The sequence below is a fragment of the Mastigoproctus giganteus genome, chromosome 4 (assembly GCF_048544385.1).
Source record: "Mastigoproctus giganteus isolate SK-2022 chromosome 4, ASM4854438v1, whole genome shotgun sequence".
NCBI classification, from domain to species: Eukaryota; Metazoa; Arthropoda; class Arachnida; order Uropygi; family Thelyphonidae; genus Mastigoproctus; species Mastigoproctus giganteus.
The window spans coordinates 41,506,990-41,567,937 of record NC_143578.1 but is presented as its reverse complement, the minus strand read 5'-3'; the positions used below and the strand labels follow the sequence as shown (position 1 = coordinate 41,567,937).

Genomic DNA, 60,948 nt, shown 5'->3' with positions numbered 1-60,948 from the left:
CTGTGATTATTGTAATAAGCAAGTAGTAATTTGTGATTTTTGTTTTACATGTATCATACATTGTGCAATGTGGCTGTACTGTAGCTAGAGCTTTTGCCACCCCTCTCAATATACACCAAAAATACTACAAAAAGTCAAAACGATGTATAGAGAAATAAATTAAAACACTATAATGTTTTATTTTTGAAGTAAAACTTTAATTCCGACATTATAAAATGTTATTTTTCTTGCTTTTCTGTTAAGTGATAAAAATTACTAAGTTAACATAAATAAAAGAATTGTCGAAAAATAAAATTGTCTCTCACGTGAAAGTGCCGCCCCCTCTGACCTCCCCTAGCTATGCCACTGCCTTGTGGGAAACAGAGTTGGTAGAATTGCATCATTACTGCACTGGCTGGAAAACACCTGTGTTTGAGTCTGTTGATGGGAGGAATTTTTATGGATCTTTTGCATAAGGCTGAATCAGTCTCAGGCGAGGGTAGCATGGTTTTTACTCCCAGAAACACTGGTTTTTCATCTAGAAAACTGAAAATCAACCACAGAACACGTGAAATTTACAGACAGTATACATGGAGCAATATGGCCTTAGTCACTGCTGCCCCCAACACCCTACTACTACTGAAGTATGGGCTAAATTGGCTTATATGCTAAATTTTTTTTATTTATGCCCATCAGCCATATCCATCCATTTAAGCCCACCTATCAGTTCCTGTGAATATCCTGTGTTTTAGCTACAGTATATGGCAGGAATGACCAATCTTTTCCAACAGAGGGCCAAACATTGTGTTGTGAATGCCTCATGTGCCATCTAGAGAAGTTCCAGACGCTGCCCTTCTTGGTAGCACAGCTGATAGAATCACCATTCTCCCCTTGCATGATAAGTATCAAAGAAACTTATCACACGTGGGGGAATGCGTGATAAGTATCAAAGAAAAGAAATAATTTGCGAATTTATTATTATTATTATTGGCCATATGGTGAAAGCCTTAGACTTTTGCTGCACCAACTAAAAAAAATTCTGAGTTACCCTGAGAGAGAGAGCAAGAGTCAGAAGTAGAAGGAAATCACCAAGAAACACAAGAATGATGATATCCAGCTCAGGACCTTGGGTGTGCCAAACCCATGCGCACCAGGTTTCTGTTAGTCCGATTTTACTTGATACATTTCATTAAAATAATTCAAAACAAAGCTTGACAAATCGTTTTAAAATATCGAAACAAAATTTCACGAAAATCCATCCACTGAGTGTCCAGTTATTACGAGCAGATGGACGATAAAAGAAGTTACAATAATTAGCATATTCCTACCAATTTTGCTTTAATGAAATTTGGAAAACCTCAACAAATATAAAATTTCAAGATAATACATCCAATGGGAATTCAGCTACTACATGCATATGGGGAGACGAACACGACAAACACAATGGACGTTTTACGTATATTGTATATATTTCTGCAAAATAGATTCCAGATGAAATAGTGAGACTCCCACAGAGAAGTAAAATGCATGGGATGCAAATAAATTATCAGGCGACACAGAAGCCTATGGTAGACACAAGCTAGTAATCAAGTCACAAAGGAGGTTAGGAAAGCGAAGGCAGATTACAAAAAATCTTTCCAAAGGATGTAAGGAAAAATTAGCAGACTTTATTATTATTGGCCATATGGTGCAAGGAAGCCTGAGGCTTATGCTGCACTAGCCAAAAATAATTCCCGAGTAACCCTGAGAGAGAGAGAGAGAGAGAGAGAGAGAGTCAGAAATAGAAAGGAATCACCAAGAAAGAGAAGAATGATGATATCCAGCTCAGGACCCTGGGTGTACTAAGCCCATACTCACCAGATGTAAGCCCTATTCTTTACTTATGTAAGCTCTAGAAAGAAGAAAATGAATCGATTAATCCACTTGATATTAATGGTTCCACTGTTGATGATCTAACTCAGGTAGCTGACAAACTGAATGAGTATTTAAATGCATTCAGTAGGAAAGTGGAAGCCATAAGCTTATCAGACTAATAGGGAGCAAAATGATTTTGCAATAACAGAACAAAATAGAGGATAAATTATTGAAGTTAAACATAAAAAAGTCACCTGAGGTGGATGGGATCTATCCAGTTATATTAAAGGAGGCAACAAAAGAAATAAGCACACCCTTAGCCATAATTATGAGAGCATCCTTGGACTCAGGGGAGGTCTCCATCGACTGGAGATGTGCAAACGTATCCCCAATTCATAAAAGGTGACACTGGTAATTACAGACCTGTTAGTTTAACTTCTATTCGGGGAAAATAATGGAGTCGCTGGTTAAAGAAGCATTTCAGGATCATCTTGACAAGACTACAGTTATAGTTCAGACACAGCATGGGTTTGTTTAGGGTAAGTCTTGTCTGGCCAATTTCATTGGATACGATGATGTGGTCACAAAGGAACTGGATGAAAAAAAATTTATTTTGATATCGTGTACTTGGATTTCAGGAAAGCATTTGATGCTAACAATTGATTGAGTGGGAGAAGAGAGAGAGTGGTAATCAATGGACACTGCTCTTCTTGGACTAATGTTATTAATGGGGTCCCATAGGGTTCGGTGTTGGTTCCATTGTTATTTTCTATATTTATCGCTTATATAGATGAAGATATATCAGGCTTAATGTCCAAGTTTGCAGACGATATGAAGGTTGACAGGGTTTTTAATAATAGTAATGAGATTATGCTGCTGCAACAGGATCTAGAAAAGTTGATAAAATGGGCTGAGAGGTGGCAACTGAATTTTAACATTGACAAATGCAAAATACTGCATATGGGTAGCACTAACCCCAGAGCAACGTACAACTATGGAGTGCTACACTCAGGGTAATGGAGACCGAAAAATATCTGGGGGTAATTTTTCGGTCAGATATGAAGTTTTCTGAGCAGTGCAGACAGGCGGCCAGAGCAGATCATGAGGCCTTGTCAATGATATACAGGAACTTTGCTAGCAGGAATAAGGCAATTATCCCCTTGTATAAGGCAATGATCAGCCCACACATTGAGTACTGCATACAGGTCTGGAGGCCTCATTTTAGGAAGGATATAGAACTGCTGGAATGCATACAGGGAAGGGCAACGAAATTGTTGAAGGGAACAAAGGGTTGCTCTTACCAAGAAATTCTTAAGTCCTACAAATTGCGGCATCCGCGAAGTATACTCTGTGTTGCAATACAAACTCTGTAAAGGCCAGAGACAGTGTGAGTTTTGGATCGTAATGCGTTATCTGCATTATGGTAGTACGTCGGGGAAGGCTGGTACCTTTATTAGCTGGACAATGCCCCACGTTATACTGCTCGCGTGTGACGCACTGGTTTCAGGACATTAGCGCTGAAAAGTAGGACTGCCAGGTCAGGGTTCTCACCTCAATGCTATAGAGAACCTCTGAGATGAACTGAATCGTCAGGCACGTGTGAGGAGTGACCGCTCAAAATGCGGGGCTGAACTGGTCGCCTTGAAGGCCGAATGACTGAGGTAGACTTTAGTTTTCTCTGTGAACTCAGGGTGCTATAAACACTGAAGGTTTCTGCAGACGTTATTGGTTTCCCTGAAAATAATTTTAAAAAAAAAATATATATATATATATATATTTTTTTTTTTTCTCCAAAAAAAAAAAAGTTATAAATAATTTTTGGAGAAAAATATATTTTTTTCCAAAAAAAAAAAAAAAAAAAATATATATATATATATATATATATATATATATATATTTTTTTTTTTTATTTATTTATTTTTTTTTTTGGAGCAACAGCGCATATTGCTCCGTGTATATTGTCTCTAAATTGCGTGTGTTCTGAGGTCAATTTTTTGTTTGCTAGACGTTTTTCAAGATATGTAGCTCTCCTGATATTAATTTTAGGGCAATAGAATTGATCTTGTGGTAGAAAGTTTGAAGAGAAATTATATGGATTACGGAAGACATACAGTTACTGAGCAAAAAATTAGTAACTTTATATTTAAAGTATATAACAAATTGAACATGTGTATCTGCTACCCTTGTTTGCTTGCAGCATTGAAATTAGAGTACACGGTTAATTCCTTTTTTTCTTTGCAGGCATAACAGCTGTGACAGAAAAAGCATAGGTTTCTACGAGGAAAGATGGAGCATAGAAAAAATGTTAGTGAGTGATAGATATTGGTAGGTCTGAAGAAAATTTCTTAAACAAGTAGCTGAATTTTCTGGTGTTTCTGAAAGAACATTAATTATCGTATGAGTGTTTATGAAAAATGACCTTGTGTAGTAAACTAAAAATAATTTAGAAAAGAGAAGAACCTGAGCAAACAATTCACCTGAGAGAACACTCGGTAGAGAATTGCATAACATGGATGTCTGGAAGAGTGTCCCCAAAAAAGTCAGCTGTGCATAAAAAAAATCTCTAATGTGGGATAAAAGGAATAAAACCGGGGTGTTATTAAGTGGAAATGTGTGATTTCCAAAAATCATCAGCCCGGTCTGAAGAATCCAAATTTTCTCTGTACTCTAACGATGCCAGGCATCGAGTTCAGGGAAACAATGGATCATTTCATCCAGATTGTGCAAGGTGTGTACAAGCTAGTGGTGGGTCAGTGGTGCTTTGGAGATGTTTTTAGTATTATAAAATGTGTCTTCTACTTGAAATACCAAGCATGATGAATCAAGCTGTATAGACTGGCTATACAAATATTCTAGATGATCAGGTGATGCTTTGTGCTGAACATTTGAGAGACACTCGTAATTTCGATCTCCCATCTTCCAGGATGACAACTGTTTGGTTCACAGAATCTCTACTGTTTTAGACTGGCAAGCGGAATACGAGGGAATGCTAGAGCATTTAAACTAACCATCCAAAGTTTGAACTTGGCTCACCAATTCAATTATCTTTAACGGAAAGTGAAAGTATAACAATACCATCCACGAAACCTTAATGAATTGCAGGCTCAAATTGTTTTAGAATGGCCTAATATTGATATAAACTATTTAAGGTCTAGTTTAATTTAACCGATGACAATTCATGAAGTGATTCATGTTGAAGGAGGATTACATGCAATGGCGTCCAGAGCTAACGCGTCACCCAGTGCAAAGGGCATGATATGAAGTCTTTGTAAGTCTAACACCGGCCCTGTTGCAAAGTGCATGATGAGTCTCCCATATGTTTGCGTGTGTTTGTTTCCACATGAGATGTAAGGATTAAAAAGCAATAAGTCAATTGTAACATAATAAATCAATAAGATAAAAATTTATTATTTTAAAGTTTGCCGATTATTAAAAATAAATTTAATTCTTTAAAATTTAAATATGGTCTGGGCTGGGCCCCTTGAACAATTGCGGCCCAAGTAATCTGTGATTCTTCTAGCCACATCCTTCTCGTGGAACGAAGTCACACGTTATTAATTGAACACTTATACAGGCTGCAATTTTTTTTTTTTTTTTTTTTTTTGTCCTATATTTGGTCTCCTTTAACAAAGCAATTTCCCATACAGATGAATTTACGCTGTGTAATGTTTGCTTGCACAAAAGTGAAACTAGTCCTCTCGCCTGAGAATAAGTAACTTGTTTTTATTTGGAAGGAAAAAAAGTTGTGAATTTGGAGTAGACGTTTACAAACTGATGTTGAGAGGTGAAATCATTATACCCGGAAGAATATGTTTTATTTTTTGTTTCAATAAGCATTGTGTGCTTATCAGTAAGATGGCGTTTCCTTCGTTTGTAAACGCACGCTGTGTTGTGTGATGCTGTCATCGTTATGAAAATAATCCATATTATGTTGTTTTATACTCAAAGTTGTGTGTGCTTTTAAATCTTTAAGGAATCATTGCTTGATTATTTGGACAAATATTGCGTGTTGTTATATATTTTGCGTGTAACAATGAGTGGTGGAGTTTATGGCGGAGGTTAGTGAAGTTTTAAGCAATTTTTAGATTTCAGATTGAATGATTAAACATAATTCGTTCAATGATAGCATTAGGAAATAAATTTTTGTTTGTAATCATAAGTGTCACGTATTGTGGTAACTATAAATATATACATTTTAGATCCATTTGAAACAGTCAGGATCAATGCTTAATCGCTGATGTTGCTAGGCAGTGTATATTTATTTAAACCATTTTTCTAATTTGTGTTAGATAACATTGTGATTTGGTTTATGCACTTTAGGCATAATACTTTCTTTTCATTTTTTTTTTTGTGATTTACTGCTAATACAGTAAGTATATCCAGTGAAATATGCAATGGCAATATTGCACAGGCATTACTTATTACATTCTTAGATAAACAGTAAACACGTGCTGGTTAAATCGTTTCGCCGTAACCACTGCGATTCAGTTGATGTCGATAATAAGTATGATACCCTGTGAACTTTTAGCTCCCCATTAGCAACAGATAATTTTTTTAATAAATTTTAACCAGGAAGTCGTGAAAAATAATGATTTTGTCTCACAATTTGTCATATGCGCGCGCACACAATATTTATTTTTATTGATCTGTTATTACTTTAAAAAAAAAAAAAAAAAAATCATCGTTTTCATTTTTGGGAACCCTGGCTTGCCTGTTCGCCCAAGACTGAATTCTGCACATTAATTATAAAAAAGATTAGATCTCTTTTTGTTGATGTACAAATTATGACAGTTCACCTGCCCATGTAACTTTTTTGGAACAACCAGTTTTATTAAAAAAGCCAAACTAATGTTAAAACTATTAAAAGAAATAATTTAAATATATTTGACAGGAAAACACTATTGTTAAAGGAAATTATATATAAAATTTAGTTTATTGAGACACTTAAAATGAGCACATAAACTTATGTTACAGCTGTGCATATAGACCAAAAATCCATCCTCCATGCCAGTATAGTATATTCACCAGTAGTCATTTATTTGGAGAAGTCTGTATTCAATCCTGATCAAGGATGGGGAAATTCTTAAAGGCCTCTTCAATCAAGGTCTTTCTTGAGTAATTCTGGGGTTTTCAGTCCACAAGATGTTAAGCAGCCTGTAAACACACTTGTATATATGCGTATCTTCACAGATTGGACATATGTCTTTATAATACATGATAAAGACCTGAACTGATGGGCTATGAGCAAAGTAAGGTAATACTCCAGAGAACTGTACCCCTTACAAAATGGCGTCGAGAAGAAGAGGGGGAAAGTAGTGATGTATGGTTTGTTACTCTGCCCACTCACTGCGTTCCCCCTCTTCTTCTCGACGGATGTCACGTGACATAACAGTGTGTCGGAGCTGAAAAACAACAAATTTAACGGCAAACCGGCAATTTGTTTTGGAACAGCAACAGAAATGCAATTTATTCTGGGAATACAAAATGTCATGCAACATGTCAGAGTTAAAATTAAGAAAAATTAACACAAAAACAGTAATTTTATTTCAAAACAAGAAACAAAAAGTAATATCACATGCAGCAAACGACCGGTTTTTGCTGAATACCTCTCGAAGTCACATAAAAACCTAACCATTTTTCACTAAACACAAATGAAAGTCAATTAAAAACATGACTCCTGTTATAATTTTTTTTTTGCCCAACGACTGGTTTTTGCTTGAATTTCTCCCGAATTTGTGTAAAAACCTAACCTTTTTTCGCTAAACACAAATGAAAGTCAATTAGCACGTGCAGTGAATAATAAAATTCCTCTTTGCATAAGCACAAAATGGCAATAGAATTTTTCTTTTTTAAACAACGTAACTGACATAATACTTAACTAATACAATTAAACAACAAGTAACTAAACAATTTACTTGCAGGATGGAACAGGATAATGACACAGAAACTCAGGACTAAATGAGCAACCATGTGGTAAGCAGCAACTGAACATTAACTGTAGCAAGCAGCAACAAATGACCAACTCACATGAGAAACCAGCATGTAAATGAAACCATATGCAACGAATTTCACATTTAGCACTCCAGTGGCATCCGCTTGAAACAAAGAGGGGGATGCAGTGAGTGGCGGAGTCACAACTTGTCAATCACTGCTTTCCCTTGCTGCTCACAGCCATTTAGAAGGGTGTACCGTTAACTGGATTTCAGTGCAAAGTAGTAGTAGTTGTACCGAAACTTACAAAAGTAATCAACCAACCTAAAAATCGTTTGTTTACTTGTGAATTTACCTCTGCACTATCCCAAGGTCATTGTGTAGTGAAGCTTCATAAGTTTTGCTATTGGTCTATATTTTTGTGAAGAAAATTTACCAATAGGCTTCATGACACCCTCTGTGACTGGTGAGTCATGCTTCAAATTATAGCTGTTCCTGCTTAGAGAAGATCATTTTCATGCAAGATGAAGCTCATCTACATATCATAACTTCTGACTACATTTTTATGGATGATAGACTCATTAACATAAGTTTCCCATGCCGTGAATGGCCCACCATTCACCCCATCTCACCATATGACTTAGCCATAGCATGTCATGCACATATAGTAGGTTTTTTTTTTTTACGTTAGCATTAGCATTAGTAGAGGCATATGGATGCAAGAAAGCAGCTTATGCAGCATCAGCCAAAAAAAAAAAAAAAAAACCTTCCATTTCACCCTTCTGTTCATTCGAAATACCTGTCCAGCTGAGCCTTAAATTTATTTAGGCTATCAACTTCCACAATAAGGGATGGAAGTCTGTTCCACCACCAACTACCCGCTGGCTAAAGGCAAAGTTGCTAAACATTCTAAACGTTGCTAAATATTCTTTTTATTTTGTATATTAGAATAGATTAGCATAATTAATTGTATTATAATTTCTTAAATGCTACTCCCAGGAATAAAGCTTCATTTCAAATGCATTGATGTTAATCATTACCAGCCATTGTGTGCGTATTTAAGGCATCAGGAGTAATGAGAGTTATGGGTTTCAGGGAACTAAAAAAAGTTTTATCAGTTCAGAAATTGTTTTGAGGCTAGAATCATCTTGCATGTTGTTGTGTATAATAAAGGTGTTTTGGATATAATTATGATATTAAAACAACTTCACATGCTTGCAGTGATTAACTCACACAGTATAATTGGAAGATTGGTATTATGTTCTCATGGCTAGAAGTAACTGCTTACCCTAGTTTAAATTTCAAATTTTTGTAGAAAATTATGTATCGCTAATTTTTTTTCCCTAACAAAAGCATTCCCTATAAATAGTCTTTATATGTATATGTGTGTGAATAAGCTACATGAATACTTAGCTACACTGAATGTAGGACCTAACTTTTTTCTCCAATTTTTAACTGATTTTTTAATATCCGAAGAGTGAGAGATATTTGTCAATTTTATTCACCAGTGAAAAGTGAAGGCCACATTTTTGAAGTGCATAGAGTGTACTTTTATTTTTTCTTCTTTTTTTTAAATGAGGGATTGGACATGGAGTGTTGAGCTCCTTAGCAAGTGCATCCTTTATAATGGTGTAGTGTCTTCACTATTTATCACCCAATTGGAAAAGGTCTTGAGGTTCACTTCCCTAATTCTCTATAAATGATTTTCCATTTCTACTCAGGGTTGTAGTTGTCTTGTTGCTGGCAAAGGTGTTTCCTTCCATTTACATGCAAACCAGCTTATATACATTCAATTTACTGATCCAGTTATATTAAAGTTCATGGCCTTAGTTTAATTGATAACTAAGAGCATGAGACATCAGTGTCATGTCCCTTAGAAGGTGTTGTACAGGGAACACACACACACTTCTTTTTGGCAGTGGTCTGAAGTAAATGGATCTTGTTTTTTCAAAGTATGAATCATAGCAAAACATTTGCCCCAAACTATTTAAAAATATATCAAAGTTGTATCGCAAACACAGCTATTGCAAAGATGGGATGAGCCATTCTTTCTTGTACTCTGCTTTTTTTTCTCAGAGAAAAAATGAATCATTAATTTTTGAGTATAATATAATAGAATAAATCACAAATTTTTGTTTGTATTTATTTGGAAAGCGTAATATCTAACTGCGTTTTAGTGGCATTAACTGGGCTGACCATATGATCTGTTAACTTAAAATTCCGTGCCTATCTTGTATATATGCTACATAAATATATAAAACTTACATTTATAAGTGGAATTTCTTTTCATTTTAGATGAAGTTGGGGCATTGGTATTTGATATCGGTCATTATTCGATACGTGCTGGATATGCTGGAGAAGATTCTCCCAAGGTACAGTAATAATATATTCAGCATATGGCATTCATGTGTCTTCATTTTTAAATTCTAAAGATTTACTTTTTTAATAAAAAAAAGACTTCCCATTATATTTAGGCTTTGTCATAATTTTTTTTGTTTGTCCGATAATTTTATAAAAGTAAAAAAGGTTGTTTATTTCTTATTTTTATATCTCATAGGCTGACATACCTAGCATGATTGGAGTCATGGAAGAACAAATTGCAGAAGCAATGGAAGTGGATAATGTTAATAGCCAACCAACGGAAAACTCTGTACAAAAGAAGTATTTTATAGATACCACTAGTATTCATGTAGCAAGAAAAGGAATGGAAATGACAACATTTTTAAAGGATGGGATGAGTAAGTTATGATTATTAACCATTGTATATTGGCTATAAAAGTTTTAAAAAAATTAATTTTTGCTGTCATATATTTGAGTATTTTCTTGTCACAAAAATGGACACAAAAATGTTTATCTCTTAAAAATGATTTTTCTAATTGAAAAGATAGCTTTACATTGTTAGATTGTCAGGTTTTGTTATTAAAGCTTTGAATGTATATGATATTAATAAATAGCATTTATAATCTATAGACCAATTGTTACCAAGGTTTGTCATTCCTTGAGCTAATATATAATTTATCTTTCACTTAAAATAATATATTTACACTAAATTGTGTCTTCTTAAAATATTAAATTATTTTTTATCATTTTACCATTCTTTACCATTATATTTTAGTATTTTTCAGTGATTTACATGCATGTATATTGTTTTTGTGTAGAGTTATCCATTTATTACACAAATCATTTTCAACAATGTGTATAAAGTTAGTATAGCAAAATACACACGATTTCTCTAGATATCAAGTGGACTATTTTTAGACAGATAGCATATGACAGTTTCATTGTGATAGTGAAATATGTGATAGTGGTTATTTCACCACTATCATAATATAACTTGGATTTTTCCCCAAAAAGAACACCTGCTTAATTTGGAACATTATCTTATATTGAAGCCATTTTTGCAAAGCCAAGCAGCAAGGTTACACTAAAACTTGCACAGTTACGTAGGAAAAGTAGCAAATTATGAACTCAAGCTCAATTTTAATCAAGCCCACATACACTATATTAACAAAAGTATATCAACACAGTAAGATTATCACATGGTTTGGAGAATGAGATTTGATAGTTCAAATCTCCAAAAACTGGAGAAATTCTTGGAGGTCTTTTTAAGTGGGGCTTTTCCTGTGAACTATTCCAGGTTTTTAACCTGCACAACATACAAATCAACTGGTGAACACACGCTTGAACAGGATAATACGTGACAAATGGTGTTAACTGAAGTACCAAAAAGTGACACACTACAGCCTGAATAGTTAGATGCACCAAAAATTTCCAAGAATAAGCATTTTCTTGATGAATTGAAGGTACATTGGGCAAAATTGACTGTGGAGGCAGACTTTACAACCAGGAAATCTTTAATACAAGCTGTGCTAAGGATTTCCTGGTTGAAGAATGCAAAATGTTTACATTGAAACTTGCCAAAAACTAGTGACAAGTTTGCCTTATAGGCAGTCTACCACATTCAAAGCCAAAGGTGGCATGCATGATACTAAAATTGACAGGCTCTTCTGAAGCGAAGGCAGTGTGTGATTGTCACACAGGAGTGCGTATCAAACCACAAAAAACAGTTGGATGTATTTAATTCAATATTTATTAAATAATGAAATTTGAATGGTTGAACTTAGAAGTTAGTCTAGCTTTAAATTTAATGCTAGGAAATTATGAGATATAATGATCATTATACTGTATGCTCATATAAGCTTTATTTGGTGCAATATAGCCTCAAATGCTGATGTGCCATAAAACCCCTAAACAAAAAACAAAAATCATGTAAGCAAAAAAAAATTATAAATGTTTTCAGTGATTATGCAGATTGTATTTTTGTTTATCTTTCCAGTTGAAGATTGGGACCTATTTGAAAAAGTACTTGACTATATATATAGTAAACATATCAAGTCAGAGACTCAACTACATCCTGTACTTATGTCTGAGGCTTCTGTAAGTAAAGTAATGAATCTTTTTTAGAAATATTTACAAGGCATAATATGTTATGGGTAGAAACTAGAGATGTTTACTACTCTCTACTAGAAAAGCATAATATCGGTGTAAATACACCATAGGTTACCCATAAGTTTAACTACATAGGTAGTGTAACGGCATCGTTTAGATTTTATCTCATATTGTGGCTGCCTTTACAACGAGATACCAGGTATTGTACTACTTCAAATAAATAATGCTTCTATAGTAGAGGAGACTGCTGTTATTTATTCTCAGTAGGCACCACCACTCAGATGCATTTCGGAGCTTGTTGGCTCACTCATCAGTGGGCGGGCAGGTATCCTGATAATGCAGACATGCCATCACAGTTGCGAAGTTAATTCCACAATATGAGAGATGCCAAATGGTGAAGATAACGATAATATGTTGAAGACTAAATGCACAAGGCATAATATGTTATAGGTAGAAATTAACTCTATAATATCGATGTAAATACACCATAGTTTACCCATAAGTTTAACTACATACGTAGTGGAACGGAACCTCGCAACCGTGATGACATGTCTGCATTATCAGGGTATCTGCCCACCCACTGATGAGTGAGCCAACAAGCTCCGAAACTCGTCTGGGTGGTGGTGCCCACCGAGAATAAATAACACTAGTTTCCTCTACTAGAGAAGCATTACTTATTTGACGTAGTACAATACCTGGTATCTCGTGAAGGTAGCCACAATATGAGATAAAATCTGAATGATGCCATTACACTATGTATGTGGGTAAACTATGTTGTATTTACACCGATATTATATAGTTAATTTCTACCCATAACATATTATGCCTTGTGCATTTAGTATTCAACATATTATGATTATCTTCACCATTTGGCATCTCTCATGTTGTGGAATTAACTTCGCAACTGTGATGGCATGTCTGCATTATCAGAGTACCTGCCCGCCCACTGATGAGTGAGCCAACAAGCTCCGAAACGGGTCTGGGTGGTGGTGGTGCCCACTGAGAATAAATGACAGTAGTCTCCTCTACTAGAAAAGCGTTATTTATTTGAAGTAGTGCAATACCTGGTATCTCGTTGTGAAGGTAGCCACAATATGAGATAAAATCTAAACGATGCCGTTACACTACGTATGTAGTTAAATTTATGGGTAAACTATGGTGTATTTACACCAATATTATATAGAAATATTTACATATTATGCAAGTTTTTTTTATTTGTCCCTTTTAATTATTTGAATTTTTTGTGTTATCTTTTACTTCCACCTGCTCCCTCCATTTTGTGGACAATCAGTGCTCAGTTTGCTGTGCATAAACTGATTAAAATCAATTCGATTGTGCTAGAATATGAGAAACTGGCTGGCTACTCAGTTTACTTAAAAGTTCTAAATTAAGAACAAACTCACTTTAATCTCTATGTACAGTTTATGTGACAGTTCATTAAAAAATTGTTATTTTATATATACTATATTATTAGACTTTAGTCTTTGTGAAGAGAAGTTTTTTTGCACTGTTTATCAGTAAATGTAATAATACAGGAAATCAATTTGAGCATAGAATGTTTTCTTTTTAAAATGTCATCAGTTTTATTATACAATTGATATTGCTTTGAATTATTAAGCTTTTTGTTATTGTGATATCAAATATTATATAATTTAAGAAGGATTTGAAAATTTTCTAGAATGCCGCAGAAATAATAATTCATTATGGAAATGAATCAACTTTTATTCAACATTGTCACCTCTGAGGGCTGCATATTTGATGCAACCATTCTTTGTCTTTTCTAGACATCTTACCCACTGCAAAAATCACCCCTTTCCGCGTTTGTCCCAAATGTTTTTCAGTGCGGAAAACAGATAGTAATGTGAAGGAGCTATATCTGAACAATAGAGCGGGTGTGACAATGTTTATGATGAGTATCAGTGATTGTCTGCATGGTTATCAGAGCCTTGTAACTGGGAGTAATGTCATGCAAAAATAAGATCCCTCCGAGGAGTTTCCCAAATATATGTCCTTTAATTTTTCATGAAATTTCAGTAGCGAGAATAAATAATATTTGCACACAGTGGATTTACCATTTTGAAAATAAACAATGAATGTCACTTCTTTGTTCTGTAAAACTGATACCCGCTGAATGGTGCCTTTGTGAATTTCTTGTGATTCTGAATGGATTATTCATGATGTCAGTCCCTGGATTGTTTTTTGATCTCTGGATCACAGTAGTAGTAAATGAAGGTTTCATCCATGGTCATCACCAATTGGCTGATAAGTTTGTTTGAATCCCTTACGAATTTTGCAAGAATTGTATATGCACATTGACTCTATATTCAAATTCAAACAGCAGTGAATCTGTTAAGGCCAGCATCAGGATTCTGTGTTGACTGCCTTAGATATAATTCTGTTTTTCATATCTTATTTATAATTGATAGGTGATAGGACTTGATATGTGGAACAGGACAAGGATATGTCTGCCAGGGACAAAAGTTGATGATGTTGTAGTGCAGATATCATCTTTTAAGGGCACAAAAGGTGATATTGTTGTATATGTTGGCACTAATCACCTTAAGAGTAAGAGATTTGCAGATTTACTTAACAAGTAACGCGTCTCCATAGCCAGGTGGGAAGGAACAGCAGTACATAGCACACGCTTCTTGATTAGACCGGGGTTCGAGCCCGTCACCACCAAATACGGAGGATGCGGAAAGGTCAGGGAATGACCACCGCATATCCTGGAGCAATATGGCCTTAGTTGCTAATGCTCCTAAAAAAAAAAAAAACTTAACAAGTACAGGTCAATGCAGAAAAAAAAACGCGAGTTAGGGTTAAATTTTAAAGTGTCTACAATTATGCCCAGACATGATAGGAGGGAGTATATGATGAGAGCCTTGTCAGTCGGTTCGGCCCTGGAGAGATGTGCAAGACTCACGGTGTAGCATTTTTTTCAGTATGGTCTATGCTTGCTAACAGGAGAGACTTGCCCCTACAGGGATGGGATACACTTAAATAGAAAGGGTGCAAGAATATTTGCTGATGCTATTGAGGCAGTGTTAAATGGGTCAGAAAACTGCTAGATTGGGAGGATTCACAGACTAAAAGATTAACGGTAGCCACAGACAGAGGCGAAAGTGATTCTTGCACTGCTTTTATTGTAATTAGCAGCAGCCTAGAGTGCAAGTTGCTGGAGACTTCAAGAGCTGCTGGGAGTCATCATGGAACAAGTAGATACATTGGCTGTGTTAGGGTAACTAAGAGTAAGAACAAGTGCATGTACACTAATGCTAGAAGTATAGTAAATAAAATTGATGAATTTGAAGTGCTGATCAAGACATCAAAGGCAGATACACCAATGAGCCAAAACATTATGACCACCTACCTAATATGATGTTGGTCCTCCACGTGCAGCCAAAACAGCTCTTACCAAGATTTCAAAATGTGTCTTGTGGTATCTGGTACCAACACGTAACCAGCAGATCCTTTTCACTCCTGTAAGGTCCATGGTTGAAACACCACAGATTGGAGTTGCTGTTCCAACACAAACCACAGATGCTCAATGGCCAGGGCAATACCTGGAAGCCTTCCTCTGTTCCGCGAGCCAGTCTCGAACAATCCGGGCGGTCTAGCAGGGTGCATTATCCTGCTGAAAGACGGTGCTGCTAGAGGGGAAGACCATTGCTATGAGTGGGTGTACCTGGTCAGCAATGATGTTTAGGTAGGTGGTAGACATCAGAGTGCCTGGCAAATGGATCACTGGACCCAGGGTATCCCAGCAGAACATTGCCCAAAGCATGACACCGCCACCAGCTTGTTTTCGTCCCACAGTGCACCATCACTTCCCCAGGTAAACAATGCACACATACCCAGCCGTCCACATGGTGCAATAGGAAACGTGATTCATCAGATCAGATGACCTTCCAATCACTCGAGGTCAATTTCAATGCTTGCGTGCCCATTGTAGGCACTGTTGCAGATGAACCATGGTTAGCATGGGCACTCGGAGTGGCCTGTGGCTAGGCAGCCCCATTTTCAGCAGGGTTCGATGTACTGAATGTTGTGACACATTATTCCCATAATCATCATTCCAATTACCGACAAGTTGCGCCACAGTAGCCCTTCTGTTACCATGTACCATCCAGGAGAGCCTTTGCTCACCTTGAGCATCAATGAGCCATGGTCGTCCAACACCTCGCTGGCAGTTCGTGGGTTTCCCCACCTCGGACCATGTTCAGTAGGTATTAACCCTGGCTGACCGTGAGCACCCTACCAGCAGTACCATTCCGGATATGCTCTGATCCAGTTGTCTGGATTACAATTTGGCCTCTGTCAAACACGCTCAAGTCCACTGCCTTTCCCATCTGAAGAACAAGATTAATGGAGCAAGCTCCATTAATTAATGATTAATGGAGCAAGCTCCATTAATTAATGATTAATGGAGCTCAGTATCAGGTGTTTTTTATACCGTGTTCCGACCCGCGCATATGTCATAGTTCACCTGCAGTTGCTTCGATTTGCAAAACGACACACTGGTTATAATGTTTTGGTTCATTGGTGTATTGTTGGGATATCAGAGACATGGTGTCACACAGATATAAGTAGTGAAGAATTGAAATTTGGGGAGTACAATGTGTACAGAAAGGACAGACACACGGTAGGAAGGGAGGAGGGGTTATGCTGTTAGTTAAAAAACACACAAAATATAAGGAAGTGCATTCAGTTGACACGGTGTACAGTGCAATGTTGAGTCTGTTTGGTGTGACATAAACACTGGGAAAGGGAAAATGAGAGTAGGAGTATGATATAGGCCTAATGACTCTGATGAGTACAATGAACAGTTGTGCAGAGAAATAGAATGGGCCACTAAATCAGAATGTCTTGTAATGGAGGATTTTAACTTTCCAGATATTGAGTGGAACTTGTGAGTTGGTCACTTGCATACTAGCAAGACTTTTGTGGATTTATTGGAGGATTGTTTTCGACGGCAACATGTTCGAGAGGCAACCAGAGGGAGTAATAACCTTGATCTGATTATCAGCTGTGATTATTTATGCATTAAGAATTTGCAGATGAAAGATCCACTAGGTGACAGTGATCACAGTGTACTGATGTGGTATTTACTTAAAGATGTAACTACCAACAAGGGTAAAAGGAAGGGTTTTTGTTTTTGTAAAAGTGACTACAGTGGTCTCAGACAGTTTTTAAATTCTACACAGTGGGATCAACTAATGATGTTACCAACGTCAAATTCTTAGTGGGAAACCTTCAGGGACTTAATCTTGGAGGCTACTAGGCTACTTTTCATACCAACTAAGAAATACTGTTCAAGGTTCAGGCCTAAATGGTTGTCAGATGAATTAATGAGACTCATGGCAGAGAAGAAAAATGCATGGGATGCGCGGCGCCTCCGTAGCCAGGTGGGAAGGAACAGCAGCGCGTAGCACACTCTTCTTGATTAGACTGGGGTTCGAGCCCGTCACCACCAAATACGGAGGATGTGGAAAGGTCAGGGAATGACCACCGCATATCCCCGGAGCAATATGGCCTTAGTTGCCAATGCTCCTAAAAACCAAATAACTAACAAATAGCATGGGATGCATATAAATTATCAGGCAACACAGAAGCCTACGGCAGATATAAGCTAGTCTGTAATCAAGTCACAAAAGAGGTTAGGCAGGCTAAGGCAGATTACGAGAAATCTTTGGCAAAGGACGCAAAGAAACACAGCAAAGAGTTCTTTACTTATGTAAACTCTACAAGGAAGGGGATGAATCAGATTGGTCCACTTAACATAGATGGTTCAACTATTGAGATCCTGCTCAAGTAGCTGATAAACTGAATGAGTATTTTGCATCTACATTCATACATGAGGAGTTATTCAAGGAGGGGAATGCCAGACGTTTATCAAACTCTAACAGGGAGCTAAGTGATTTTGTAATAACTGAGAGAAAAGTGGAGGAGAAATTGTTGAAGTTAAACATAAAAAAGGCACCTGGGACAGATGGAATTTGTCCAGTTATAATGAAGGAGACAGCAAGGGAAGTAAGCAAACCCTTAGCCATAATTATGATAGCATCCTTAGAGTCAGGGGAGGTCCCCATGGACTGGAGATGTGTGAATGTATCCCCAATTCACAAAGGGACTTCCCCTTTACAAACCCATGCTGTGTCACAAGCATGGGTTTGTAAAGGGGAAGTCTCGTCAGACCAGTTTGATTGAATACTACAATGTGGTTACAAGGGAACTGGATGCAAAAAATAATTTTGATATCATATACTTTGATTTCAGTAAAGCTTTTGATACTACTGCACATGGAAGGCTGCTGTACAAATTGGAGCAGTATGGCATTAAGGGCAAGTTACTGCAATGGATAAAGAAAGGGATGGTTGAGTGGGAGACGGCAGAGAGTGGTAATAAATGGACACTGCTCTACGTGGACTAATGTTATTAGCAGATTCCCCCAGGGTTCAGTGCTGGACCCATTGTTGTTTTATGTATTTGTCAATGATATTGATGAAGGTATATCAGGCTTAATGTCCAAGTTTGCAGATGATACAAAAGTTGGCAGGGTTGTTAATGACAGTAAAGACAGCATGCTACTGCAACAGGATCTAGAAAAGTTAGGTAGATGGGCTGAGAAGTGGCAACTGAAGTTTATCATTGACAAATGTAAAGTACTCCATATGGGAAGCAGTAACCCAAGAATGAAAAAGACCTCGGGATAATTGTGCAGTCAGATATGAAGTTCTCTGTGCAGTGCAGGTGGGCTGCCAGAGATGGGCATGGAGTTTTGTCAATGATATATAGGAATTTTGCTAGCAGAGACAAGGAGGTGATTATCCATTTGTATAAAGCAATGGTCAGGCCACACCTTAAGTACTGTTGTATACAGGTCTAGAGGCTTCATTTTAGGAAGGATGTAGAGTTGCTAGAACAAGTACAGAGAAGGGCAACAAGATTGGTGAGAGGAACAAAGGGGTGCACTTACGAAGAAAGGCTTAAGTTCTGCAAGTTGCAGCATCTGGAGACTAGGCACCTGCGAGGTGACCTGATCGAGGTGTATAAGGCCTTGAATGGTTTGAGCAGGCTCAGTGCTGATGGGATATTTCCACTTGCTGAGATTAAGAACCTGAGGGGGCATAGATTCAAATTGAGGAAAGATAGTTGTAGAATATATGGAATATATGTGCAGAAGTTTGCCTTTAGCCAGTGGGTAGTTGATTGCTGGAACAGACTTCCATGTGTTGTTGTGTAAGGTGATAGCTTAAATAAATTTAAGGCTGAACTAGACAAACATTTGGAGTGACTGGATGGGTGAAACGGGAAGGATTTTTTTTTGGCTGATGCTGGATAAGCTTGCTTTCTTGCATCATATGCCTCTGCTAATGCTATTTCACTCTAGCCAGACGATTTTATTTAATCTTTCAAGGGACAGTAATGAAATTATTTGACCTTTCAAGATAATAAAATGCTGTTCTTTTATGCAATTATAATTGTATCTTGTGATATATAACTTTTCTCACTTTTATAGTTGTTATAGTTACTCTTTATTAGATATATGAAATTAAATATGTTCATTGATTGTTAATCATGTTGTTTATCATATATTGTTAATCGTGCTGTTAATCATTTATTGTCAGTGGAATTTGAGAGCTAAGCGGGAAAGACTAACAGAATTGATGTTTGAGAAGTATAATATACCTGCATTTTTTCTGGCTAAAAATGCAGTTCTTGCGGCATTTGCAAATGGTCGATCTACTGGTATTATAGTTGATAGTGGTGCAAGTCATACCTCAGCTGTTCCAGTTCATGATGGTTATGTACTCACACAAGGTATATATTTTGTTATTCATTACATAATGTTAAGTATACTGTTTATTAAAAGTAGGCTATTTAATTACTGTTTATTAAAAGTGTTTACAAATACAAAGAAGAATCTTTTTTAGCAGTTTGAAGCCACGAGTACTGAATGGTCAATAAACTAATGAAAAATGGAATAACTTATCGTCTACAGCAGTGGTCTCCAAAGTTTGGTGCACACACTCCTAGGGGTGCACGAGATAATCCGCAATAAATCAATATTTATTTTTTTTGAAACGTAATTGAAAATAAAAATTATAAATAAATGTTTTTTTAATACTGTACTTCAATATGCGGCTTTGTTTGATCATGCTGTCAGTGACGCCCATGTCTGAAACGAAGCAGCCACATGCTTTCTTCGGCCTCAGTGTATATTTTCCAACCTTGTTTAACTTACTGAACAAATGTAGATCAAGAAAACAATCAAACAAATGATTTTTAAATGTGAATTTAGATAGATATAATGCCTTCCCTGTAAATGATTTATAAATTTAAAAAAATATATTAAACTTATATATTTAATTTTTTATTCCAGGGCGCATGCTAGTCCTTTTAAGTAAAATAAGGATGCACAGCCAAAAAAAAGTTTGGAGACCACTGATCTACAGTATTTGTGTGTGGGCTTTACGGCTCCAGAGCAACATGGCCATAATGCACCTACTGCAGTATTTATCTTTGAAACCATGTTAATGAAGAAGGATGGTTATGAAAGAATTTTAAATAATAAAGGAAATAAATTAAGATGAAAGAAAATTCTCCAAAAAATATGCATACTGTTTTGGGACATCTTAAATAAAAAGTTGAAATGCATAGAAAACATTAAGACCAGAAAACCAAGCATTTTTGGGTATGTCTATGATCTGTCAACATATGAAATAAAAAGAGTAAGGAAGAAATGCTAGAATTTATATAATGGAGGGTCAATATTGTTATTCAACTTCTGAATGGTAGGCCATTCATCATTTCTGCCTGTCCCCATATTGTCTCCCATGTAACATGACATGTAAACATCTATATAAAGAAAATGTTAATGTGATGTTTGCATTTCAAAAAAACTTCCTAAAACTAACTTGCAAATTGACAGTGGAAGCATAGGACACCTAATAAACTTCATTCTGTAAACTTGGATGTGAAATGTTAATCTGAACTATATTAACTCTGCTCTCAACTACTTTAATGGTATCAGAAATTAAACTAGTCAGATATTTACATTTAATGGACTTGTTTTTTTTTTATTATTCTTTATTTAAATCATATTTGTACAAACAGAGTTAATACAGTTAGTATTTTTTTTCTTTTCTTCAGTGAAGAGCATGGTTTATGACTTTTCTCTCATAAATTTTAATATTGGAATTTTTATTGTCAAAAGTTTTGATTTTTAATTTTATGGTGTTTTATAATCTATGATTTTTTTATGTTTATGTATAGGTAAGTACATAAACTTATTAACGTAATAAACAATTTATGTGTTTCAAGATACAGCAAAGCTGTATCTTGAAACAGGTAAATTGTTTTGATTATTTGAAATATAAAATGATCTCTCAGAAAATAGTATCCTTTAGAAATGACTCTTTGGTGGGAAGGGGAGCAGATTTGGCTACTTGTTTACTCATATATAAAATTCAAACTTTACAGTCAAAGTTTAAAAAGGAACTAAAATATAGTTTTTATAGTTACTTTGCACACCAGATCCCCCCCACCTCCAACCTCAGATTATCAACAGTTGTCTCTGTGGGTTGTTTTTTTATTCCTTTACTTTTTTGATTATGAATATCACGAAAATATTAAAATACTGTCTTTCAGGGTCTTTGCTGCTTTGATTCTGGAAGAAATTTTAACTCAATAAGTCTTTTTTTTTTCACAGCTATTGTAAAATCACCTTTGGCTGGTGATTTTATTACTATGCAGTGTAAACAGTATTTTGAAGAAAATGGAATAGATATTGTAGCACCATACATGGTAGGCACTAAGGTAAGTAAAGATAATCTGTATTTTAAAAACTATACATTGCTTTCATACTAAGTATTAAAATAATTGATTGCACAGTACTGTAGAGGCGTCTCCGTAGCCAGGTGGACAGGAGCAGTAGTGCGTAGCACATGCTTCTTGATTAGACCGGGGTTCGAGCCCATGACCACCAAATACGGAGGATGCAGAAAGGTCAGGGAATAACCGCCGCATATCCCCTGAGCAATATGGCCTTAGGTGCTAATGTTCCTAAAAACCAAAATAATAACAATAACAAGTACTGTAGAATGGTAATAATAAATTCCAAAAATATGATAAAAGTATATTTGAAAGCTTTTTTATTGGTTTATTAAATTTATATTTGCATATTCTCATACTTTCAGCATAAATAAGAAATAAAGGCGTTTTTTGCACAGTGTTTTTATGGGTTCTGAAACATTTTTCTCAGAATGTCAGGCATTATCTATTGTAGTTTCAGATATTATCTTCATTTTTCATGACAGTATTTCCCCATGCGGTGAACTAGTCATTGATAACTTCTGAATTGGAGTGTTAACCTTGGCTCACACCATTTGAGATACGCTTCTCTGAAACAATAGTTTTTTCACCCATTTAGGTATTGATGTCGGTGAATTTTTATTGTATGCTACACAAATTTAGGTAGTATATTCGTGTCTCAAGATTAAACTTAAACATTGAATGTTTGATACTACTGGACATTCCTGCTCCCATGTGTTCCCTTTCCTGAAATCTTATATTTTGATATTGAGGGAATGACAGCATCAAGGTTTGAAATTTGAAATTATGAAAAAAATTGAAAAAATGCAACATTCAGGAACTTTTAAGCCTCAAAAAAAAAAAAAAAAAAAAAAAAAAAATGGAATAAATGTCCTTTATTGCCTTTGGAGATTTTAATTTGGAATGAAGAAAAAGATTTTAGTCTAATATGGCAGTTCAGTAGAAAAGAAATTTGTAATCGTACAGGAATTTAAAAAATAGATTAGAAAATTTAAAATATGATCTAGAACAGGAAAGAGCATAAGACTGCATACATTATCTTGTATGAAATTTATTTAAAGTTACATATAAGTTGTAGTGGATGGGGGATGGAATTTGGCTTACATTTCAGCCTTGTTCCCTTTTTTCTGAGGCTAAAAAATGTAAAATAGAAGAGAATCAATGATGTTATTAAAAATTGCATAATTGACAAAACATGGTTCATTTTTAATCTCTTAAAATATAATATTGTATAGCTTATATATTTATTTGTTTAACTTCTTTTTTTTGCTACATGGTAATGCATATAACCTATTTTTTCTATGTAGGAGAATGGTGGAGGGGGTAAAAACTAGAGTTACATCCATATGCTATAACAGAGCTGTATATCTGCTACAATTTCTATAAAATAGAAAATTCTCTCCCACTTTACATTTTTCAATCCCAGAAGAAGGGAGCAAGGTAGCTTCCTAAACATTACCTTCCCTCAACTATACCTTATGTGTAACTCTTTAATTTCTCTAATAAATGTCCACGTTATAATTTATGCAGCCAAAGGAGTTGCCATCTAATTACTGCTACCAGTTCTGGACATCATTTGGATATTGTACACTTTGCTGTGATACAAAAGGGCAAATCAATTATTGGATTCTTAATTGGGCCTTTTGTTGTTTTCTATTCTGTTACTACTACTTCGTAACAAACAACATGCCCCACTTACGATGCATTTTGAAAAACATAGACAGTCACAACTTTGAGAATGGTAAAAGGTATTTCTAGTCTTTCTATTTTTCTGGAATGGAACAAATGGAGAAAAAATTTATTGACTTTTTTATCTGCAGAAGAGGAATGAATTCAACTTATATAAAAAATAGCAATTTTCCTGAAAGGAGAGAGGCTTTCTATATTGTTATTGAATCTAGATATATGAGACAACCAAAAAAAAAAAAAAAATACTGCAGTTTTGTCCTTTTTCCTTTTTTTTTATTTGAATGTTTATAGACGATTGAGTAGTTGCATGAAAATTGAAATCTGAAACCAATAAAGTTTCCTTATAAAGTCTCCTTTTCTTTTGATTGATATGAAATAATTGAGATTGATTAGGAACTTATCAAAAATCTAACTTTGGGGGTTGAAACTTTTTCCACCATCGAAAGCCATGTTGAAAACAGTGAATAGCTAAATTAAGTAGACACAGTTGATTAGAATAGGATAAAGATTAGTTCATTATAAACTAGAGAAATGAAGAAATGAGGCACTTTACACGGGGAGGATTCATCTGGAACATTTTTAAAAATCTGACCAAATATGTTTATTGTAGGTTTTAAGTTAGGAATAAAATTGCTGACAGATGTGAGTAAATAAAGACTTTACTGGTAAAAATAATAAAATTATTTTGATTAGATAATAATACTCATGCTTGTCCATCAATCTCTATCATTCATTCTTGTGTTAAAGACACAGTTATCATAAAGTAGAAGAACAGTTGTTCACAGAAATATATTTAAATGAAATCTCAAGGGGTTATAAAAAAATTACTAATGTTTTTTGGTAAATGCTAAACATTATATGCTGTAAATGGAAAAAAAATATGCACATACCCTCATTTGATATCAGATTGTTCAAAATATGAGGTATTTCAAATTTGCTATTCTGACTGACAATGCAGGGTTTTATGCACATTTTAGTACAGATGATTTGAAATATACCTACAATGAAATTCAGTCTGAATTGGGTCCCATGACTTGTGGATAGCTTGTCTAATTCACAAGTCATGGGACCAAACTACAGGCAAACATCATTATAACGAAACGAAAAAATCGTTGCTGTACAATGATACTGCATACCGTACAGTATACAGTATCATTGTACACTGTGTCACCTTTAATTTTACCTTTATATGCACTTCCAGAATTGCATGCAGAATCATTGAAAATTAAAGTACCTTAAATTCACAGTATGAGTACACTTGTAATCCATTTTATTCACGCCACTAAAACCAAAAAAACACTACAGTCACTAATGATGTTAAACGTGCCCAATATGAGAATGACATTGAATATGCTTCAGAATAAAAGTACTTTTGCATTGTGCATTGGGGGATAAAACAAATTAACTATTCTTAGGAATTCATAACAAGGCATGTATAGTCTTCCTCAATTTTACGCATAACAAAAATTGCTGAGCTTAATTTTCTGCCATAATAGTCATACTGCACGATTTACGTGAGTTATACATTAAAACAAGTATACTGTTTATTATGTATAATTGTTATGTACCTGATGTAGAAAGAGTGTTCATATTTTTGTATATTATTTTCTGTTAATACTTGTAACCTATGCAAAAAAAGGTGACATTTCTGTCTTTTAACATTAACAGCTATTCGCTAAACTTTGTAACTTACCCCAAATGGTACAGCTACATAAGGTGGTCATAGAGCATTTTTGTGAATTGGTGACTGGGTTTGATGTTATTGTTGAGCAGTTACGAGTGAAGAGAGATATAAAATATCCACTGTGTGGGTACAGCTGGAAAAATGTATGTTTTTTTATGCAGTCATGAAATTTGACCTTAGTTGTGTGGAAATAAATATATTTTTTGTGTCCGTAAATTAAGTTGCTATTTATGGAAGAGATGAACCATGAAAGCTGCTTCAGTTTTCCTGGCATTTTCGATTCTACTTTATGAAGGCAAGTTAAACAACAATAAATATAAAAAATTTATCACATACCTCCATATTTGAATTGGACAATTCTAACAACCTGCAAATGATGCTATATATTTTTTTTTGTTTGTATAATTAGTGTATAATTGACATAATCTTTTCCTTTCAAGCAGCTTCAGTGATTAATCTCTTCCATATAACAATTTATTTACATACACAAAAAAAAACAGATTTAACAAGGTAAAGTGTAATCAAAATATACATTTTTCCAGCTGTACTCACACGGTTGACATTTCATATTTTTATTGGCAGCTGTTCTAAAGTATCAATTACTTTTATCAGTAACAAAATCACACTTAAGTGGTTATGAGCAATTTACAGAATGTAAGGCATATCACATACTTTGTACTAATTGCATGTATGCATATATGTAATGGGTGATTTGGTAAAAAATATAGCAAAAAAATTAACCAAATTAATCAAAAAAGCAATAACTATAAACTACTTACCTTATGGATATTTACATCTGTATTAACATTTTTAAAATTTCTTTTTAACTGGCATTATATATTATTTACCTTTCAGTACATAGGTTTTAATACTTTTCTGGAACTTATGTGATTTTCTCTCACTTATAATATTTCCAACTTTGGAGAACAAGTGTTCACATGGTATGCAGATTTTTTTTTTTTTTACAATTTTGGCCTAGTTTGGATAGAAATGTTGGTTATCATGCCACCATTTCAAAGATTTTGGTTCTTGGTAGAATCAGTGCAGCTAAATGTCTTTGTAGTTTTGAAAGAGCCTGTGAAGTTGAAGTCCGCTTGTTTAAGTGGTTGTGCAGATACTACAGTTTTATTTAAATCATTGTTGGATTAAAAATTCATTAAAATCACTGCCGTTGTTTCTCTAGTCAAATCCCTTGTCTTTGAAGCCCTCATTAAATTAAACTCTTATATATGATACAATAGCTTTGACTTTATCAAATATTAATCTTAATGACTTTCAGTTGTAAGGAATGCTACACATGTATTGTAAACCTCTGGCACTACTATGCTGTGACTAATTGTATGTATGTTATGCTGCAATTAAAGATTCTATTCTGTTCTGTACACAGTTAAATTCAGGCTATGTGCAAAATGCCCAAAGAGTTTTTGTTGCAGCTCTTTAGCCATTTCACATTGTATTTGCACTGTTATTGAACACAGCTACTAACAGTTTATCAGATAACTGATAATGGTTAGTAACATACAGTCAGTTCTGTTATAACTCGCATTTTGCAACGCGAATTTGTTCCAACATGACTGATATATTAGGGAACAATGCTGGTATAACAGGATTTTCGCTTGGGTCATGCATGATTTTGTCTGCAAGTAACATCAGGTGAATGTAAAACCCTGCACCAAGCTAAACATAGCAACCATGCAGCAATACATACAAGTTTAAGAAGCTTAGAAAATAAATATCAAATGTGTGAGAGCTATATTTCCCATTCACTGTAGTTGTATTGGTTGGAGACACACTGTTGTCATTTGCTGTATTCACAAGATGTTGTAGGCCGACTCATGTTTTCAGGAGCTCACATTTTTCAGTTTGGACAGATTTGGCGCATTATAGCCTTAGTTGCTAATGCGCCAATAAAACCCAACAACAAACAAACAAATACAATTTGAACAGAAATTTTGTGTGGCATGATAGTGTTGTCAGAGGAGTATATTTCTGGAGGTCACTACCATAAAACAATAAAAACAAAACAATTTGTAGTTCCCGGTTTATTGGGCTTTTCTGTTAGTGCAATCTAATTATAAATGGGTAGAAAACTTGATCTTATTCCGTTTGCGATAATACCAATAGCTGGAATTCTGTGAGTTTTTTACTTTATTATGGTGAAATGTTTCCCCTTCCATGAAATCTTCAATTATATAAAAAACATAAATAAAATTTCAGAATCTTCTCTTCATTCCTATTTTTTAAGCTTCGTAAACTTGCTATTTGTATCTCATATGTGAAATTTATGCATACTGTATTCGTCATTATTGATTGCTTATCTATTTTAGTTTTAAATTTTACAATCCAAAAAAAAAAAAAAAGAAATATCAGTGAACAAAAATGTTAATTAGTATGTATGTACAGTGGGGCTTCGACCTTCTGATGACATTGACTTCCGATATTCTCAAGAACTGATTTACCTTCCCAATGATCTTTTATTTTAAGGACCGATGATATTTGCAGGAACCAATGGCTTTCCAATATAGCTGGAACAATACATTGGTGGAAATTTTCAGACATGTGGCGCACAGAACATCATTCGTATGATTATTCTCAACCAATTAGCATTTTTTTGTTATTGTTCTACACAACATTTCCACGTGTTACAGTACTTTTAACAGTTTCTTTATCTTCTGTTTGATGTGCTTGTCCAGTGTGTAAGCGTAGTGTATTTTTTGTTAATTATACGAAACCAGCCTCTTCTGGAAGCAAATGCCCAGGAGAATGTACCTCACTAAGGATGCGGCTAGTTTACCTGGACATAAGCCTATGGAAGATAGGCTCATTCTTCTATTGGGTGCCAATGCTTCTGGAGATTTTAAGCTGAAGCCTTTTCTGGTGTATCACTCTAACATCCCCAGAGTATTTAAACAACAAAACGTCAAAAAAGCATGTGAGAGTGTTTTGGCACAGTAATAAGAAAACCTGGGTTACAAGATAATGTCTTCAATGAATGGGTACTTGGTTGGGTTTAATAGGAGTTTATTGGCACAAGGGCAACTAAGGCCAATTTGTGCCTGTCACAGTTAATCTGCAATTGAAATCATTTTTTTTCCCTTTTTTTTTTTTTTTTTTTTTCAGTCATGTGAATGAACTTGTTTTAAAAAATTAAATAGGTTGGACAGATTTGCATTATCGCCAAGAATATGGTTCATCTCTAATGAATTGTTTTGGGTTCAAGCTGATTTAAAATTTGTTAATCGAGCAGCATGATTGTTCTCAAGTGTCCCCAGGACACTTGAGAAGGATATGTTTCACTGTTAGTACAGCGGAACAATGACAGTGAGGAGGTTCATCACCTGTCAGTAAGTGAAGGCGGGTGAGATGGGTGTGCCCAATGCAAGGACAACCTCTTCTCATCTGTTTAATTGTAAACTAGATTTCCAGTATTGTGGCTTTTTCTTTATTTGGAAGAGTTTATTATGGGTCTGTTGCTGCCATGCTGATGCCCATTGATCAATACATAACTGTTTTATGATGAGTTTGCAGTCCATATAAGGAATCGAGGCAAGTGAAGACACAAGGTTGACTGGACTTTTTGCTGCTTGATCTGCAATGGGTGCTTGAAGTTTTTCTGTGCTTCAGTGAAGAGTTGTCTTCAGAAAAATAGGCTTCCTGTGGAGGCACTGCTCCTGCTGGCTAATGTGCCAGGCCATGATTCCAACCTTGTGCATTCTCTTGAGGCACAATTTTACTTTGTTCAAGTCAAATTTTTGCCACACAACACAACTCCTCTTCATCAACCAATGAACCAGCAAGTGATTGAAAACTTCAAGAAAATCTATACCAAGAAAATGTTTGCAAGTTGCTTTGCAGAGACCTCTGTTGAAAATTCTGTTACACTCAAAGATTTTTGGAGGTAGAAGTTCAACATCCTAGACTGTGTGAGGCTAATCATAGTTCTTGGAATGATGCTTCCACCAGATGCTTAAATTCAGCCTGGAAAAACATCTGGCCTTTAATCATCCATAACATTGACTGATTTGAAGATGATGGTGCTTTGACAAATGATATTGTCACTCTTGGTAAATCAATGGGTCTGGAGGTTGACAAAGAGGATGTGGAGGACCTTTTTGACACTCATGGGTGTGAGCTAATGAGAGAGGAGCTACAAGAGTTGGAGAAAATTAGAGTGACACTGGAGAGGAAGAGGATACCCAAAAAGTGTCGGCTGAAGAGTTGAAGACTGTTATTTCTTGTTGGGAGCACTTAAGAGAAGTGATAAAAAAACACCCCAACATTGAAGACACTGAACTCATGATGTTCAAAATGGAAGACAAAGTCATTTCTTACTTCAAAAGGCTACAAAAAATCATAAAAAACATTCCACTTTGGACAGTTTCTTTGCCAGTAGCAGCAAAATACAAAATACTGAAAAGACACATGACGTCTGATCTTATCCCACCACCACTACATCACCATTGATTTCTTCACCCCCGCACTTCAAGTCTATGGCAAATGCTAATTTATTGTTTGGTTTTTATTTTAAGGTGTTTTATAACTATTTATTAAATAATCTTTTTAAAACACTCATTTTTAATGTAAAAATCAATTATAACATATAAGAAATACCTATTTTATGTGTTGTTTTGGGGTCGCCCGCCAAGAGTTTGGAACGAATTACAGGAAATCAATGTATTATTGATTTCAACTTACAATATTTTCAACATGCAATGGGTTTTGTGGAACAAATTACCATTGGGTGTTGCGGCCCACTGTATTAGAGTGCTATATTTATTGTAATATTTAACAAATCTGGTTCGCTATTTTGAAAGAATCACTCACGAGCTGGATTTAGGGAATAATTTCGACATTGTTTATTTAGATTTCAGCAAAGCTTTTGACTCAGTCCCACATGAGCGGTTTATTTATAAGCTGGAACAGGTTGGAATCACTGGGAAAATCCTTAGATGGATAGCAGGAGGCAGAGGGTTGTGATAAATGGCTAATCCTCAGATTGGGTTGATGTAAGAAGTGGGGTTCCCCAAGGATCAGTATTAGGACCACTGTTGTTTTTAATTTTCATAAATGACATTGATGAAGGGATAGAGGGTGTGATGTCTAAATTTGCAGATGATGTTAAAATTGGTAGAGTAGTTAATGATCACTATCAAGCTAAGCTTCTTCAGAGAGAGACCTAGATAGACTTCAGGAATGGTCAGAAAAATGGCAGCTATGCTGTAATCCAACAAAGTGTAAGGTATTACACCTGGGAAACAGTAATTCCAGAATTACTTAATTCACTTGGTGGAGTTCAACTAAACCCAGTACTGGAGGAAAGGGACTAAGTGTTACGATATGGTCAGACATGAAATTCTCTGAGCATTGTAAACAGGTTGCAAGGAAAGCCCATGGTGTCCTATCGATGATCTATCGAACTTTTGCAAGTAGAGATAGGGATGTGTAATCCCATTATATAAGGCTTTTGTTAGACCACACTTGGAATACTGTGTTAAAGTATGAAGACCGCACCTAAAGAAAGACATTGAGTTTCTTGAAAGGGTGCAAAGATGGGTAACTCGCATGGTGAGATCGGCAAAAGGGCTTCCTTATGAAGAAAGACTTCGAATATGTGGGTTGCAGAGTTTGGAAACTAGACACCTTAGAGGAGATTGATTGAGGTGTTTAAGGCTCTGAGAGGTATCAGTAAAATGAATGAGGATGAAATTTTCAAGATTATAAATGATGCTAGAACTAGGGGACATAAATTCAAGTTACGGGGGGAATGTTTAGATTGGACTGCAGGAAGTTTTATTTTAGCCAGCGAGTTATGTTGGAATAAGTTGCCTACATGGGTGGTAGAGGCTGACAGTTTGGGGAAATTCAAAGGTCATCTGGATAGTACCTTTGGATGAGGGGAATGCATAGGATGATAGGTTTAATTTCCTTTTCTTTTATTAATTATTATTTTTTTTTTTTTTTTATCATTGTTTTATTTGGGTTTTTTTTTTTTTTTTTTTACCTGTTATTCAGTCAGTAGGATTTCTTCTTTACCAAATCTCCTTATGCGAATAAATTAATAAATGATACGTTGAAACAAAATTACATAAATTTAAAATAATTTAAATCTCATAATGTGTTCCTCACTATTGACACGCGGACAGTCCAACACCCCAGGATCACAGCGGTGAACCCCAACCCGATCCCAGAAATATTTAACAGCCCATGCAACCTCTAGTAAAAGAAGACATTTTATCATAAACATGAATTTGGAATATGAATAAAATATTATAAAATGAGATAAAAGTACGATAAAACAATGCAATTAAAAAAATTCCGTACCGGAATACTAATAAAATGTGATAAAACAATGAAATTAAAGAATTCCTCCCTTAAGGGGACTAAAACTTTTCGACTAGTGTCATGTTCACAGGGTGGAATGAAACTAATGAAACATGTATGTTCGGAATCTTATAAATAGGAGATTAGTCTTTGGTACGCATGCGTTCGAATGACCACAAATCAGATATGAGAAATGGACGACGAATGTTAATAGAGATTTTTGTATTTTCATTTCTAAATTCTCGGCAATCAATAAATTAGTATAATTATGTTGAATATTTAAAATTTTGGCTTCATTAAACAGGAATGTGTGGTTTTCATTTATCGCATGGAATGCTAGTTCTGATGTGTTTGCACACGATGCACGGACTGATGCTTCATGTTGCTTAACCCTCAAGTTTAAAATACATCTGGTAGATCCAATGTAAGAAGAATCACAATCCTTACAAGAAATGTGGTAGACGAGGTCATGTGTTTGTCCGGAAGTTGATAGCACCGTATGATTTTTTGAGTGTAGCATATAATTTACGGACCAGTTTTGCTACTATTTGCATTTCTGTACCTCTGAAAAGGTTGTTAATTTGTCTATACCAGTGTTCAACATACAGCATTGAAATAAAATATTTTTTATTAATTCTGTCATTATGTTTGTTATTGATTATTTTGTCTTTAGCTTCTAATTTAATGCTATTGATAGAGGTAATTGGGTATCCTCTATTTAGGAACCTATTCGTCAGTTCTTCTATTTCTATCTGTAGGGAAAGTTGTGTGGAAGAGTATTTGAATGCATTTAAGAACTAGTTTAGCATGATTGACCTTTTATATGAGCATGGGTGATAGGCACTATAGTGTAGGAACATCCCTGTATTCGTGGGCTTACGATAAATACTGAAATTAATATTTTCACCCTCCCTTTTAAGTGTAAAGTTTAAAAAATTTATGGACTTTGTTTCTTCTTGTTCTATCTCCAGAGTAAATTTTAACCTAATGTGCACATTATTAATAGAACGTAGGAAAAATTGAGCATATGTAAGCTCTCATTTATGTAGCATAATATTTATGTATTTATTAAAAGTTTAAGATGTTTAAACCTATGTTAGCAATTTTATTGGGTTTCTAACCTTTTTTAGTGTTTACTTACCACACTGAACATTTTTTTGAGTGCTCTGCCCCTATTTTTCCCATAAGCCCTATTGTTTTTAATGCACAAAATGCCACAATGCAGAGATTTTTAGGAACACATGCTTTGCATTATAGCAGAACTATCTGTACTTTATTTCACTTGCTAAATTTTTTCTAGTATTTCAATTGGATAGCATTAAAAAAAAGTGCCATTCTAATTAGAATTCATTGTTATAGTCATAGTCATAGCAATATAGCTCTGGTTTGCAACAGAAGCCTAACAGTCAATTGTTAACTAGACACTATTGACATTTTCTGTTTTTTTTTTCTGGGTTTAGGTCTGCTTTGCTTGTACATTGCTGAAGGCATAGATGAAGAAATATTTTTTCTTGATGATAATTCATACAATGCATTTAATTCCTTCAGTAAACAACAAAACCCTTGATTTTCCGTTATGCTGGAAATGGAAATCCATCATATCATAAATAACCCAATTTTTTGGAGGGGCTGAAGGAAATTTGTTTAGGAATTACTTTGTAATGCAGATGGTTGTGTTTTTTTTTTTACTTCCTTGTTGTATATTGAATTTTTTCTGAAGACGGCTGTTTGGCAAAGTTTTGTCAACTGCATCCAATTTTTACATTTATTTATGCATTTTGGGTGGGTTTCCCATCCCAGTTGGTTCATTTTATTGACACCTGTCAGTATATAAACATACTGTTAGGTGTTGTTTAGGAATTAAACTTTGTAGAATAGATGATTTTTTTTTTACTTGTACACTCACTACTTCTAATGATGAAGCAGCTTCACAAACTTTCATCTGCATCCAAATGTCTTCCCTCTAAGTGTTTTTTAAATTTCACACTGATATCCTGTGTGATAATTTCTGCTTACAAATATTAGAAGTGGCCAGATTTTTATTTCCTAAAATTATGAAATATTCCACAAGGATTTCATTATGAAATATTCCACAAGGATTTCATTATGAAATATACCACAAAGTTTGTGGAATATGAAATATTCCACAAACTTGATTTGTTTGCTTCATGTATATAATGTCATGAACACAAACACATAAAAATTAATCATGTGAAAAAATCATGCACAGAAAATGGCTCCCCAGTTACTGTACCATATGATGGTACATTAACTAGGGAGCCATTTACAGGAAAAAATTCTTTTTTTTTTTTCTTTAATTTAATCATTTACTGCATGAAAATTTAAATGTGCAGAATAAAGAGGTGAGTTGGTTTGGAAGATGTTTTTAAGCAAATACTACTAATAATACGATAATGATAATTATAATTAAAATCATAATAGTTATATATAATAAATATAACAATGTTCTTTTAATGTATAACTCATATACATTAAGCTGCACGACTGTTATGACAACACAGATGAAACTTAGTGATGTGCAAGAAATTCTACACGATACAATTGTTATCTTTCTCATAGTGGCTAAATTAAATCAATGTAAATCTGTTATGAAATTAAAATAATTTAATTAAATAAATTTAATTTAATCAATACTAAATTAAATTGACTTGTGATTTGATTATGATTCCAAATGTCTACCACAGTGAAACTAAAGGATTCTTATCTTTTAAGTGAAAGAATTGCAAAAAATTCTATGCAGTATAATAACAATGATCTCCTAAAAAAATTTTATTGATTAATACTGACATGTACTTATCTTGTTTGAATACTTCATACCCATTTAAATCGAAACAAATGTATTTCGATCCATTGAACTTTGAATTAATGAGGATATACTATTAACAAATCAGAGTTATGTATAATGTCTCTTGTTTTCTGAACTTCATCTGTCTTGTGCATCCTATGTGATATACTATAACAGCTACATTTTACATGCATTTTATGCATTGCATATACTGGAAGTTGATAGTTAAATAAATTCAAGGAGGAACTGGACAAACTTTTAGAGGGAATGGTTGTATGAAATTGTTTTTTTTTTTTTTTTTATTTGGCTGATGCAACATGAACTCGTACGCTTGCTTGCTTTTATCACATGCCTCTATTACTATTTCTTTTTTACTTATATTACGAGTATTTTTGAAATAGGCATTTTATTTCTTGGGGGCTTTGCTCTAATAGTGTTTACCTGTGTAATTCTCAGATATTCAGTTGGTGATGATATCATCTCATTTTTATCTCCTCTCCATAATATATATATAATGCATTTATAACCATTACTAGGAGCCTGTGAAAGAAGGAGAATCAGCTAAGTGGACCAAGAAAAACATTCCAGAAATAACAAAGTCATGGCATAATTACATGATAAAGGTATGTATTTATAAAGTTGTAAGAATTATTCAAGCTAAAAGTATGTGTAAAATTCACAAGCCGAACTCAAATCGTTGTCTACATGACAGGGTAGTGACTGTGTTGCTTGCCAGCCATTTGGAAAATTCTGGGTTCGAATCCCACCAGTGATACAAAGAACTTATTGAGTCCTTTTTGAATAAGTCTAGTTAACCAATATCAGGTAGTGGTGCAGTGTTCTGGAACTTCCTGTGTCTTTGCTCGTTCCACAACAACTAGACAGACTAGGTCTTATAAAACTAGTCTATTTTAATAAATCTAGTCTTTTTATATATATAAAGCTAGACATACAGTTTACAAATATAACACAAACTTATGTCTGTAAACTGCATCTGAGTTGCTCATTGATAATTCGAAACAATCTCAACACAAAATATAAAATTTAAATTTTTGTGTATTTTGAATGCTTTAAAGTAAAATTTATTGAAATAAAAATTTGTTTTCCTTCACTTTGGTGCCATTTGAGGTGGTCTTGGGTTTCCACCTTTGCCAATGCATTGGATTGCTGACCACTGTAGTAGTAATTTTTTTAGGTAATTAATTTTTTGATCCTGTGTAATTTATTTTTTCTAATTTCTCTAGGAAGTTGTACAAGATTTCCAGAGTGCTGTCTTGCAAGTTCATGATGCTCCTTATGAAAAAGAGTAAGTAATGATTTGTTAAAAAAAAATGAACATTTACTATTCACTTAATATACAGGTAGCCCTCATATAACACAGTAGTTTGGTTCCTACAAAATCCTGTGTAATGCGAAACCATGTTATACGGGACTAAGAACCAGTAACTCCCCTTTTTGTATGGCATTTTTAAATATGCCATTTTTTTATAACTATCGGAAACTTAATTTTTATAGTAGTAATAACTTTATTTTTATAATAGTAGTACCTTAAATAGTAATAACTGAACAAACACCTTACCTTACAAACTGTGGTACTTATATGTGAGATAATGTACATTCATTTAATTTTCTTCCTCTTCATTGCTGCTAAGCACAATCTCTTCTGCAGCATCTAGATTTCGTGTACCTTCTGCTCTCTTTAAAAGTCACAAACTGCACCCTACAAAGTCACAATTATTTTTTATGGTCTCAAACAAGCACAAGTTCAATAGCACAGAACCTAACCTAGGGATCTCCCAACAAAATACAGTGGACCCCACTTTAAATGATACGTAAAAATCGGAAGAATATTTTCCAGTTAGCAAAATAAAAAATAAATTTACGCTTACATACATAGCTTAATTAATATGTACTGTAATATGTACATACTAATTGATATTTCTGCTCACTGACTTTTTTTCTTTTTTTTTTGGTTGTAAAATTTAAAACGATAAAAATGATAAGCAATTAATAACAAAGAACACGGCACGCACGAGTTGCAACAAACACAATATGGAGTAATGAGTTTCTGAAAATTTATATTATGTTTTTTATATGATTGAATATTTCGTGGAAGGAGAAACACATTTCATCATAATAACGTGAAACCCACAGAATTCCAACTGTTGGTATTATAGCAAATGCAAGAAGATCGAGTTTACTACCCGTTTATAATTGATTACACTAACAGAAAAAACCAATAAACCAGAAACTGCAAATTGTTTTCATTGTTTTATTGTAGTAACCTCCAGAAATGTGCTTTGAAAAAATATCACGAAGGCGATAACAACTAGCGAGTCAACAGCAGTGATACATAAAAAGGAATGGAAGTGAAAATTACATCTATCATAATAGCAGGATTTTCCCAGCACAAAAGCTCAAAAATACGAGATTTCGCGAGATTTCCTGCAATTCTCAAACCACGTTAGAGCAAAATCGTATTATATAAGTACCATGTTGTGCAAGGATTGCCCCAATTTATCAATCATGTTAGAGCAAAACCATGTTATAGAAGTACCGTGTTATACGGGGGTTGCCTGTACTGTAATTTCTAATTTATCTTACCTACTTAATGAATTATAAAAAGAAGAGCAATACACACTATGTTGCACAAACACTAAATTTATTATATACTGATTTTTATATTTCATCGTAGCTTATACTAAAACATCTAGGGAAGTACCGATCAGTCAGAGATAAAACTTTATATTCACCTTGTCAACCCAAGTCTGGTGCAAGGATAAGATCAGGCTACTGTCAGTTAATGTAACCCTCATGCCCTTCTAGCTTTGAGTGGTCCGAGATCATTTATGTGAATAAACTGATTTTAATAATAATGGCTATATCTTATATGGCATTTCAGTGGTGGAAGGCGATGCCTCCATAGCCAGGTGGGCAGGAGCGGCAGTGCATAGCACACGCTTCTTGATTAGACTGGGGTCGAGCCCGTGACCACCAAATACAGAGGATGCGGAAAGGTCAGGGAATGACCACCGCATATCCCCGGAGCAATATGGCCTTAGTTGCTAATGCTCATAAAAACCAAACGACAACAACGCATTTCATTGGCAGAATATTATCACATCTCCAATGCTAAAGACATTAAGACAGATTATATTAACTGGAGATGCTTTACTTTTATAATCTCACCTCTTTGCTTGCCTGTTCAGGATTGGGGTTGGATGAGAGTTCTCTCCATGTGAGTTATTCTGAATATTTCAGTCTGCTGAACATGCAGATTGGCCCATGAACATACATGCTTGTACCTGTACCGATATAATACATGATAAAAACCATATGAACTGGTGCAGCATGACCAAAAGTAGTCAGTGCACAAAAAAACAGGAAACTGCCAACTTGCTAGGGACATGACTGATCTGTACCTATACAAGTCAAATAATTATACCTATTTGCAGTTGATGTTGTTCTTCTGCATGGAACATAGCACTTAGGTAACAACAGAACCTCTGATGGCAAAACTTTAAAAACTTTCATTCCTGAGCACATAGTTCCAAGCATGCTGTCAATACCTGTAAACAGCTATTATTGAGATATTTGATCCCAAAGCAAAGTTTTATTAAGTTGCTCTACTTAGATGGTTAATATATACAGCATTCATATATTGAATCCCTATAATAATTACTAAAGTCATTTAAGAGTAATTCACTTAATATTTCTAGTAGTAACATTTTAAATGTTCATTTTTCAATAATTTTATATTGCTAATTTCAGTTCATAATGGATGTAATCAACTTATTTGATGTAATCAAATAAACAAAGAAGTATCTTTTTACCAATAATGGAAATCAAACATTTAGTTAAATTTCATTTCCATTTTCAACATGCTCTTTTTGTAAATTTTCTGTTTTATTTATTATTCTGTTTTTTTCAGATTGGTTTAAAAATGACAATTTTTTTAGATATCAGTTTATATTATATTTCAGATCAGTTGAAAATTTGCCTACTGTTCATTATGAATTTCCCAATGGCTACAATCAGGACTTTGGAGCAGAAAGGCTTCAGATTCCAGAAGCACTTTTTGATCCATCAAACATTAAAGTAAGTTCCCACTTCACCACTCTCCCTCATTTCCTCTCTCATGAATGTAAGCATAGTTTAACATTGTCAGTATACTGTAATAGCTGTTTTGATTAATAAATTGTCAAACCTTTGCAACTTTTGAAATTATGTAAGATCAAATATAGGGTAAAAAATATGTAAAATGCAATAGAAAAGGCAATATTAGTTTAATTTAATCATTTATATAGTTGTAATAATCACTTATTAGAGTCATGCATTTTAATGAATTTTTCATTTTCACTGTACAAATACCGGTACGAAAGTAATGCCTCATAATTTTTTTGCTTTCAAATGTGGCACTGTAGATCATTTCACGTATCACTGAGTGGTCACTAGAGGTCTCTAGTTTCACCATACTGAGTGGCGCTGTGATTGGTCTTGTGAGTGCAGCACATAGATATTTCAAAAGGGTGGCTGTTTCAGATATATGTATCAAGCAAAGAGTGGCGATTGAATATCTTACCAAGGAAGAAGTGATGCCTATCGAAATCCATATGTGTCTCAAAAATTTTTGTGGTGACAGTACTGTATAAAGTGACATTGTTGACAAGCCACAATCAACTCAGATCAATATGTGGAAACATTGAAAAAGTTGAAAGCCCGCATCCGTAGAGTTCGACCTAACAAAAACCTTAATGAGGTTTTTCTTCTCTGTGAAAACCATGACTCCACACCAGCCTGCACACAATGGAGGCCATTGCAAAACTTAGGTGCACTGTTCTTCCTCACCCCTCTCATAGTCCGGGTATTGCACCTTCTGACTATACCTCTTTAGCCCCCTGAAGCATGCACTCCATGGAACCCATTTTACGGACAACAACCAGCTCAAGCACAGTGTTTGCAAAGCCTTCTGGAGCAAGAGTCTTTTACAGGATTGGAATACAGCATCTGACTCAGAGATGGCAGAAGCGCATAGAAAATGATGGTGACTTTGTGGAAAAATAACAGTGTGTTTATTAATGATTCAGGATTAATCGATGTAAAAAGCATAGTTGTAGGAAAATATTCTGAGGAAAAAAATAGGAGGCATTACTTTCGTACTGCTCCTCGTAATGAAAACTGATTTTACATATTTTTTAATTTATAGGAAATTTTGGCCCTGAAAAAATTCGTATATTTTTTCAGGGCCAAAAATAAATATTTGTGAAACTCATTTTTTTACAAAAAAAGAGAAAAAGTGTCGTGTAAATTTACTACAAAAATAAACATGGTCATAGTGTATTGTAGAAATAAGAATACTAATTATATCACAGAACTAAGTACAGCAAATTACTGCAATGATTTGGGTATTATACTTTGCAAGGTGAGATTCTGCTACCTGAACACCAAAATACCCTAACAATGAAATTAAAATAAAGATTGCCAAATCATAAAACTAAGTGATCCTGATCAGCAGTGCAAATACATGTCTCCCCACTCAAGGAAACACACCCTCACACCCACCAAAAGAAGAGTGCCAATTCCAAAATAAATTAACTATAAAAATACTTGAAGCCCACAAGCACCTCTTCTTCAGGAAATATCAACACTTGTGAATTTCAAAACAATCATATTTCAGCTGTTGATTGTCATCGAGCAAAACATCAATAGATGTCCCTATGCAAACTGAATATAGAACAAAAAGTAACAAACTAAACTTGAAAACCTAATGTATGTCTTGACGACCACTGTCTGTAGTTTAAATAAGTAAGCATTGACTCAGCCAGTTGTCAAATCTAAACCAAACACAAATATGCAAATTAAACTTGAAAATCAAATCAAAATAAACAGGATTAACAGAAATAATCAATTATAATAAAGTTCATTAAGGTAAACCAGTTGACAGAATAAGTTAAAACATAATGAAACAAGCAGTGAACATGAACATTCAAACTAAAAGATCTGAAAGATCAGCTAACGTCCAGTTTATATATTAATCTCTATTTGAAAACATTCTTTTAGTTTGAACGTTTGTGGCTACCTCTTTTTCATTATGTTTAAACAAAGTATAAGGTTTATATGTTTATCGGCTAACTATTTATATATTTGTCTTTCAGTTCAGTTAACTAGATGTTAGCTGATCTGAGAGAACAGCTAACATCTGATTTATATATTCATTTGTGTGATGTTTGACTTATTGTTTAGGATGTACAATTTGTCTTTTATTTTAATGTAAGTATCAGTGATCACAGTCTATCATGTTTCTACACTTGGACTAATGTCTCATGCAAATAAAAAATAAGCAAAAAAATTTTAAAATAATGCATAGATGCATTACTGTCTGGAAGGAAGTTGTGGCTCCTCCCAAATAGCAGTGTGTCTAGATATATCTCATTATAAGGATCAGTTGGTCCAGTGATATCATATATATATATATATATATATATATATATATATATTTCTGCACACAATTGTTTGAATTTGCACAATACCACAAATTTACTAGTCATTTCTTAACAGTAAGCACCATGTTTAGCAATTGTCAATTGCTGTAGTTATAAATTCTGGCTTATTTTTCTGTCGCAGCATATGAAATGAAAATTTATATTCCTAGTTTCCTGTGAATAGTTGCCTTTAGAATTAGGGACTACCAAAGTGTTATGTACAGTGAAACTTCCCTTTAACGGACAGCCATGGGGAACGAAAATGTGTCCGTTAGAGAGAAGTGTCCGCTAACAAGAAGTCTGAGGGAGAAAAAAAAAGAAAGAAAGAAAAATCGTTAAACGTTTAATGTAAAATTAAATTAAAATATATACAGATTTTGAACAATATTTTTGTAAATAATATACAATTACATACACAAGAGATAAAGAAAAATCGTTAAACGTTTAATGTAAAATTAAATTGTATACAGATTTTGCACAATATTTTTGTAAATAATATACATACAATTGTGCTATGCATATTATGACTTTATCTTAAGAAAAATGCATACAGTAATCACTTATTTTCTTCTGCACCTTCGTCCGGCTGATAATTTTGTTTTCAACATTTGTTTGGAGTGAAGAAACCACTGAAAGTCCTTCAGTATCTTCTTCAGCAGCGAAAAACATTTTTAAACGATTGATTTGTATGAGCGCTTCTTCTATTTTCATCGGTGGTTCTTCGTTAATATGTTCTTCGACAGAATGACCTCCTTCCATTTCTTCATCCTCATGAGGAACTTCTTGAAAAATATCGATGATAATGTCGTTGATATCTAGAGCACCATCTTCTGTAGTGAGGTTTGAGTCTATATCTTTGTAGCCAGGGTCACTTGTAGCGGAAGTATCGTACATTATCAATAGATGTTGAAGTTCTTGTTCTTCTTGGTGCTCCACATTGCTGTTCACAACTTCAATTTTTGCGTTTGAGAAGCCAGACTTTACAAAACAGTTCACGACAGTTTGTTTTCTAATTGCGTTTACTGAAGAGGAAATCCATTGAATCGCATCTAGGATGCTGATTTTCTTTGCAAGGTCACCCGCACATGTTACATCATTCATGTTTGCAATGAGATGTCTTAAAACACGTTTTCTGTAGTGAAGTTTAAATTTTTTTATTATCCCTTGATCCAAGGGCTGACACTCTGCAGATGTGTTTAGTGGCAGAAAAATGATTTGAATGTTGGACAATTCAATGTGCGGGTGAGATGCAGCATTATCCATGAAAAGAATAATTTTTCTGTTTTGACGAATCATGTTTTGGTTAAAGTGACTTATCCATTCGCTCATGATATCTTGTGTCATCCACGCTTTTTTATTAGACTTCCAGTCAACATCCAAAAGATTCAACTTTATGCCCTTGAAACAACGAGGATTTTGTGGGTTTCCTATAACAAGGGGTTGTTCAAAGTCTCCCAGCATATTCACAATAGTACAGTCAAGCGTTCCTTAGAAATTTTTTCGCCCTGGCACTTTTCGATTTTTAGACTCATTGTTTTTTCAGGAAGAGCTTTAAAAAAACCCTGTTTCGTCACAGTTGTAAATATCCTTAGCTTCAAAATCACAACATAAATCTTCCAATTTGACGGTCCACTCTGTTACAATCCCAGTATCAACAGATCCACCTTCACCACTTACGGTTTTCCAAGAAATTTTATGCCGAGTTTTGAACTTGTCTAGCCATCCCACAGAAGTTTTGAACTCATTTAGTCCCATAGATTTTGCAACCTCCAAAGCCTTTTCCCTAATAATAGGCCCATTAATGGGAATTTTTTTAACATGTGCGTGACAAAACCACTCATACGTAACGTTGTCAATTTGAATTCCAACAGTTTTCGGGAATGATTTTTGAACCTGATCATTTCCGTGTTGCCAAAATTGTTTGAGCAGTTCATTTTTTTCCCGTTAGGATGTCGCTTACCTGCGTCTTACCGATTTTGAATTTTGCAGCGAGATTGCGAACACTATTTTTTTTGCTGATCATACGCATTAATGAGTTCGACTTTATCTTTTAAAGTTAAATGTTTACGAGAAGACATTGTGCACTTCACACGACACTGAACAAAACTGAAAACTGAAACTGAAAAGACGAAAGGCCGACCATATTCCCCCCACCCCTGCACACACCGAATTCATCAGAAGTTTTACACGTGCCTTAAAATTCTTGAAAAAGGATTTAGAACCGCGACGTAAACCTTGATAAAATTCAGAGAATCGGAAATAGAAAATAAACGCACGATTGAGGCAATACGTGGAAGAAACGTTACTAGAAAAAGGGCTGTCAGCTCGCCCGCTGTCCGTTATGGGGAGATAAAATTAAGTGCTAATCTAAACGAAACAGTACAGATTGCCTGTCTGCGTCTGTTACAGAGAATGTCCGCTAGATAGAAGCTGCAAACACGTTAAAACCAATGGAGGCGAGTTGGGGAATTTGAAGATGTCCGTTAACGAGAGGTGTCCGTTAGGAGAAGTTTCACTGTATATGTATGTTCTTTCACTCATTTAGTATTGTAGTTACAGTCTTAGATGCAAATTGTGTTGCAATTATAGCTTTAGATGCAAATGGCACTTGATTGTTTTTTTTGGTTTTGTTTAGGGTGTTCCAGGAACAACAATGTTAGGTGCTGCTCAGGTTGTCACTACAAGTGTAGGAATGTGTGATATTGATGTCAGGCCTGTAAGTAGAGTTTTTAAAACGGAAACTTAAGTACCATATTACTTTTTAGATGTGTTTGCAAATATGTGAAATGCTAATTGTCTTCAGCATGACCATCTGCATGCAGTAGCTCACTTTCAAGAAAATGGATTTTCCTTAAATTTTATATTTGACTCTTTTAGAAAGATTTGTTGAGCTATTTCAAATTTTACCCATTCCATTCTCTTTTTTTTTTAAAGGGAAACATTAATGGAAGTCAGTCAGTAATACAGGCTCTAAATTAATCACTAAACTTACATTCATTCTTCAAGAAGAATTATGCACTTTTATGCCTGGTAACAAGATTTGTGCTATTATTTCTGCCAAAGCAAATTGGTACCCTGTTATAGTGGCATTTCTAATAAGGTACCTACTTGGCATTTCTGACATTTCTGATGAGATATCTACTTATATACTTAGTACAGTCAGTCCTCGTATAACACGCGTTTACATTACACAAATTCGATCATACACGATTTATAAATAGGGGAACGATATCTTATATAACATGAACCGAATTCGCTTATGCACGATTTGCCTTTGTGTTTACAAGAAATGGCAATCGGACGCGGAATCACCCCCAACTGAACGCAACACGATAGGAATGAAGAGAAGATTCTGAAAATGTATTTGTGTTTTATATTAGTGAAGGGAAAACACATTTCACCATAATAACGTAAAAACCAACACAATTCCAGCTATCGGTATAATCGCAAATGCAATTAGATCGAGTTTACTACCAGTTTATAACAGATTTCACTAGCAGAAACGCAACTGGAAATTGTTCTTATTGTTTTATGGTAGTAATCCCTAGAAATGTGCTTTAGTAAAATGTGAGGTGTTAATAGTGTATCTTTGCCTTTACGGTGTTGTTTATTCAGTTGCTACACGCGTGCAGCTTTGTTTATGTGTCTCAAGCGTGCCTCCTCGTTTTGTAATTGTGCTTTATTCCCTAAAAATGAGTAAAATACTTAAAAGGTGTGAAAAGAAGGCGTCCTACACTGCAGATTCAGAGAGAAAAAAAAAAGCAATATCAATAAACAGAGGCGGACTGGGTCAAAAATTCTTACCCGGGAAAATTTATAGTGGCCTCATACTACGGTTTATGGCCAAAATCACACCGGCCTCCGGCCCACCGGGGTTTCTCCGGTAAGGCTTATGGCCAGTCCGCCACTGTCGATAGCGAAAAAATATGAAACTGTGAAACGCTTTGAGCGAAATGAAAGACCATGTGATATTGCACGTGCTACAGACCTAAATGAGGCAACGCTGAGAATTACAAGGAAAGCAGAGAAAATAAAAACAACTTTCATATCAGGAACAACTCAAAGTGTAATTAAAATCCATTAGATTAAGACACAAAGAATTGGAAGAGATGGAATGGCTGTCATCTGTTTGGATAGAAAATCAAACAAAAAACAAGTTTGCTTACGATAGAAGCAAAAGCATTAGCAATATTTTATTACGTAATAGTCGTAATAAAATACTTACGTATTTTATTACAACTATTTCGTCATATTTTATTACGACGTTTTCACGGACACTACAGTGGATTTTTTCTTCTGATTTTTTGATTGATCGTACCGTTAACTCATTGATTTTATAATGTTTTGCCACTGAGGAGACACTTTCACCATTAGAAATTTTGTCTAATAATTCAATTTTATTCGCTAATGTCATCACCTTTGATCTTTTCACATTTCCCTTGTTATTCGTAGCCATATTTTTGTACGGGTTAGAAAGAACTTGTCCACAATAAAGTCCACAATTGTAATAAAATACTTATGTATTTTATTACAATTATTTATTGTGTTGGGTAATGTTTTGGTTACAAATGTGTGTTCAATCTTGGGTGGTCGGCACCTAACTCTATTTTTCCCATAGGGCCTGTTGTTTATATTGCACGATTTTGCATTGCACGAGGGTTTCTAGGAACACAAGTATCGTGCTATACGAGGACTGACTGTATTTCTGTCTTAGAACTTTTGGTAATATTGTAGTAAGATTTTTGTATTTTGTAATATCTTTAAATTAATTCTTGTATTTATACAGTAGTGGACTGTAAACCCCCGCTATTCGCGGGGGTTACGTTCCTGAGAAATGCCGCGAATACCGAAAACGCGAATACTGAGTTATGGCTGCCATAGTAATAAAGGGGTTCCGTTCCAAAGTATGAAATATATAAGAAAAACTAGTCTGAAATTTTGTCTATGTATGTATCATATGTACCTTCAAATGTACAAGCCTTCAGGCTTCAAAATTTTACCTCTTCAAGCTCTCTCGCTTGTTAGATTTTCCAACTAGTGTTTTCCTCTTTCCTGTTTCTTTTCCTGAGAGAGTGTTTTGCTCTCATTTCTTCTTCTACTTTCTTTTCTCCTACTTTATCCTCCCTATTCATTATTTACTATAACCGGGATTCCACTTGTTGGAATCCCACTAAGTGTAATTTAGATAGTTCCTGGAGCGCCTCCACGTGGCTAGGGACGGGAGTCGGGACGCAGGTAGCTTGCTCCCTGCCTCCCGGCTGCTAAGACTCCAGGGCCGGCAAACAACAACCATCACAACACACATATATACTTACACACACACACACTTACACACACTTGCCGGCTATAAATAACCTACAGATGCTACAGCGGTATATAGGGGTAACCCTGGAGGCCGCAATCAATACAAGAATACCTTGTCCCTTGTCCTTGTACCTTCATAATATGACTATGTACATAGACAGTAAAAGTAAAGTGCAGCCATTATCAACCCACTGCAGGATGGAAGCCTCCTCAACAATTCATGCTGAGGGAAATGGACCATAATCTGCCACGCTGGTCCAGTGCGACAGATCGACCGTATTCAGCAGTCAGGGGCTTGAACCCCGGTCTACTCAAGGAGCGTGTGCTACTGCACTCCCGCTCCTGCCCACTCGGCTACGGAGGCCTTACATAGACAGTACATAGTGAAATGCAAACATATGGCATCGAAATGAAAATAAGAAACAATTTAATACTAAATATAATATTTGTTAGAAATTTCAAACAAATCTTTCAAACCAGCGTCTTTGCTAACTAAAAAAACTTATCCCGCCAGTGCTATCACCAGTTTCGCTAAAGTGTTGATAAAGGAGTTTTGCCTTTTCACGAATGATAAGTGAACTTAACGGAATTTTATTTTGAGTTCGGTCTTCTATCCACAGATTTCAAGCTTTTTCCATTTTTTCTAATTTAACATCATGAGTTACAGAGCAAATTTTTGAAGCAATTAGCACGTTTTCACGGACACTACAGTGGATTTTTTCTTCTGATTTTTTGATTGATCGTACCGTTAACTCATTGATTTTTATAATGTTTTGCCACTGAGGAGACACTTTCACCATTAGAAATTTTGTCTAATAATTCAATTTTATTCGCTAATGTCATCACCTTTGATCTTTTCACATTTCCCTTGTTATTCGTAGCCATATTTTTGTACGGGTTAGAAAGAACTTGTCCACAATAAAGTCACTTTCTTCCGTTAACACACTCGAAAAAGTCTGTTTTACACTGCAAAACGGTAGATTTATCACTTTTGTAAGCATATCAATTTATAAATTTAAACAATTTATAAGCATATAAATTAAAAGCAAACGACGAAACCTTCCATGACAAGCGCATAACAGATACTGAACAAGGATTAGCGAGAAACATCCACGCTCACGATTTTGTCACCCCTCCCCCCCCCACCTACTGAGCGCTGTTTTGACTGGGAAAGATAATTTTAGCTACGCCCATGTTTTTTTTTATGGCAGAAAATGTTCAGGGCGCTTTAAAATTCACATTTTTTAAGGTTTCATTTTATATTAAATCAGCGACCGCGAATAGCTGGGGTTTACTGTATTGTGTTTTCTGTTATTTTGGTTTAGTATATAAAGGGTTGCACTTAGATATGTATTTTTTTTTTTTAATTTCTTTTATTTTAGAGTTTATATGGCAGTGTTATTGTAACAGGAGGAAACACACTTATACAAGGATTTGCAGATAGACTTAACAGAGATCTATCAGCTAAAACTGCACCAGTAAGTTCTTTTTCTTTTCATTTCAAAAATATTTTTAAAAAGGAATTACTTTACATAAATTCAAGACTGTACTGTAAAAAATTTGAAATTCAACTGTACTGAATCTGTTCCTCTCAAAAATAAAGCAGCAATCCCTGCCAAATGTTGTAACTTATTTTTAAACACCATTAAAAGCAACAATTTTTAGTTATATTTACCTTTGGACTGTATGATACAGTGAATGAAATTTGGCAGGGAGCACTGCTTTTCTTCTGAAAGGAACATCTTCAGTGCAAATAGCATCAGTTAAAAACTAGTCAAGTTTCTTGGATCAAGATTGTACTTGCATAAATATTTGCGATCTGTTAGAATAAAATTAGATTACAAGTAATTATTTATATGCAGTAAGACCAAAGTATATTATGTTGTATTAGTATAATCTAAAATAAAAATAAAAAAAAGAAGAAAATGCAGAAAATTAGTTCTAATAAGAGGACACATAGTTAATAGCTTCAAAGACATTGTAGAAATTAATACTGTTAAACCACATGCTAGTACATCAGTTAAGGCCCAACGTGACATGGTTTTCAAATTTTGTCAAAAATGCACACTATGCCAATGGAATATGGGGTACAACACACTGCTATACCACATGCTAAAATAGCAATTAAGGTCCAGCTTAGTACTGTGTGAATTTTGCTGCCTGCATAACAAGTTACCTTAACAAATTAAAATTAAAATGAATTAATTAAAAATTAAATTAAAGGAAACAATTGCAAATACTGACACCTACCTCTAGCAGTGCAACTGCACAACTTCTGCTCGTGAAGTTGTGCAGTTGCCACACCCACGATACAAAACAACTAACATAAAACAAATAAAGATGGATGAAATAAACTAAAATAAAATTAGTTAGGGTACTCTTCATCAAGGTGCCAAGTAGGACTTTAATTGCTAATATGTGGTATAATATTCATTTCTGTAACAGTCTTTAATATACAAAAATATTTTGCAAATATCTGTACAGATCAGTAACTTAAATTCAGCTGAGCTTAAATGATTAAAATACAGAGAAGTTAAAAAGATGCTAAGAATATTTTGCATTTTTGCTAAGAAAATTTTTGTTTATAGATACTAGAAGAAAAGAACAGTCTTTATACTCTGGTATTGATTTATTGCAGTTGCAGTTCAATTGCTGAGTTGCTTTTTACTGCACTACAAATAAATGTTACTTTCTGGAAATACAGTTATATAATTTATATGTAATGGAGGCCCACTCCCCACCTCTGATGGTAGTTTCAGTGGTTATTGCTACCCCAGAGGATGTTGGGCAACCAACCTTAAACCTAGTTACAATTTAAATTTAGAGATAGGAAGTACCAGATGATGATTAAATTTTTCAGAATGAAAGAAAACAGCTGTTCACTGATATTAATTTTATTTTATTTATTTATATTTTTTTTACTATAGAGTATGAGGCTCAAATTCATTACTGCAAATGGAACAGTTGAAAGGAGATTTGGTGCTTGGATTGGTGGCTCAATTTTAGCATCTTTGGTAAGCTTCAATTGATTAAATTACTTTTATTCACTTATAATCTTTCATAACTGATTTTGATTAGATAAAGGTTTTAAAGGAAAGTTAAAGGGATTAAAGTATTTTCCTATATTTCATGAATTATATACACCTAATGCTTGATTAACATACATCTGGTTTATGTAAATCTCATGATACATTCCATATTGATACCCTTTGTCTGATATGCATACATGTATCGTCAGCTGTATGCAGTTTCACATCTTTGGCTCCTTAGAATGTTATCCTCGAAACAGCTATTGTAATTGTACACTCTTCTGACCCCTGCATTTGTCTCAGAGCAAAACATAAAATCTATTTATTTATGAGCTACTGTGCCTTATAAAAAAAGCTGAAAGTGAAACTGAAACAAACACACTGGTAGCATTGGTCACATGTTCCTTAGTTTTCATAGTTTTAGTCTAACAGTAACTTGTAGAGGTGTTGTTTTTTACTGTGTGGTTGAAATGAATGAAAAGAGAAAACAAAGTGATGCTCCTGGAAATGAAGGGATGAAAAAGAAAAGACATGCAATCACTTTTAAAGAGAAAATTAAAATAAGAACAGCTGAAAGTGGTAAAGGCATGGCATCTGTCAGCTGTGAGTTAAGATTAGCTTGCTCAACAAAAGCATGATAGTGAAGGATAAAGAATGAGTTATGAAACATGTGAAATTGGGTTTGAGCAGTCAGTGAATTACTATCACTCATGTGTGTAGTAGCAAAATGGAAGAAATGGCAAGACTTTTGAAAATATAAATTGATGGAAAATGTAAGCATCTAAAATCAGATTATTCACAAATCTTAGAACATGCCTTGGCAAGTTAGGTGAGTTTATATGGGAAAGTAAAGTTCAGGTAGTGTACATTCAGTTAATATAAGATTTTTCAAGAATGAATATGTTAACTTAGAATCAGATGTATGTGCTTTTAATATTGTTACAATGCATTTTATAAATACACATTAAATGTATATCTTATTTTTTTTCCCAGGGTACATTTCAGCAGATGTGGATATCGAAACAGGAATATGATGAAGGGGGTAAATCTCAAGTTGAGAGGAAGTGTCCATAACGAACAAGATTAGAGATTTCTTGTATTGATATATGGACTATTCATATCTGTGCTTTAATTTATTGTATAGTGTCATTGTTATACGATCATGAACATTTAGACATCATTTTATATTTGTGCTTTATTATATATAAGAATAAAGCTCTCATTGGAATTTTCAATGAAGCACTTATTTTTAAACTAAGGTGAAATGGTTTTGTCATACTGTGATGCATAGATCTATTTTAATTGAAAAATCATATAGCAACAGTATGATTTTTTTTTGGATCGTGTGCGTGCGGGTGTGTGTGTGTGTTCAGATACAAATAAAATTACAGTATGCTCTACCATTCTCATTCAGTGAACAGTCTTATCATTGAGCTGTTAATAGCTATAATAATTCCTTAATGAAATCTCTGTCACCAGAATTAAGAATTTCATTTCAGAAAATCTAATCATAGGTTTTCTAAAATTTCATTTTAGAAAACCCATCATGAGATTATCAGACAGATATTTTTCTACTACTAAAAGCTAAAAAAGAAAAAAAAACTAAAAAAAAAAAAAAAAACTGCTTCAAAGCTATACTCTAATATACTAAAGAATAAACTTAATAAATACAGTGAACAATTCTTAGAAGAAGAACAATGTAGGTTCAGAAAAGGGAGAAGCACAATAGATGCCATTTTCTCATTATTTTCATTACAACAAATTTTCAAGAAAAGAAGAGAATTCAACCTACCAACATTTCTGCTGTTTATTGATTATGAAAAAGCATATGACAATGTAAACCGGGAAAAACTTTGGCAGATTCTACATGAAGAAAATAACTCAACTGAACTCCAGAAAGTGATGCAAAGCCTATATAAAAACTCAAAAAAGTCTGCATAAAATATTCTAATGGCCAGCCAACTGTCAGACCCAATAAAGGAGTCAAACAAGGATGTGGACTATCACCAAATTTATTTCATATCTACATCAATAAAATTATTAAAGAATGGAAACAAACAATTAACAACAGAATACAGTTGAACAACGAATAAAATCCAAACTATAATATATACTGATGATCAAGTTATAACTGCAAAATCCGAAGATGAACTACAGATAGTAGCAAATAAACTGAATAAAATAGGTAAAAAGTACAAGATGAAAATTTCCACCTCAAAAACAAAATCAATGGGATTCTGTGGAAAAAACTTAAAAGGAGTCAAAATTGTTATTGATGACAAAATAATAGAACAAATATCTGATTTCACCTATTTGGGAAATTTAATATCAAATGAAGGGAAAGACATCCACACTAAACTACAAAAATATAATAAAATGAATGGAATGATTAAACACCACTTCAGAAAACAAATGACAAACAAAATTACGACTGCACAACATCACTTCAAAATCAGCCCTCTTCTACTGCTGTGAGACTTGGGTCATAAATAAGAAAGATGCACACAAATTAGAAGCAACACAAATGAGATTTTTAAGACCATTATTAGGCTTTACAAGACTAGACCACTAAAGAAATTTATATATCCATAAGAAATTAAAAGTAGATAACATAGTAATGACATAAAACGGTATCAAAAAGAATGAAACCAGATGATCCCAAAATTAGCATTTAACTACAAACCTACAGGCAAGAGAGATGTGGGTCGACCAAGACAACGATGGCGAGATCAAGACCACTTCCAAGAGCTACAACGGAACAGGTCCTAAAAGACCTAAGCCGGACTAAGTTCATGATGATGAGTAATATATACGCACACTTGACAGAATATTAACCTTTCGTGAGATTAAAAGCACTGTTTTATCGTGAAATTTGAAAATTTACAAAAATGAAAACTACATAAATGCATTTAAATATTAATTTTGTTCTTGTTTTGGCTTGGTTACCCAATATTTGAGTGAAATTATTTTAAAAATCAAATCAGAATTTTTAAAAAATTATAAAAAATTAGTAAAAACGTTACTTTTTTTTATTTATTTATTAAAACTATCTTCTACATCTATTTATGTATCACTTGATTTAATTTCATCAACTTCTGGATATGAATTATAGAGAATTTGACTTTCGTAAGCCAAAATCAAACAATGATGTCAGACTAGCATGATCTCTTCCATGATTTTAAAATCTCTTTTCATGCTGTGGCCTATTATAAATGTGTCTACATGTTAGAAACATGGATAAGAGATGGCAGCACTTACTGGAAAATAACATATTTTGAATTGACCTTGAAGAATGTATATATTTATACTTTGGAAAAGGTTAATTGCACTCAACTTTCTTTATTTTCCCTTTTGTACCAGTTGTAAGTGGGGTTGCTTGAGCTTTAGGAATTAGCATAGATCTCACAATAATCATTCTGAATGAAATATAAATGGTGATCATTCTTACATTGTAAATTCTTCATAGAATGTTTGGTTATTTGTAATATGGTGTGTTATGTAAATTAAAGTATATATATTTCATAAACTACATGAAATATCTGTGCAGATATTTCATGTAGTTTATGATATACCTATGAGAAATCTTTCTCTTACATATATACATAAACACATATATATAAAAGTTATTAAAAATTTATACAAGATTTAATCAAAAAATTAAGTTATCTTATAATTCTTGAATGCATAGCAATTGCTAAAAGATTGTGAGCAGGACTGGCATGATTGTTGAGCCAGCCCATATTTCAATTATTATTTATTTATCCATCCATCTGCATGTACTAATCCTACTCTCAATGGATGGATTTTCGTGAAATTTTATATTTGACTGTTTTAGAATGATTTCTTGGGCTTTCCCAAATTTCATTAAAATCGGACTAAAAAACCCAGCAGTTATTATTTTTTTTTTTTCATGCATATCACGTAGGTTATCCACATGTTGTAGGTGGGGCGTTAGATATTGTGTTTGTCACTGTGCACTGGTTGGAGGAATAAATAAGAAATATGGTGGATGCAGAGAAAAGAATTCTCAGTTCAGGAACAAAAGTTGTTGCTTTCCCCCCCCCCCTTTTTGTTACAAATGGATTATTACTATTTTCTAACAAACCTGAAATATAATGCACTGTATACATTAACATGTCTTTATTTATCTCATGCACTGAAATTGATGAAATTTAAAATTGACAATCTTCATTGACAGGACAAACATTTTAGTTTTGCTATACCCCCTTATTTGCTTGATTTGTTAACCACATGAATTAATACAAGACATGAAAAGGAAAATGATTTGAGTTCATTAATCTAATCAAACACAATGGACTTCCTGAAAACAATCACCAAAGATGTTTTATAATCAGTGGTATGTACAGTCAAATAAGTGTGCAGTTGCCGAAGAGGGATTATAACAATGTAAACTTACTACTCAATGATTCACAAATTTTTTGATTGAGCCTTGTATGCTTAAACCAACCTTATATGTTATTCGAAATGACCTTGAAGAACGTATATACAGTGAAACTTCCATTTAACGGACGGCCATGGGGAACGAGAATGTGTTAGAGAGAAGTGTCCGCTAACAAGAAGTCTGAGTCAGAAAAAAAAGAAAAAGAAAAATCGTTAAACTTTTAATGTAAAATTAAATTAAAATATATACAGATTTTGAACAATATTTTTGTAAACAATATACAATTACATACACAAGAGAGGAAAATCGTTAAACGTTTAATGTAAAATTAAATTATATACAGATTTTGCACAATATTTTTGTAAATAATAGACATACAATTGTGCTATGCATATGACTTTATCTTAAGAAAAATACATACAGTAATCACTTATTTTCTTCTGCACCTTCTTCCGGCTGATAATTTTGTTTTCAACATTTGTTTGGAGTGAAGAAACCATCGAAAGTCCTTCAGTATCTTCTTCAGCGGCGAAAAACATTTTTAAACGATTCATCTGTATGAGCGCTTCTATTTTCATCGGTGGTTCGTCGTTAATATGTTCTTCAACAGAATGACCTTCCATTTCTTCATCCTCATGAGGAACTTCTTGAAAAATATCGATGATAATGTTGATATCTAGAGCACCATCTGTAGTGAGGTTCAAGTATATCTTTGTAGCCAGGGTCATTTGTAGCGGAAGTATCGTACATTTTCAATAAATGTTGAAGTTCTTGTTCTTGGTGCTCCACATTGCTGTTCACAACTTCAATTTTTGCGTTTGAGAAGCCAGACTTTACAAAACAGTTCACTACAGTTTGTTTTCTAATTGCGTTTACTGAAGAGGAAATCCATTAAATCGCATCTAGGATTCTGAGTTTCTTTGCAAGGTCACACGCACATGTTACATCGTTCATGTTTGCAATGAGATGTCTTAAAACACGTTTTATGTAGTGAAGTTTAAAATTTTTTATTATCCCTTGATCCAAGGGCTAACACTCTGCAGATGTGTTTGGTGGCAGAAAAACGATTTGAATGTTGGACAATTCAATGTGTGCATCTCACCTGCACATTGAATGTTGGACAATTCAATGTGTGCATCTCACCTGCACATTGAATGTTGGACAATTCAATGTGTGCATCTCACCTGCACATTGAATGTTGGACAATTCAATGTGCGGGTGAGATGCAGCATTATCCATGAAAAGAATTTTTCTGTTTTGACGAATCATGTTTTGGTTAAAGTGACTTATCCATTCACTCATGATATCTCGTGTCATCCACACTTTTTATTAGACTTCCAGTCAACATTCAAAAGATTCAACTTTATGCCCTTGAAATAACGAGGATTTTGTGATATTCCTATAACAAGAGGTTGTTCAAAGTCTCCCAGCATATTTATACACAATAGTACAGTCAAGCGTTCCTTAGAAATTTTTCCGCCCTGGCACTTTTCGATTTTTAGACTCATTGTTTTTTCAGGAAGAGCTTTAAAAACCAACCCTGTTTTGTCACCAGTTGTAAATATCCTTAGCTTCAAAATCACGACATAAATCTTCCAGTTTGACGGTCCACTCTGTTGCAATCCCAGTATCAACAGATCCACCTTCACCACTTACGGTTTTCCAAGAAATTTTATGCCGAGTTTTGAACCTGTCTAGCCATCCCACAGAAGTTTTGAACTCATTTAGTCCCATAGATTTCGCAACCTCCAAAGCCTTTTCCCTAATAATAGGCCCATTAATGGGAATTTTTTTAGCACATGTGTGACAAAACCACTCATACGTAACATTGTCAATTTGAAGTCCAACAGTTTTCGGGAATGATTTTTGAACCTGATCATTTACGTGTTGCCAAAATTGTTTGAGCAGTTCATTTTTTTTCTTTAGGATGTCGCTTACCTGCGTTTTCCCGATTTTGAATTTTGCAGCGAGATTGCAAACACTATTTTTTTGCCGATCATACGCATTAATGAGTTCGACTTTATCTTTTAAAGTTAAATGTTTACGAGAAGACATTGTGCACTTCACGCGACATTGAACAAAACTGAAAACTCAAACTCAAAAGACGAAAGGCCGACAAAATTCCCCCCCCCCCTGCACACACCGAATTCATCAGAAGTTTTACACGTGCCTTAAAATTCTTGAAAACGGGTTTAGAACCGCGACGTAAACCTTGATGAAATTCAGAGAATCGTAAATAGAAAATAAATAGACGATTGTGGCAATACGTGGAAGAAACGTTCCTAGAAAAAAGGGCCGTGAGCTCTCCCGCTGTCCGTTATGGGGAGATCAAATTAAGTGCTAATCTAAACGAAACAGTGCAGATTGCCTGTCCTCGTCCGTAACAGAGAATGTCCCTTAGACAGAAGCTGAAAACACGTTAAAACCAATAGAGGAGAGTTGGAGAATTTGAAAGTGTCCGTTAGGAGAAGTTTCACTGTATACATAGTACAACTTTGAGTGTACTTACTTATAGAGTAGCCATCTGTCCCTTATTTTCACCACAACAAATCTGCCCTTGCAGTAGCACAGTGCATATAAGTGCCATCCCACACAATGCAAAGGCCTGTTTTCAAATTCCATCAATGATATGAGGAACCTTTCATAGGCTTTTTTACACAACATTACTGAGTTAGTGTTGGGCAAGGGTTGCGTGCATTTTCCTCCCAACAACTTGGTTTTTTTTTTTTTGTGTTTTCAGTAAACAGACAAATCAGCCAGAGACACTCAATTTACAGACAATATACACTGGTGTTAAAAGAAAGTGCATCATCCTTTAAAATTGTAATTGTCATCCAAATAACATAAGTATATGGCAATATTTCTTACAGATTGCATCAGATAAGATTGCCATGCATAGGTTATAACGTCGATCAGCTGTTACTTTCAGGTATATAAACATGCTCTGTCATTCCTTGCATGTGTCAGGATGGCCAGTTACGTGCAGTTGACGCAACGAAGAAACGAAGAAAGTGATATTCTTGCTTTATGTGAAGAAGAATGTTCTTCCCATCATACTGCTTATAGAGTGTCTTGTAATCAGTTGACAGTGAGTAGATTTCTTTCCAAACTCAAGAATACTGGTCTACTGATAGGAAAAAAGGAACCGGATGCAAACAAGTTTCTATGCCAAAACAGGACCACGTTTTGAAGTGCTTGTGCCTTAAAAACCGTAAAGCTTCGTCTGAGCTGAAAAGAGAATGGGAAGAACGTACAGGAGTGGTAGCAAGTGCAGTAACAGTCAGGAGACACCTCTTCAAAAATGGACTTGTAGCCCGTCGTCCTAAAAAGAAGCCCTTCCTCTCACAAAAAATGAAAAAGGCCTGATTAATTTGGTGTAACGAGCATGTCAAATGGATCCCCGAGCAGTGGAAGTCAGTTTTTTCTCGGATGAGAAGAAATTCAACCTGCATGGCTCTGATGGGAGACAAACGATTTCCTGTAGACGCGAAGAATACCATCCAGATTTCTGCATTCACCGTTCGGTTAATAAACTTAATTCGTCCCACCCCCTCTGCTTGTTATGCATACCCAGACCATCTGACCAGCAGGGAACTTTACATTCGTTGTTATGCAGTCAGGATGATATGTTTTTGATTTTCGTCTTTTGATATATCGCTTCCCACCCGAGTCAGGCAGGTGTGAAAAATATTTTCATTTTTCAGCCCTTTCGCTTACTTTCAAGAAGTAATTTTGCCTAATAGTGCCTGATATTTTTTTTCACGGTCTGTACAACAAAGAAATAGCGTCATTTCGATGGTGCTTTACAAACTTTTACTTTCGTTTTCAATCACCCCAGGGGTGCGGTCGCCGTAATAGGACACCACAGTGACGTCACCTGTTCTCCTGTGTAACGGGAGCATCGATCACGCAGGGTCCTAAGAACAGAGTAGATTGTTATACGAGTGAAAATTAGCAGGACAAGACACAGCACGTCTTGAGTAATCAGAACTCTAATAAACACATTAATATAACATATCATTTATAGGTGTTAAATCCCACGAGTTGGCAGTCACAAGTGTAGTGCTTTTCCCCACATTGTTGACGCGTGAGATCAGTAAAAGGTCAGGAGAAATGTCAGTTGAGGGGATGCAGAGATGTATATATTTGAGAAGGGGAAAAATAAGGGGACACAGTTAACTTTGGGCGAGACATGACAGGAAGAAGAGAGCAGTGCGTTTTGGCCGATTTTTGTCATTGTGTGAAGAAGAGGAAAATTAATAATTACTAGGGAAAAGATGAGAAAAGAACTATATTGATGTCTCATACAGATTCCCCCCCCCTCCAAGGCGGTGCAGAATATTTTCGGGTAAGTCAACCCTTATTGTTTAATAACAAACTGTATTAAATTGCTCAAAGCCGAACTTACCATCTGCATACGTTTTAATACATTTATAAGACATCTTTCCTCATATATATATATAAATATACCCCGACAATTGTATTATTTTCTTAGCAAGCAGTTTTAATAGAGAATGCGACTTATTAATTTAATTGTCAAATATTAATTACACTATTATGTTAATATAATTCCCTGTTCTAGTATTTGAACAGTGTTATGTTATGACGAACACAAATTATTTTGTTCTTGCTAGAGAATTAATGTAAAAGCCACATGAAGAATATTACAAAATTATAATATTGCTAAAGCAAGATACTGCTAGTATCCAGTTAGTTTACTTAACAATTACATACCAATTAATCTAACTTATGTACCAATTATATTGTACTTATTTGTATACATATATGTTAAATAAACCCTTTTTGTTTGTTAATATTTATGTCATGACCATTCTTTCTAATTACATGCAATTCACTGAACAATCATTTTTTTAAAGAATCATTAATTGCGGCATTTCGAGTCAGCCCTTAGCTAAGAGGTGTCCCGGGATGAAAACCACAACGCGTCTAGATGTTGCAATTTGCTCTTTACTTCTCGGAGTAAATTTAGAACACTAGATTAATTTGTCCTAACTAAATCGCTAGTCGATCAGATCGAAGCCCAGGCCTCCTGGAATGCTAATGTTAGTGATGAGTTTGTCCGGAAACCATTTTATATACACTTGAATGTTGAGTAATTGTAATAGTTGATGGTCTTAATCGCTAGGTGATAAAGGTTATCCGGCGAACACACTATAACGGGAAAGCCTGTGAACACAGGTTGAATTTCGATTCGTCAGAAAATATGACGGTGTTCCATTGCTCTTTTTTCCCTGAAACATGCATTTTAGCCCAAGCAAGTCGCTTCTTCTTCATTTGTTGGATTCACAAAGGCTTCTTCTTGGGCTTGTTTGGCATGCAGACCACATTCCGAAAGCCTTTGGATAGTTCGTGCACTTGTTTCAACACCAGAGTTCCAATTTTAGATCAGGAGCGCTAGCATGGCGATTACGAAGGCATAGCCGTTCCAAATATCGATCTTGGGAAGGCGTAGTCACGCTCTTACGGCCTGATTCAGGTCGTCTCTTCACATCACATCACCGGTTTCACGCTTTAATTTCAGCACCCGGGATACTGTTCACTGGTGGCAGTCTATTTTATCAGCGATAGCACGCGTAGAAAGCCCTTCCTGGGACAGAGCAACAGTTACACTTTTTATTTCTTGGTGTCAACTGAACATATGGAGCCATGCTTGCACCTCTGCAAAACAGGATACTAATGAGCGTGTATACCCTTCCAACGCCGTATTTATAGAAATGGCTGATGCAATGCCTTGCAATTACTGTCATCAGAGACAGTAATTGCAAGGTATTGCATCAGCCGTTATCTGACGCAATACCTTTGCTTTGCGACAAACAAAATTACTGTAATCAAACAATATCTTATACGTGTCACTACAAATGTTACTTTTTTTTAAGGTGGTGCAGTTTTTTTGTCCGTCACTGTAGCATTGCTGCTTCCTTTCTTATGGCAAGTTAAAATTCTGGATATAATCCATGTTGACTGCTAAGAAATACTTTGAAAAATACTATTTTCTAAGTGGGCTTTTCTCACATTGTCATATTAGGGTGGGCAACGGTGGGAGCCCAACGGCTAAATGGTCAGAGAAACAACAGAACATAACGCTACACAACAGACCACTCCCCACACACTTTTTAAATCTCTGGCCTCCACAGAGTTCTGTGTCATTCACAAAAAATACAACTCGGAGATGGGGGAAACCCCTGGTGCCCACAGACAACTAACACTCTCTCATATTAGGGTCTGCGCGGTAGAACAGTGGTATCGTCATCGTCCTCCCCACACTGGGTGGAAAAGGCCCTGGTTCGAATCACGTCGATGACGCGAGGAACTTTAATGGGTTTTTTTTACTCCGTGGCTGAGTTAGTCGGTCTCAGGCGTAGATAACAAGGTTTTTTCCCCACAGAAACTGGTTTTTTGACCAGCGAAACAGGCAAATCGACCAGAAAACACACGCAATTTACAGACATAATAAAAATAATTGGGTAGGTGTAATCATTTAAGGGTGACCCTAATATCATAATTTGTTTGTTTGTCCTATCAGAGTAATCTAAGACTGAACTTATGACCACTGTGTTACCTATGCAGACTTCTCAGTGGACTGAGCACAGTAGCACAGTGGTTACAATCCCTGTCTTTCCTAGAGCGGTTAGAGAAAAATGACCCTAATCTATCAATGATGCAAGGAACTTTTTATGGACTTTTTTAACTTCTTGGCGAATTAATTGGTCTTAGGTGTGGACAGTAAGGGTTTTTCTGTCCCATTTTTGTAGAAACTCGGATTTATCATTCTGCAAAACAGGCAAATGGACCTTAGAACATGTGAAACGTATTGACGTAGGAGTTCATTCTCGGGTGGCACTAATATGACAGTTTTTTCATTTTTATTTTTTCTCAGTGGACTATTTATTCAGTCTTTAGCCAGGGTTACATGTTTCTTTTTCCGTGATACTGAGCATACAACAGCAAATTTGTATGTAATGAAAGGCACATTAACTAATCTATCATCCTTTGATCAACGTGGTTAATGGAATTAATCAGGGAATGCTACTTCAAGAAAATCTGAATATACTCGATAAATGGGCTGAAATTAGGAATTAAGGTTTAATACAGGGTCATCGAAAGAGATGTCCGTCAATTCCCTTTTAATTATCTTGGGAAATATTTGATCGATTGCTGTGATC

General features: G+C 34.8%; 1 protein-coding gene across 2 annotated transcripts; it reads left to right on the top strand.

The window, feature by feature from the left end:
- Nucleotides 1-5,696: 5,696 nt before the first annotated feature.
- Nucleotides 5,697-50,436, top strand: Bap55 (Brahma associated protein 55kD). Of its 2 annotated transcripts, none has more exons than XM_090371500.1 (13): nt 5,697-5,891; nt 10,060-10,136; nt 10,322-10,502; nt 12,101-12,201; nt 19,842-20,034; nt 21,926-22,032; nt 35,084-35,170; nt 35,792-35,853; nt 38,531-38,645; nt 43,665-43,745; nt 47,716-47,811; nt 49,261-49,347; nt 50,356-50,436. In XM_090371500.1, exons 1-13 carry the CDS (start codon nt 5,867-5,869, stop codon nt 50,434-50,436), a joined length of 1,293 nt encoding a protein of 430 aa, XP_090227626.1. In that variant the 5' UTR covers nt 5,697-5,866. The 2 variants fall into 2 exon arrangements, with proteins under 2 accessions (XP_090227626.1, XP_090227627.1); XM_090371501.1 differs by having other exon boundaries at nt 35,084-35,174; nt 35,796-35,853; nt 38,531-38,632; nt 43,679-43,745.
- The last annotated feature ends 10,512 nt before the right edge of the window (nt 50,437-60,948 follow it).

Coding starts and splice junctions, on each gene's coding strand:
- Bap55 (XM_090371500.1), top strand. CDS start 5,867: ATGAGTGGTGGAGTTTATGGCGGAG. Junction 5,892..10,059: donor TGGTGGAGTTTATGGCGGAG/GTTAGTGAAGTT, acceptor TTTTCATTTTAG/ATGAAGTTGGGGCATTGGTA. Junction 38,646..43,664: donor TTGATCCATCAAACATTAAA/GTAAGTTCCCAC, acceptor GGTTTTGTTTAG/GGTGTTCCAGGAACAACAAT.